At 36.0% G+C, this 71763-nt stretch overlaps 8 protein-coding genes and 2 pseudogenes across 9 annotated transcripts; 9 read left to right on the top strand and 1 right to left on the bottom strand.

Annotated features, from left to right (window-relative positions):
* The window catches only part of LOC134255717 (uncharacterized), a 7732-nt pseudogene extending 5507 nt beyond the window's left edge, over positions 1-2225 (top strand).
* A 6413-nt stretch (positions 2226-8638) lies between these two features.
* On the top strand, positions 8639-10362 carry LOC134255707 (uncharacterized protein C17orf113-like). The gene is made up of 3 exons (XM_062738222.1): positions 8639-9358; positions 9447-9845; positions 10010-10362. The coding sequence occupies exons 1-3, from the start codon at positions 8639-8641 to the stop codon at positions 10349-10351; spliced, it is 1461 nt and encodes a 486-aa protein (XP_062594206.1). The 3' UTR covers positions 10352-10362.
* A 512-nt stretch (positions 10363-10874) lies between these two features.
* LOC134255715 (uncharacterized) lies at positions 10875-11895 on the top strand (the record flags this gene model as incomplete). Its single annotated transcript, XM_062738229.1, has 3 exons — positions 10875-11110; positions 11218-11434; positions 11551-11895. Coding segments are annotated over 3 exons (798 nt in total), but the record flags the coding sequence as incomplete, so codon positions are not given.
* A 13162-nt stretch (positions 11896-25057) lies between these two features.
* LOC134255714 (uncharacterized) lies at positions 25058-27279 on the top strand (annotated as a pseudogene).
* Positions 27280-37574: 10295 nt separating this feature from the next.
* On the top strand, positions 37575-38021 carry LOC134255713 (uncharacterized). The gene has a single exon (XM_062738227.1). It carries the CDS (start codon positions 37575-37577, stop codon positions 38019-38021), a length of 447 nt encoding a protein of 148 aa, XP_062594211.1.
* Positions 38022-45562: 7541 nt separating this feature from the next.
* LOC134255719 (uncharacterized) lies at positions 45563-46903 on the top strand. 2 transcript variants are annotated; one of them, XM_062738232.1, is made up of 5 exons: positions 45563-45734; positions 45872-46009; positions 46094-46250; positions 46375-46473; positions 46723-46903. In XM_062738232.1, exons 1-5 carry the CDS (start codon positions 45622-45624, stop codon positions 46726-46728), a joined length of 513 nt encoding a protein of 170 aa, XP_062594216.1. In that variant the 5' UTR covers positions 45563-45621; the 3' UTR covers positions 46729-46903. The 2 variants fall into 2 exon arrangements, with proteins under 2 accessions (XP_062594216.1, XP_062594215.1); XM_062738231.1 differs by having other exon boundaries at positions 46375-46902.
* Positions 46904-47052: 149 nt separating this feature from the next.
* On the top strand, positions 47053-48058 carry LOC134255718 (uncharacterized). Its single transcript, XM_062738230.1, has one exon. It carries the CDS (start codon positions 47066-47068, stop codon positions 47942-47944), a length of 879 nt encoding a protein of 292 aa, XP_062594214.1. The 5' UTR covers positions 47053-47065; the 3' UTR covers positions 47945-48058.
* Positions 48059-48745: 687 nt separating this feature from the next.
* On the bottom strand, positions 48746-52654 carry LOC134255712 (uncharacterized). The gene is made up of 8 exons (XM_062738226.1): positions 52386-52654; positions 51990-52087; positions 51558-51675; positions 50195-50349; positions 49969-50081; positions 49719-49858; positions 49407-49622; positions 48746-48981 (listed from the first exon to the last, which is right to left on the bottom strand). Exons 4-8 carry the CDS (start codon positions 50345-50347, stop codon positions 48746-48748), a joined length of 858 nt encoding a protein of 285 aa, XP_062594210.1. The 5' UTR covers positions 50348-50349; positions 51558-51675; positions 51990-52087; positions 52386-52654.
* Positions 52655-58782: 6128 nt separating this feature from the next.
* Positions 58783-59289, top strand: LOC134255710 (uncharacterized). The gene has a single exon (XM_062738225.1). It carries the CDS (start codon positions 58783-58785, stop codon positions 59287-59289), a length of 507 nt encoding a protein of 168 aa, XP_062594209.1.
* A 6524-nt stretch (positions 59290-65813) lies between these two features.
* On the top strand, positions 65814-68558 carry LOC134255709 (uncharacterized). The gene is made up of 2 exons (XM_062738224.1): positions 65814-66200; positions 68165-68558. Exons 1-2 carry the CDS (start codon positions 65814-65816, stop codon positions 68186-68188), a joined length of 411 nt encoding a protein of 136 aa, XP_062594208.1. The 3' UTR covers positions 68189-68558.
* Positions 68559-71763: the final 3205 nt, after the last annotated feature.

Here is a 71763-nt window from a genome sequence, read left to right as displayed (position 1 = left end):
ATGTTCAGTGTAGTAAAAAAGTAACAAAGAAAGAATTAGAATCGCTTGTTGGTTCACTTGCCTTCGTTGTAAAAGCACTACCGGCTGGTAGGGCATTTTGTAAGAGAATTTACGGGGCACTAGTAATAGAAGGTGTTCATAGGTCTTTTTATTTGATTAGAATATCAAATGATATTAAGTTGGAACTTCAGATGTGGGTTGTATTTCTGCACAATTTTAATGGACTAACTCGGTTTCCTTCAGTAGATTGGTCAGATAGTAATATATTGCAATTTTATACAGACAGTTCAGGGTCGTATGGGTGTGGTGTTGTTTTCGGCGATGAATTGAGTGTGTTAGCTTGGCCAGAAAGTTGGTCTCAGGAGATAAAGAAGGATATTACTTTGTTGGAGCTCATTCCAATATTGTTGGGTATTGTTATTTGGGCAGAAAAACTGGCTTCTAAAAAATTGCTATTGCATGTAGACAATTTAGCACTTGTTCACATAATTAACAACAAAACTTCAAAAAATAAGAGAGTTATGGTTTTATTGAGAGCCTTGGTCCTCAACTCCTTACAGAATAACATTCAGATCAAATGTCAACATATTCAAGGTATTAAGAATGATAAGGCAGATGCTCTTTCTCGTTTTCAGTTTTCGAGGTTCCATCAGCTGGCTCCTGGGGCTCGGCCTTATCCCTGTCCAGTTCCTATGCAATTTTGGCCAATTATTCATCAACTGTAGAAAGCCTGGTAGATGCTAGCATTTCGGGCAATACAAACAAAGTTTATAGACAGGCCATTCAAACCTTTATTAAATTAAGGGTAGATAACTCTTTTCCACAGTTGTGGCCTCCTCCTGTTGACCATGTCATCAACTTTGTTGCATACATGTCAGAGAAAAAAAATGTGCCTTTTCAACCGTCAAATGTTATCTGTCTGGTCTGAGCTTTTTCATAAACATTCATGGATGGCCAAATTCTGTGGAGTCATTTTTAATTAAAAAACTGCTTACTGGTTACAAAAATTGACAGTATCTAGTGATATTAGACGGCCTATTACCTTGCACTTGTTAGGTCGTATCATAAATACTTTGCTTTATGTTGCACATTCCTTATACGAGGCAACATTATTTCAATGTGCCTATTCAGTAGCATTTTTTGCAAAGCTGAGAGTCAGCGAAGTAGTAGCCCTTCATTCTGATAGTGTTCAGTTATTACAAGACGATGTAAGTCTACTGATTAAAAGTTCCCAAACTGATCAAATGCACAAGGGTTCAGCAGTTAAAGTCCAAAAGCATGCCCAGTCCTTAATTTTGTTTACAATACTGCAGAAATTTATTGTTATGCGTCATACAATTTCAACAATTAAATTCTTGGTGCATTTCAACTCCAAGTCTTTGACACAGTATCAGTTTTCTACAATGCTAAATAAATGTGAATCATTTTTGAATATAAACACATCGGTTTTTAAATCTCATTCTTTTAGAATTGGTGGGGCCACACATCTGTATTTAAACGGTATGAGCGCAGCTGAAATCTAAACAATTGGCAGATTGAGTTCTGCTGCCTATAAGTCATACATAAGGCCGATTGTTTAATAAGTTAATGCAAATTTATTTTGTCCAAAATTGTTTCAGATTGCATATGGATCATTGGATTTTCATTGATATATTGGGCTCAGAAATATGCTCAACAGAGAATGATTAACAACCTGGGATTTGAATCACATAGGATAATTTGGCATGGGATAAGGGGTATGGTTTGGTCGCAGCTGTATCCAACTATCCAAAAGAAATTAAAAAATAATGACCCACCAGAAATCCTAGTAATACAATACATTGTGGTGGCAATGATATCGGTGATCTTCATAATACATTGAAGGGTTTACAAATGTACATGAAATCTACCATTGTAAATATTTCACAATTAATGCCAAAAACAGTTATTGTTTGGTCACATATTTTACCACGAAGTAATTGGACCTTGTGTCTCTCTTACAATGATGGTGAAAATTGGAGAAAAAGTTTTAATTCTGCACTTGCTACATTTGTTAAGAAAATGTGTGGGGCCTCCATTAAATATCCTGATATTTTAAAAAAAAGATCTGATATGTAACCCTTTTTCGCAAAGATGGTGTACATTTGTCAGACTTGGGTAATGACTTGTTTGTGAATTCTTTAAGAAATGCTCTGGGAATGTTTTTGTCAACCATTGACAGATTTTATCCTACTACTACTACATAAACTTGTTAAGTCTTGTCATGGCCAAACCTTGAAGTTGTGAAGTTGCATATTTGAAAATTGATTTGTATACACTAATAGTTGGGTGTAAAATTGATAAAATATGAATTGTATTGATGAATTGTATTGCAAAATCGACCACCTAGATTTGTTGGCGGATGACCCACAAAAAATGTTTTTGGTTCATTTGGCAGAATTTTGCAGAGAATGTCATTTCCATGGGGCACTGTTTTGTCCAGGTCCCTTGGGTCAAGGTGGTTTTTCTACTGCTTTGAGTTGTTTGTGCATATGCTGCCATATCAATTGAAGATCGGCGCATATTTTGTTGTTTTGATGAAAAAATTGTGAATAAATGGCCATGACAAGTACGCCAAACACTAACTATTTGTAATGTTTTAATTAGGTTAGGTCAATAAGGTCATTAGGATATCAAGTACTAATTTGTTGAAATTATAGTTATTGGTCCTCTAATAGTAATGAACAATGGTTTATAAGGGGTGCTTTGCTGTCTAAAAATAATAAAGTTTATCTCTTCTGGATAAACTAAGTTATTTTGAGCACATAATTATTTACAATAGTAAGAAAGATAACTCATACTTGTCACATTTATATATACGTCTGGGCATGTGCAAGGTAAACTTCCTTTTTCGGTTAAACAACAAAGCTGCGGCTGCAAAAATTTTGAAGTGAAGAACCCCCCCACCCTCTCCAAGTTATAACTTTTGCAGAAATGCTTGGCTTTAAAAGAAATTTTATTTTGAATTAATTGATGTTAAAACATTTTATATACATGTATATTAATGAGCCTGTTAATTTTCATAAGAAAATTACTGTTTTTGATGTGTGTAGAACAGAATTTCTACTGTTTTAAATTTATATTTTCAGCGTGGTGGACCATAAAAATGATTGATTGATTGTATGCATATCGACAAAGACTCAAGATGGAGCAGAGAATTTTGCGCCAGTGACTTTAAAGAATCGTGTGTTGTGATGTTATAAAAACAATATTAATGGCAGAATTTTGCAGAGGATGCCACCTCCATGGGGCACTGTTTTGTCCAGGTCCCTTGGATCAAGGTGGTTTTTCTACTGCTTTGAGTTGTTTGTGCATATGCTGCCATATCAATTGAAGATCGGCGCATATTTTGTTGTTTTGATGAAAAAATTGTGAATAAATGGCCATGACAAGTACGCCAAACATTAACTATTTGTAATGTTTTAATTAGGTTAGGTCAATAAGGTCATTAGGATATCAAATAATAATTTGTTGAAATTATAGTTATTGGTCCTCCAATAGTAAAGAACAATGGTTTATAAGGGGTGCTTTGTTGTCTAAAAATAATCATTTTTATATCAAACAAGCAAATTCAAAAAATGGGGGTCCCCCGCTTTCGGTGTCTTTGTGGGTGAGATGTTATTTTTTATAAAATATTGTGTGTAATATGAACATATCATATGTCATTTATTTAGAAAGTAACATTGAAGTTGAATTTTTTTTGAAGGATGAAAACCCTTATCCTGACCGTTAAAAAGTTATGGAAAAATTTTCTTAAAGCAAGTGGCAGGAGAGTCCGAGGGATCAGAGGTAGAGGTAGTAGAAGACCGACAGAGGTGGTCCGAGACAACGGAACAGAGCCGATCATGCCGCAATAGCAAGAGCGGAAAGATCAACTAATATACAGGCAAGGAATATAAAGGATTTTTATGAAAATACTGTGTACTAGTATACATTATAATTAATTATAAGGAAAACTGTACACCTGTCCACCTGCAAACCTTTACAAAAATATATGACCCAGATAAAAACAAAATTACAATTCTGTTATTTCTTTGTTGAATAAAGAGGTAAATTTTTTCTAAGAGGACTTTTTTTCACAATATTTTCTTATGTAATACATGTAATATAAATCTAAGATTTTTCTGTAAACTATACTTAGTGCTATTCTTTTTATACAGGAACGCATAGATAATTTCCCTGAAGACGATCTGAGGGGATTACTTCGCACATTTGTAGAAAGACCTCCCTCTTTTGTCTTTGATGTACTCGAAGCAGGAAGCAGGGCACAACAGGGTGGATTTCACCCACTTCCAGAGAATGGGTCTCCAGAATGGTGTATTTGCTCCAATTGTCGAGACATGCCTACAGCAGATGAACGCTTATGCTGTGGTCAAGTATCAGAGAATGTTTTTCAAGAATGAGAGTAAGTAAATACAGTTTTCCAGCTTGTTAACAGTGCTCTGAAGCAACGTTTCTTTATGCTTACAGATTACCAGTTCACATATTGTTTACTTATTCCAGGATTTTGATCTTGTTGTTCTGGACGAGTTAATACTACATGTAGGCATACAGGCAGGATGTTCTGGCCATGCCAAATGATGGGGACTAGTGCCAGGCAAATCGATTTTTCATATACTACTGACTGTTTTAGATGAATAACTAAATGCATTGGAAAACCAATCCCTAGGGGATCCGGGTTAGAATAGGTCCTCAGTACCCCCTTGCTTGTCGTAAGAGGCGACTAAAAGGGGCGGTCCTTCGGATGAGACCGTATAAACCGAGGCCCCGTGTCACAGCAGGTGTGGCACGATAGAGACCCCTCCCTGCTCAATGGCCCTGAGTGCCGAGCATAGGCCCAAATTTGCAGCCCTTCACCGGTAATGGTGACGTCTCCATATCAGTGAAATATCCTGTAGAGGGACGTAAAACAGTAAACAATCAATCAATCAATCGGAAAACCAACTGAATGAGCATCACTTTTGTGAAAGTATAGCTACGTAGGGACAATTTAAAACATTGTGCAGTTATTCGTTTGTTTGCCTTGCCCTTGAACTTTGTGGTTAAATTTAACATTTCATTTGTTGACCTAAAATCGGAGCCCACGTGACGTTAGAGGGTCACATGATAAAAAAATTCCGAGGTGAATAGCAATGGACATACTCCTCAAGATAACATAAAGCTATTTTAACTAGAGTGTCTTGCTGAAAAATAAAGTAGTTAAACATTAATTGTATCGTTTTCGGTGACTTTTTATAGAAAATGTTGCCTTAACTGTACTGCGATGTCGAATGGCTAAATTCAAATAAATCAAAGAAACCGTAAATACCAATACCATAGACGATGACTCCGACTTATGTGAAAGAAAAAGAAAGAAGATTCATTTATTTCTTTTATTTAATTCCGTTCCGTTTTAGAGATTTATTTATCTTTCATTTCTATGACAAATAAGAATATCAACACAGATGTACAGGAAGTTTCCACATAGCGCTTGTCAGCTTGCTAGCATGAACAACATTTGGTAGCATTGTTTGGGCTTGATCAATCCCATCAATGATAATGGAAAGGTATTTCTAAGGATGTGCTTTGGCCTTACTGATGTGTTTATAGTAGTTCTGTCTTTCCTGGCTGTATACAAACAAGTTCATATATGAAAGAGATGAAGTTTTATTTTTAAAACCGGAATCATTTTCTTGATTCTTTTTGGTTCTGATTGATGAAAAATTTGTTTTCATCTTCACTTACTTTTGTTTCTTTAAATGAACATATCTTTTTGCCATCAGAAGCTTCCTTTCTTCATTATTTCTTGTCTGTCCTAGTTTTGTTTTGATGTACATGCAAGTGTCGCATTTGGAAAATCTTGATTTCTATAAAAGATGAATAAAATAAATATTTAAAAATAAATAAACACACTTACTTATCTCATCCTCACCCACCAAAATCCACACACTATCATCCATTTTGAGACACCTTCGTCCATTGGAGGGGGGGGGGGGGTACAAAACCCCCTTCATTTTTGTACGTCTGTAGAGGGAGAAAGGGAGAGGGATTTCATTAGATACAAGTGATATGTTGTTTGAGAAGATTTACTTTTTGCATTTGATTTAATATTTGCCTGTACACCTCTAGAGATTTGACTCCCCTGTGATGTCTTTGTTATCTTGTTTTCATTGCTTAAGCTTTGGACTTCAGTGTCACACCGCTATCTTTTCACCATTTGTGTAAATACTAGAGTTGACAATAATTCTTAAAGGACAATTCTAAGTATCATATTGATCTTAATTTAAGTACACGCAAGACAAAAAAATAAACAAATTTTACAACATAATGCTCTTTTGATACAGTGAATAGGCCTCAAAGGTTATAAATACCTCATCAAAATTATTTTTAACAAAGTTCTGAGGAGATTTGAATTTTTACCCCCTCTTTGATGTCATTTACATATTTAAAATTTTAAATACTCACTCTTGGAGGACTGTATTCCATGGATAGCGGGACATGCTTTATTCATCTTGGTTATAAAAACCTGTAAAAAAAATGCTTTATATATTTCTGATTGTGAAAATACACATGTACATGTAAAGTTTATATGCAATACATAACTTACACAATATTACAAAAGAACCAAATGCTCATATGAGTACCATTGCTTATATCTAAGTAAAACTTTGATTGTCCATTGTGGCCCCATACTATACCTTGGCATTATGATTTGAAGAATGTTGAATCTACATAATGTAATGTAAGAAAGCTTTCACATAAGTTTCATCTTTTTAGCCCAGTGGTTCTTGAGATGAAAAAATAACTATAATGCTAACCCATTTTTCATCATTTCTTAGTTATCTCCCCTTTGCAGAGGTTGTGGCCCTTAATTTGAAAAAAAAATAAACTTGAATTCCCTTTACTCAAGAATACTCTTAAATCAACTATACCTGAGAATGTTTGCATATATGTTTGACCTTTCCTTGCCCAGTGGTTCTTGAGAAGAGAATTTTTAAAATATATGCATTATTTTTTCACAAATTCCTAATTTAATTATCTCCCCTTGAAAATGGGTGTGGCCCTTCATTCAAACAAACTTGAATCCCTTCAACCAAGATATTATTTGGCAAGCTTGGTTAAAATTAGCCAAGTGGTTGCTTGAGAAGAAAATGAGAATGTAAAAAGTTTAATTACAGAAAGACCAGTGTCAGGCAGAGAGCTAGACAGACGGACGCTGAACAAAATGTTATCAGAAAACCTCACTTTATCCTTCGCTCAGGCGTTTTAAAAATACCATATATGAGTATTCTAAGGCACAAATTGAAACATATTTTAATGCCCTAGTTTTCATGAAAACACATGCAGACCTCCCTCTTTAGATTCTTATAACTATAAATATCGTGTTTTAACTTCATTCTAGAGTCATGAGAATTGGTCAAACTTGAATCTTTACTACATGAGGATGCTTCTGTGTGAATAATATGATTCTGAGATTTCCCTTTTTTCCCATCTCTGCACATCCTGGGGTTGTTTGCATTTAAATTTCACCAAGCAAACCTTGAACCTTTTTAGAAAAATCATTATAAGTTTATTTTAACATATTTAAATATAAAACTTGGTTTCCCTATTGTGGTCCTGTCCTATCCCCAGGGGTCATAATTTAAACAATTTAGAATTAACACTATCTGAGGAGCATGCTTCCATGCTTAAGTTTTAATTAATTTTCTGGTTCAGTGGTCCATGAGAAGTTCAAAATTGAAAAGTTCACCGACGGACAGATGATCAAAACAGCTCACTTTCAGCTCAGGTGAGCTAAAAGCAATATTCCTTGCATGAAGTAATTACCATATCGGAATTAAATAAAAGAAATATTCTTACTATAAGCTATATATGCAACTTGATTGCCAGGAATTCTTCACATAAATTTGTTAATTAACAGGTGAAATACTCAAATAAAAAAAAAATAGTAAACATCATAGTTAACATCATAAATCAAAACCCATTATTATACCTCATATAAATAAACACAAGTAAAAAGGAATCTGATTGGCTGAAGCAGTCACGTGACCGTCGTGTTCGCCCTGCAACAAAACTTCGTGTTTTCCGCATTCGGTTCACCTCGCATGACTACGCTATCCTACATCTAGCAGGGATCACTTTGGGCTGCGCCCTTGCGCCATTGACGCGGTAGTTTTCAGAATGGCGCATTAGATCTGTCAAAAGGGGTCATCTTGGCGCATCGTTTACTGACAGGGCGCATACAAAGTATATCTCAAGGGCCACTTCATTGTGATTATGTATACAGCTTAATGAAATAATTTCCTGGGTGAAAAAAAAATTATTAAAAAAAAAAAGATCGTTCGATCGTTCTTTTTTTTCAGTCGGGTTCAACATTCCTTTTATATATAGGGAAAACTTCCGAGAAAAATAACACCGAGGAGTCTCGAATATTTAATTATTAACTTGAACGTTAAATGTTCGTATCTCTGCACGTAGCCACCGAAAATCCGTAAGCCAGATGTGAAATTAATAGTAAAATAACATTAAGCCTATAATGTTAATTTAAAAAATCGTTTATTAACTTATACGAATGCAAATAGATCGCATTTCCAACTGCAGTAATACACATAATGGTACGAATTAATACATTAACATCAACATGCCGGCTAAGAAAATTAAAGGGCCATCGGACCCAAAACAACCACGTCTTTCCTTTTTATCAATTACCACAACAACACCAGAAAGTTCTACAAGCTCTGATGTTTCTAAAGTAACAGAAACGGATGTAACGGAACAACCTGAGCGCCACTTCCAGGGTAAGTGGCTTGCCCTACACCCATGGCTCGAGTACGACTCCGATAGCAGTAAAATGTTTTGCAGAGAGTGCAAAAAATACGGAATGAACAACATCTTTACTGCAGGCACAGATAACTACCGAACTAGCACACTTACTCGACATGTGACAAGCAAAGATCACCAGAGAGCAATACTTGCCCCAGAAGAACAAGGACACTTAAAGAAGTCTATAGAAAAAGCCCACAATAAGCAAGAAAAAGCAGTGATCGTCGCCATGAAAGCGGTTTATTGGCTGGCTAAAGAGGGGATAGCCTTATCTAAGTACTCAAGTTTTATCAGATTTCTGAAGGATTTAGGAGTTCCCGATATTGATGCCCTTGATGTAAACAAGCATGTGGATTACACCTCTTACAATACAGCCAACGACTTACTGAAATCCATGTCCAACGTCATAGACCAGGAAATTACTGATAAACTGCAAAAGTCACCAACAGTTACGATCATGACAGATGAAAGCACGGATATCGCTAATCATCACAAGCTGTGTATTTCAGCTCGTGTTGTTGATCCTATCAGTCTCCAGGTAAGTTTAAAAATTTTAATTTTAGTATCTTGGAAATAAACATAAACCTCTATAGACTATCGATAAATTGTGTGATTTTTTTTGGCAGCCATCAACCTTTTTTCTCAGCGATGTCAGGATAACGAATGGGACAGGAAAGGGGATTTTTAATGCCATTAAAGACCACCTTGACAGTCGAGGAGTGGCAGTGAAGAAAGTTATGGGACTGGGTACTGATGGGGCTTCTACCATGACAGGTACTAAGGAGGGTTTGACCGGTCACTTCCTTCGTGAGAATCCCCACATGAAGAACAACCACTGTGCTGCACATCGACTTGCACTTTGCTCTGAACAGGCAGCTAAAGGTGTTCCTGGAATGGTTAAATTCCAGCAAAGCCTTGAGACTCTCTTTTATCACTTCAAAAAGTCTCCCACCAAAGCTGATAAACTTGAAGCAATCCAAAACCTGTTGAATGAGCCATCTGTCAAATATCGTGAGGTCCATCAGGTATAATCATTTAATAATATTATGGTTCATGTTTTGTTTTAAAATTTTTAGTGGATTAAAGACTAATAAAAGACTAGTTTTGCCAGCTATATCAAAATCTGACATCATGTCATTCATGTGCATATATGTGTTTTGATTTTAATAAAGATTAAATTTTTCTTTAGGTCAGATGGCTGAGTTTCTATGAAGCTCTTGACTCAGTATATAGAACCCTGGACTCTTTGTTGTCCTACTGCTCCTCAGACACTAAAGATCCCAAAGTTGTAGGTCTGAGGAAGAAAGTTGGAAGCGAGATATTCATCAGCTTAACATATGCCATGATGGACATTCTCCAGCCTATCATGAAGCTGAGTCTTGTGTTCCAGAAGAAAGACTTGGACCTTGGAGTTGTAAAGGTAAATTTATCTAAAACTGAAATTAATATTTTGTATTCAATTTTTGTGGTGAATATGAAATGGAATCATAATTGTTTTGTTTTATTTTTCTTCAACAGGAACAATAGGTAAATTGAATTTTCCTCCCCACAATGCTCATATATTTTTGTACACCTAGTCAAACTATTATTCACTAGCATAGCATGTATTAATTGGTGTATGGTTTTATGTCTGTAGATAGATGTTGTGAATTTTAAAAAGATGGATCTGCTAACTGCACTAAATTGCTCTATACGCTTACTGCTATACTACTATTTTGCTAGCAACAGCTTTTCATCACTGCACTACATGTGTATTTTACTAACCTTGTCTAAGGTAATGCATGATCTTACCACCTTTTTCATTGTGTATTGATTCAGTGTCTCATAAATTTCTTAAACATTTTTAAATAGTATCAAAACTTGAAGCTATAAGCATATCATATCAGTTACTATAGGTAAATTACAATTAAGTAGTAAGGTAATGCATGATCTTACCACCTTTTTCATTGTGTATTGATTCAGTGTCTCATAAATTTCTTAAACATTTTTAAATAGTATCAAAACTTGAAGCTACAAGCATATCATATCAGTTACTATAGGTAAATTACAATTAAAATCTACAATTACAAATATTTCAGATTTCTATCGATGAATGCATTCAAAGTCTTACTCATATCAAGACATGCCATAACCCCCTGGAAAAGCCCACCTATCTTCAAAGGTTACCCATAGATTTGAATGATGGATGCTTCAAGGGGCACCATTCAGTATCTAAACTGCACTGTGAGACAGAGTTCACAGGAGTGAAAAACAAGTTCATTGATGCAGTTATTGGGAACATTAAACAAAGGTGAAAGTGCATTACAATAAAAATTGAGTGAATGGGAATTTTATTTATTATGGTAATTTCTTGTAAATATCATTAATAACTAGGAAGACTTTTCGTTTTATATATAGGTTTCCGGAAACAGATTTCCTTTGTTATTTTTCTTTTCTGGCTTTGAGACCTGTAACATTTCTCGATGATGATGGATTGGCTGACTGGGGGAACTCAGAAATAAAGAGCCTTGCTGAGTTTTATGGCACTGAGCAGTCACACAGTTTCAAGGATCCTGAAACTAATTTGCAGAAAACAGTTATCTCTGAGCCACTCATTGACAAAGAAGAAACAATGGTATCTATAATTATATAATATTATGATAATTAAAGTAAAATAATATCACACTGTAACTCAATGCATTAATCGTTGGAGAGTGTTATTTGCATGTGCATTGATTTTCAATATTTCAGACGGAATGGTTGACTCTGAAGAAAATAGTTAAAGCCCAGCAGTATCCCAGACCTTCCATGGCTTCACTATGGTCCCTCATATGCCAGTATCATTCGGAGCAGTTCCCCAACTTGAGAAGATTAGCTGCCATAGCTCTTGGCCACCCTATCCATACAGCAGACTGTGAACGCTCTTTCAGTTCGCAAAATCTTGTAACCACTAAGTTGAGATGTCGCCTTTCGGGTGAACATATTGACGAACTTATGCGAGTCATGTTGGAGGGACCATGCCTTCAAAATTTTGATTTTGCTTCAGCCTTAACTGACTGGAGAAATGCTAAATGCAGAATCATTTTCAACAAATAAATTTCATGAATGATACCCTCTAAAATGTTTTCATTTACAGTTTAAAACACCCCAAAACCCATTTTTTCCCGGGGGGCTTCGCCCCCCTGGACCCCCTACCGGGGCGTTGCCCCTGGACCCCAATGGGGGCCAAATGCGGCCCCCATACCCCCGGCATATGGCCCATGGATTTTCATGGTGATGGGCCAATGGCCCATCACCATGAAAATCCAGAGTGATCCCTGATCTAGATGTAATCAACTGAGGTGTACAGAACGTGTTTCACGTCGTGTTCCCCGATTGTGACGTCACAATGCGGCAAATGCGATGATTTACTAGTATACTGAATTTTATTGTTTAAATCTTTGAATAATTATGTCGATATAAAATCTTAAAGTATAAATAGTTAGAAAAAGTGTTTCCATGAGTGGGGAATGAATGTTACTACACTGCAGTGTGTAAATCAGAATGACTTGTCATGAAGGGTATTTTTTATGAAACGCTTGTGGTGTTACTTCCACCTATTGGTAATTCATTTTGTTCTCATCAAATGTTAACTTTATTTATTGGATTCTCTTTATATCCTCTGCATTGTGCTTGATTCGGTATAATAAAATAATTATTGCATGAATGTTTGGGAGACATGAAGATTTCTTCGCCCATGAAAAATCATATTCCCCTCGGGCGTTGCCCGCGGGGAATATGATTTTTCATGGGCGAAGAAATCTTCATGTCTCCTGAACATTCATGCAATAATTGTATAATATCCATTCAACATCTTCTAATTTATTATCATTATAATTTATAAACTGTTTTATTGTTGCTATATCTTTTCGTCCGTCGTGCGTCGTTCGTTAACATTTGAACATTTTCATCTTTTTCTCTGCAACCACTGAACCAATTATAAACAAATTTGGCACAAAGCATCTATGGGTGAAGGGGAACAAAAATTGTGAATTTCATGATCCTGCCCCCCTGGGGCCTTAGGGGTGGGGCCAAAACCACTAAAATTAATGCAATCCTTTAAAATATTCTTTTTGCTACTGGACATCAAGCAGTCAAACTGTTTGCATGATTGAATCACCAATGAGTCTTCTACTAAAATTGTGAAATTCATGGCCCTAGGGTCTGGGGTTCTAGCGCTAGGGCGGGGCTAAATAAGGAGTTAGTGAAATGTATTATTTTTTTCACAATCTTCTTCTCTCCTCCTGGGTATTAAATAAACCAACTAAGTACATAGTTAAGATAAGCAAGAGTGCCTCTACCAAAGTTGTGAATTTTATGGGCCCAGGGTCAGGGGTTCTGGCGTTAGGGCGGGGCTCTATTGATTATATAATGAAAATGCATGAATTCATTGAAAATCTTCTTCTATGCTCCTGGGTATTAAATAAACCAGGTACATAGTTATGATGAGCAAGAGAGCCTCTACCAAAATTGTGAATTTTATGGCCCAGGGTCAGGGGTTCTGGTGTTAGGACGGGGCTCTAATGATTATATAGTGAAATGCATGATTTCTTTGAACATCTTATCCTTTGCTCCTGGTTGTCGTGGCCTTCAACTCGACATTTAGATATATCGACGACGTATTGTCAATTAATAATGATAATTTCCATTCCTACGTCGACACGATATATCCTGGTGAGCTTGAGATAAAAGATACTACAGAGTCCGACACTTCTGCTTCATACTTGGATATTTTACTTGAAAAAGACAATAATGGTTATCTAACAACCAAGCTGTTTGATAAACGTGATGACTTTAACTTTTCTATCGTCAACTTCCCTTACTTATGCAGCAATATACCTTCATCACCTGCATACGGAGTATTAATATCTCAGTTGATTCGATATGCTAGAGCATGCTCTACGTATGAACAATTTCTTAAACGAGGTAAATTATTGACAAGCAAGTTGATGAAACAAGAATATCAACAGTCTCGTTTAAAGTCATCATTTCGTAAATTCTGATGTTTCGGAAGCCCGTGTTTGCTCTGCTCTTATTTTGTATATTTGTTTAATGGACGTTGAGATTGAATACTGTTCGTTATTTCCATATCCTTTTCTTAAAGTCATCATCTCGTAAATTCTATGGTCGATACAATGACCTTGTCAGCAAATACAATTTATCATTGAATGGTATGCTGAAAGACGTTTTTCATACCAATTGTTAGTCAAATATTTATACACTGAATTGACCACGGATTTTTTCCGTTACTTCCTGATCATGACAAAGAGCGCACAGTGGGTGTGACTGGTCGGCAGGGGATGCTCACTCCTCCATGACACCTGATTCCACCTCTGATGTTTTGGAGGTCCGTGTTTGCTCCGCTCTTATTTTGTTTATTTGTTTAATGGACGTTGAGATTGAATACTGTTCGTTATTTCCATATCCTTCTTCCGCCCATATACCTCATCCTGGTTCACAACAAGCTCACCTGTGTTGCTTATTGTGTTGGTATCGAAAACGTTTGGGGCATTGCAAATCTAAATATCGTAGACACCATCATCAATTTTTGCTGTAGGGTTTTTCGGATTTTTTTTTGCTATTCTTTGATGATGCCCAGCTTATTTTGTGATGATGTCCACGTACTTTTACGTACTTTCTACTCACTTTTTGTATTATGTTCCTACAACTTTCACCCCGTGGGGATGCGGGTTAGAATAGGTCCTCAGTACCCCCTTGCTTGTCGTAAAAGGTGACTAAATGGGGCGGTCTTTCGGATGAGACCGAATAAACCGAGGCCCCGTGTCACAGCAGGTGTGGCACGATAAAGATCCCTCCCTGCTCAATGGCCCTGAGTGCCGAGCATAGGCCCAAATTTGCAGCCCTTCACTGGCATATTCTGGAGATGGACGTTAAACAGTATACAATCAATCAGTCCTACAATTTCCAAGTTTTTGTCGATTGAATTTCTCTGTTTGAATTTCATTTTTCTATTTGATGCCATTTTCAGAAGCAAACTGCTTTAAAAATTGGCCAACATTAGAAGGCAAAAACCCTGCCTTGTTTGTACTGCTGTATTTCTTTTCTAACATGTTCGCCTTTCATTTCTTTTTATTCAAGATTTCTTCGCGCTTGAGTATGTTTCCAATTTCCTAATGGTGTTATTTGGTTTTTGAAGAATTTTGAACAAGTTGGATAGGTTTGGGTTTGCGAGACTTTGGTGATGAACCTTACTGTTGCTGAAGTACATTTTTGGATATTTATGTATGACATGAGTGTAGATTAGATATCTTGGATGGGTCAGAGGTATTTGGAGGGGTTTGGAAGGGAACATAGTCTGCAAACTTTTGAATTAAGTGGCCCCAGGGTCAGTGGTTCTTTTTTAAGATGGGTGCACAACTAACATTACAAAGTGAAATACAATATCTCTTTGTTACGCTGATCTACCTCTTGGTATCAAGTTAAGTAAACATGCTAAATGTATAATTATGATAAGCAATGATGCCTTTCCAAAATATTGAAATTTTTGGCCTCTGGTTTAAAACACGAATTAAATTCAATTGTTGAAAAGTTGTTTGAGATACTCAGGTGACCTATAAGGCCCAGGGGCCTCTTGTATCAAGAACAAACCTGTTATGCTGTATTTTATGTTTGACATTTTGTAAACATACCTATGTATTTTTGGTTGTTGACGCCAAACGCTCCCGGTGCATCTCTTTTTATGCAAAATCTTTGACGTGAAAAGAAGAAAACACTTGCTGTGGCCTTCAACTCGACATTTAGATATATCGACGACGTACTGTCAATTAATAATGATAATTTCCATTCGTCGACACGATATATCCCGGTGAGCTTGAGATAAAAGATGCCACAAAGTCCGACACTTCTGCTTTATGCTTGGATGTTTTGCTTGAGGGGGACACTGATAGTAATCTGCGTGTGAACAGTTTCTTAAACGGGGTGGATTGTTGACAGGCAGGTTTATAAAGCGGGCGTATCAACAGTTTCGTTTAAAATCATCATTTCGTAAATTCTATGGTCGATGCTATGACCTTGTCAGCAGATGCAATTTGTCATTGAGTGAAGTGCTGACTGACGTTTTTCATGCCAATTGTTGGTCCATTGTTTGTGCACTGAGTTGACCACGGATTTTTTCCGTTGTATCCTGATTGTGACGGCGGGTTTGACCGGTCGGCAGGGGATGCTCACTCCTCCATGGCACCTGATCCCACCTCCGATGTTTCTGAGGTCCGTGTTTGCTCTGCTCTTAGTTTGTATATTTGTTAAATGGACGTTGAGATTGAATACTGTTCGTTATTTCCATATCCTTCTTCCTGTCTCTTCTGGACACACCGACAAACTCTTGTTTCAGCGGACTTGCAGGATACTGTCTAAACCGCAACAGAGGAATTTTCACAAATGGCAGAATGAATTCTCTGCTAAAATGTCAAGCATAAGTACTCGTCTACTATTTTTCTTAAACGAGTTATCATGTTTATTGTTTATCTTAATAACTGACATCACTTTCACTAGAATTTGAAATAGTACAGAAAAAGAGGATTTAATTTAAAGATCGCTTATTTTATCTCTTTGGAATATGCCGATGTTTGTCATTCTGTTGTATGTCGTCCGTTATATTGTTCTCAGCTGCCATGTATCAGGATTATGCTTTGAATCGACGTTATGCGAAACGTTTCCCGAATTTACGGGACAATTTTAATGACGTAACTACGTAACATGATGTTAATTGTTCCACACGTCAGATTTATCTCCCCAAGTGTGTTGAACGTCTTTAATTGTACTGGATATTTCTGGAACCATTCCCCTTACAATATGGGGTGTCGAGACTGAAGCCTTACTGGTTTGAACTTAGAGCAAAGGTAGACAAAAGTACTGAAAGGCAGAGATTTTTTACTGGGTGGTAAATTCCAGGTGAGGGAGGGGCTTATTTTGTACAGGTTTGAATGCCTTACGGGGTAGCAGTCTACCTGTGGTCATCTGTCTCCTAATCATCATACACAGGAAGTGATTTAATACACAGTAAAATACCCAGAAGTCAAACTTTACCTGTGTTAGGGATTTCGAGACAATTTCAAAATTAGGAGTAAAAAGTTTTTTTTCAATTATATTTTGATTTATTTTTTTCTGTTTGAAAACGACCTACACATTTCGTACCCATTTACCCAAGTCATTATGATATCATACTATAAATTCAAATATGAAAACAAAGATTGTTTAAGATGTTATTGTATGTATTAATTTAAAGAAAACAGCTCTTGTAACAACCAAATTATAAAACTTAGTTCATTCATCCCCAGGATCCCATCTATTAATGAAATGAAAAGGGAGCTGTGTGAACTATGTTTCACATTAAATAAATGTTGCACTGTATAGGTCTATCCTAGGCTTTGTCACCATGAAAAACGTTAAAAAAAGATTGCTTATAAATATTTTCATCTGTATAAAAAAGGAAAATGTAATTGAACCATGATTAGAAACATCATTTTTTAATTTAATGACTTCACAAAGTGCTGCTCTAAACTTAATCAATAACATTTCCACTTTAAGATTACAATTTAGCATAATAAAAATAATATCAAGATTTCATTAAAAAAAAGTTTTATGTACCAAAGATTACTTTTTTTTTAAAAAATGCATATTATATTATTATCCCTTCAAATAAATAAGTTGTATTTTAAATCATATATTATCAATCTAAAAAAATTCAAAGTAATACAGTAATCCTGTATATCATGTTCAGTAAACATCAAAGGATCAAAAGTTAATTAGAAGCTGACCATGAGTCCCAATCAAGGTGTACATGGTATACACAGGGACCAGTAAGTAGCTGTCAATCAAGTTCCAGCATCCAATGATGGACCTTCATGCTTTTGATTGACAGGACAACCCAGACCAAGTATTTTTGAAGGAGGTTAAAATCTCTGCCTTTAAGCAGCTGCTATTTGAAACTTTACCACAGCAATAAATAGAATAATGTTCTTTGATAAAGTCACTTCATGTTCTTTGTGTAGTCTACTTGTTTGCCAAGTTATATTGAAATAAGACCAAAACGGTAGGAGGAGTAGCATTTTGAAACAATTTTACAGATATTTTTATTATTGGTAACCACGGCAACACCGTGCATTAAATCAAAAACCAATAAAAATATTTATGTATCTTAGTGTAGTCTATTTGTGTGCCAAGTTATAATGAAATCAGACCAAAACTTTGAGAGGAGTAGCATTTTGAAAGAATTTCACAGAAATTTCTATTTTTAATAACCACGGCAACACATTTCATCAAAATCAAAAACTGATACACAGAATTATGTATCTTAGTGTATTCTACTTGTGTGCTTAGTTATATTCAAATTAGACCAAAACTGTAGGAGGAGTAGCATTTTGAAAAATTGTTTACAGATAGACAGACGGACGGATGCCGGCGCATTACTATCGCATAAGCTCTTCTGATCTCTGACCAGTAGAGCTAAAAAGGTAATCAAGTTTGGCGACTCCTACTCCATAACGAACATCTCGGTCCGATCATATGATAGGAGAAGTTTAACAGCTAGTCCCGACACTGTTTTAGTAAAGATTGACAACATTGGAAAATGTTTTTTCTACACACCGACAGAAGTGTCGAGACATCAGAAACAACAAATCATGATTCCGTTAGTTGTGCCATCATCATGTGTGTTTTGCGTGTCACAATAGCATCGGATTGTTTAACGCAGAAGCAACTTTTGTAAAATGTGCCAAATGTAGGATGAAACAGAAAACGGCCAACATTCAAAACTCAATGATATGTCAGATTTTTTTGTTGTAAGGAGAGACTTACAATCAACGATTCCTTCATTGTCTTGGGTACGCAGGGTGGCTGGTTATGATAATGGAAAAGGAGGTAGAATCCAGCATGGATAAAATTAAAGAGAATAAGGAGCAGACCATCAACAAAGAAAACTTTATCTTGCAATTTGCTGAGGGAAGAGAGGCAGTTAATAGTATTCATCTGTTAAACAGGCCTCTGCCGCTCAATCATCATCTGCTGGGAAGCACTACAGCATAGGGCCAAGAGATTACTTTCACTTAAGAAAGTTCAGCTAGTAAGAATATTTTATAATTACATGTACTTTCATTTGTATAGTAAAACTTGGTTATAGCGAAGTCCTGAGGACCTGAGAATTTAATTCGCTATATCCGTATAACGAATTCGTAAAAAAATATATAACAAATTCGCAGTAAACATGTTTTATTTACCTCCTCTTTAAGACTACCGGATATGCTCATTGAAATGTAAAAGTTCAAATCTATATTGGAGAACTTATATCTTCCGGATTATGCAATGATTAAAATACAAAAAGTAACAATAATACGTAAATTCATTAGGATGATTCAACACAAATTAAATGATTTACACATTTTAAATATAATGTAAGACATCGGTTTGGTTGGTAATTAATAATTGAAGATAAAAATATAGTCAATCAAAACATAATTTACTTGCGTAGTTTTTTCTTATTGTGAGAGAAAAACTGTCATTTATGTACTTTACATCACAAAAAGAAATTTAATCTTTTCCCTTGGGCCACGGATACCCGATGGCAAATTTGACAATGATTGGCCAAGGGGTTATTGATTTATAGCTAATATTCTAAAAAGTTAATACACACCGCACGACGCACAGATGGCCATACAATGTAGCATTAGCTCTTTGAGTCTTTGGCTCCGGATCCTGAACATTAACCAGTCAAGCTGTTATCATGAATGTAATGACCATTGATTCCTCTACCAAAATTGTGAAAGTCTGCTGGGTATTAAACAAACTAACTTTTGTAGTATTTATATTTATATGTCTCTCTTAACTAAACTTAAAATATTTCCATTATTTTCTTTAGAGTTTACTAGTCATTGTACAACGGTATTAAGTGATGCTGAATCAGAACTAGAGAGAAAACATTGCTGAGTTAAATATAAAATAAAAAGTATTCAAATTATTTCCAAATGTTAACTACTATTCCAAAGTTAGATCCTAATCAACCTGGAATGGAATTAAGTACTTGGTATTGGGTACTTTATGTCTTTATTGTATGTGTCTTGTTGCAACGTACTTTGAAAACCCTCAAAATGATTAAATATTATTTCTAAATTAATGCGCTTGGAAAAAAAGAAATTAAAGTGAAATGCATTTAAGATAGTTTGAACATAATTATCTTTCCCCCTAATGTTGAAAGAGTTCAGTAAACCGATCAGTGCTACATTTAATGTCTACACTGTCTCTATGTTGTACACTTCTTCTTAAATCCCATTGGATAATTCACACATAACAGTCAACAAAAGGTTAATTACACAAGTTTTTTTTATCAATTGATAACTTTTATAAATCTTTGGTAATGCATGCCAACTTTTTGTCTACTAGGATTCTCTGATGGCTCTGTAATCGTATGTGGTTCATTCCTACTTAGCCAACATTTTGAATAATCATTTTCCCACTTTGAAGAATTTGTAACAGTCCTATTCCCAAACGGCCCACACATTGATTTTTACACGTATTAGTGTTAGACAACCTATTGTCTATTTTCAGGTATGAGTATACCTAGATTACCTTAGAATTGCAACCATTTGAAAAAAGAGTAACAAAAATATCAACAAAAATTAAAAATTTTAATCAAAATATTTTAAAAATTATATATCAAATCAAAGTACTGAAAGTACTGATGGGAGTTGATTATTAAATCAATTCGATGTATGATTGATTGATTTAAATTTTTTTACGTCCCTCTCGAGAATTTTTGACTCATATGAAGATGCCATCACTTGCCGGTGGAGAACTGCAATTTTTTTACTTATACTCGGCACCCATTGACCAGAGAGAGGGGTCTTTTTTCGAGCCAGCACCTACTGCGACCAGGGACCTTCGTTTACACGGTCTCAACTAAAGGACCGGTCTCCAAGTCTTTCGGTGCATGGGATTCGAACCTGAATTCGATGTGTGTTACCTTGCCCATTTTCCAAATTATACTTAAATTAATGCTTCTCGATTGAGGCATGTGTTCAAGAAGCAAATGAATAAGTGGATTTCGTGATCTTACAGAGTCAAAGCGGTATGGTTTGTTCTACTGTAAATCACTTTTTATTAGAAATTTATTTCCGCGTAACTAAGCAAGACAGCGTAATTTCTCTTTCGCACATATACAAGTACTTTTGACAGTTTTAAAGATATATCCATAATTCGTAAAGAAATATTTTGTCATGCTAATAAATAGTTACATGTTATGACTATCTCGCAAAAAAAGATGTCTCGAAAATTAAGTGATCTACAGTAATTTGAAAATAGCTTGAACGATATGCGAAATCTTGTTAGATTGATTGTTTTCTCACAGACTTTGTCCTTATCTTAGATTAAGGTATGGAACTTGTACTTTTAGTATCTAAGATAAAAAAAGTTGTTTTAGGATGAAAATGACACTCAAGACAAATTTGAGAGAAAATGAATAACGCACTCAGTGGGGAAAATGCAATTATCTTAATTTAGGTATGGGGAAATACTAATATAGATAAATATTGACATAACTTGATAAAAATATCATCAAACGATTACGACATCACAATCAATTCATAAATAAGGAGGACAGCGTTTTTCGATATAATGAAATTTAATTATAATAAAATAACAAATATAATCTAAATTGGTGATGAGAAAATTAACGGAACTTTACTTTGAAGGTATTTCACAAATGTACCGGTAGATTTTGGTTCACAATATTCATCTTGTAAAATAGGAAAAGACTATTCAAGCCCATATCAACAAATTATCATCGCTAGTATTATGTCTAAGTGTAGGGTTAATGTATCAGATTCAGAAATTACATTTCCTACAGCAAAATTAGTAACAAATTTATACACACCAGGTATTGAGTTTTAAAAAAAATCAATTGACTTTTTTTCACAGATTGAGTAGGAGTTAATTCTGAAAATAAAGTTTAATAGCTAGGTTGCTTTTTATAATTTTTTATCATATATACGAATATATATTTTTTTGTAAATGGCTAAAACCCCAAACTTTCATGAACATACAATAAAATAAGTTCAATGATGTTCAAAAATCTGAATATAAGTATAGTTCATGTAGTTTGTGATGTAACAGATTGGTGTATGTATTTCATACTTAATAGAAATCGTTTGATTATGACATATTAATTATACCTTTTTGCCTGGTATAATTCATTTTTAAAATGAACATTTTATGTTTTTGAGACTGATTTCCATGAAATCTAATTAAAATTGCAACGAGATATTTTTAAACCACAAAGCGTAATTTACTAGTACGTGTGTATTTTGACTTTTTTCCCAAAATGTATATGCACTATTATTACACAGATCTGTATTAGAGGGAAATTGGATACCCCAACATCCATCCCCGTCCTTAAAATACTCAATGTGCCAAAAATTTGCAATAATCTATTTCCACTCTTTATCTTGCTTAGTCAAACCAGGGACCTATATACTTAGTGTATAGGTCCCTGGTCAAACAGTCATCACGCAAATTGACTATTATTATACTTTATATATAACTGTACAAATTTCCAAAAAAAAAAGAAATTAACAAGCTTCATAAATCATCCTGCATATACTTTCATTAACTATCATTCCGGACACAAAAGTAAAAGGCGAGAAGTAATATTAATCCATGCAGTAGGTCACTTCTGCAGCAGTGGGGAGATCTTATCTAAATTAAGCTTTACACATATTAGAGATTCGCAAGCACACAATGCCCGCTGAGTTATCAATCAGCCTGAGTCAGGTGCACACATACACATGTATCATAAACAAAACAGCTAGCCTAGACATGAAGTTTTGTTCTCTGTTTTCCAAATTGACTTTAAATTTTATAGCACATCTGATTACTAAGCCCATTGTTTTATTGTCTAAATATACTGTATCAAATTTTTTTCTGTTTTTAACCACCAGAATACCATCATGTTTTCTCATCACACTGCAGACGCTTTGTTAGTAGGGAATTTCCTGTCTTAAAATTAGAAAACATGCACAATGTATGAATACATATCAGAATCGGTATGATTATTTAGGTGACAGATGCCAAAGAGGAAATCAAAATGACATACTAAAGTTGAATACAAAGTGATTGTGGACTATATTGTCCAGAATTATGATTTCTTTATAGTAAGTATAATGGGGAACTATTTTCTTATTCGCAATGTTCGTTTTCCTTGGCAGCTGTTTGTCAGTTGCACTTCCTGTCTGGACCACTGACATAGAGTCGTTGATATAATCAACTCCCAAAAATTGAAGTTTCAGATTTTATAATTTTGTGGTATTGTCAATATCTAGAGTAAAACTATAAAAAACGAGGCCCATGGGTCACATTGCTCACCTGAAAAGCTTTGACCATTCTGTTCTTTACCAGATTTCCCCCTTGTTATACATAATGCATCCCCACCCTACCCCACAGATCATAATTTAGATATTTTGAAATCTACACTACCCCATGATCCTTTCATGGGCACTTATGTTTCAGCTTTTTTGGTCCAGTGGTTCCTGAGAAGAAGATTATCAAAAAAAATTCCTAAATATTTCTATGTAAAACTTTGATTCCTCATAGTGGCTTCGCCCTTTCCCCGGGGGTCATGATTTGAACAGTTTAGAATCTACACTATAACAAGATGCTTCCACATAAGTTTCAGCTTTTTTGGCCCATTGGTTCTTGAGAAGAAGATTTTCAAAGATTTTTCGTATATATTTTCTATATAAAAATTTTATTCCCCATTGTGGTCCCGCCCTTCCCCAAGGGTAAGGATGTGAACAATTTAGAATTTACACTACCCAAGGATGCTTCCACATAAGTTTCAGCTTTTCTGGCCCAGTGGTTCTTGAGAAGAAGATTTTTCCTTTATAATTCTATGTAAAACTTTAATTCCCCATTGTGGCCTCGCTTCCCCCAGTGGTCATGATTTGAACAATTTAAAATTTACACTACCCCAGGATGCTTCCACACAAGTTTCAGCTTTACTGGCCCAGTGGTTCTGGAGAAGAAGATTTTTTAATGACTCAACCCTATTTTTGTCTTTTCTTGATTATCTCCCCTTGCGAGAGGATATGTCCCTTCATTTTAATAATTTAAATTCTCCTTCAACCAAGGATGCTTTGTACCAAGTTTAGTCAAAATCTGCCCAGTGGTTCTTGAGAAGAAGTCGAAAATGTGAAAAGTTTACAGACGGACAGACAGACGGACGGACGAAGGACAAAATGTGATCAGAAAAGCTCACTTGAGCATTCGGCTCAGGTGAGCTAAAAATGAAAGGAATTAATTTAAAAAAAAATGAGGACCTAACGGAAGTATTAATTAAAAAGAGTAAGCAGAGTTATTGATTGAATATTTAGGTTTCGCCATCAAGTAAATCACTTTGTATTAGCTGCATTATATATTTAAATATTACATTCTGAGATATTTTTTTCTAATCTCAAATGTTTATTATATTACACATGTTAAAGAATATTTAAACATTTTTTTTCATAAATCAAAAAAAAGGTCATCACCTGATCACATTGTGTGGATTTTTTTGTTTGATTTCATACTACTTGGTTCTATATCTGCTGATCAAGTAACCTTAACAGAAAGACCGATATATTGTGCGAAAATTTTTTTTTCAATTAGCATACAAACATTGACCCATATTTCGTAACTTCATCTTTCAAATCTTTTACAGACTGGAATAAATAGGACAAGAGGCCCAGGGACCACAGCGCTCACTCGAGCACATCGGCTTGAATTTATCCCCCTTCAAGGCGTTCATCATTTGAACAAATTAGAATCTACACTACCTGAGGATGATTCCATATAAAAACATGTATCACTAATCATAGCTTTGAAGAACTTGAAAAGAAGATTTTAAAAGGTTTCCCTATATATCCCTATGTTAAACTTGGGTCGGCCATTTTGGCGCCACCCTTGCTCCAGGGGACATGATTTGAACAAACTTGAATCTACACTACCTGAGGATGATTCCACATGAGTTTCATCTTTCCTGGCCCAGTGGTTCTGGAGAAAAAGATTTTTCCTATATATTGCTATGTAAAACAAGGGTCAGCCATTTTGGCCCCACCCTTACCCCGGGGGTCATGATTTGAACAAACTTGAATCTACACTACCTGAGGATGATTCCACATGAGTTTCATCTTTCCTGGCCCATTGGTTCTCGAGAAGAAGATGTTTAAAGAAGTGAATTGAAACTATTGGTGGAAACCAGTCACGAATTGCGCTCCAGGAACTGTTTGATGAAGGGCTGCTAAAGGAACCGACGGTACATGTGCAGTTGAACAAAAATTTGACGGACACTGAGGCACTTAAGCTTGGCTTTGACCATAATGTGTCTCATGAACTGGCAAAACCAACATCAGCAGAAGAACTATTATTTATTTTTAGAAGAGAGCTACTTAAAAAAAATAACTGAAGAAGAAATTTCTTCACCCCAAGACTCTAAATTGAGATGTGGAAGGAGACCTGCTCTTCAATCCTTGGCATATCAAAGACAAAGCTACACAATGTATATCATTGCATGTTGTCTTTATGCTTATAATCAACCGATGGCTGGAAACACATTGAAGATTTTGTGGCGTTCTGGAATTCCGGAAAACTTAAAAAAGTACCAGATGGGGACATCAAGAAGACACATTTTACAACAAGAGGCCCATGGGCCACATCGCTCACCTGAGTAACTTGGGTGATGCAGATCTTTTTATATATTTCTATGTAAAACTTGGATTCCCCACTGTGACCTCGCCCTATGCCTGAGGGTCATGATTTTAACAATTTAATATCTACACTACTCATGGATGCTTCCACATAAGTTTCAGCTTTGCTGGCCTAGTGGTTCTTGAAAAGAAGATTTTTAAAGATTTGTTCAATAAATTTCTATGTTAAACTTGGATCCCCTATTGTGGCCCCGCCCTACCCCCTGGGTAATGATTTTAACAATTTAATATCTACACTACCCAAGGATGCTACCACATAAGTTTCAGCTTTCCTGGCCTAGTGGTTCTTGAAAAGAAGATTTTCAAAGATTTGTTCTATATATTTCTATGTAAAACTTGGATTCCCTGTTGTGGCCCCGCCCTACCCCCGGGGGTCATGATTTTTACAATTTAATATCTACACTACCCTAGGATGCTTCCACATAAATTTCAGCTTTCCTGGGCAAGTGGTTCTTGAGAAGAAGATTTTCAAAGATTTGTTCTAAATATTTCTATGTAAAACTTGGATTCCCTATTTCGGCCCCACCCTAACCTCGGGGGTCATGATTTTAACAATTTAATATCTACACTACCCAAGGATGCTTCCACATAAATTTCAGCTTTCCTGGCCAAGTGGTTCTTGAGAAGAAGATTTTAAAAAGATTTGTTCTATATATTTCTATGTAAAACTTGGATTCCCTATTGTGGCCCCGCCCTAACCTTGGGGGTCATGATTTTTACAATTTATTATCTACACTACCCAAGGATGCTTCCACATAAGTTTCAGCTTTCCAGGCACAGTGGTTCTTGAGAAGAAGATTTTTAAAGATTTGTTCTATATATTTCAATGTAAAACTTAGATTCCCTATTGTGGCCCCGCCCTACCCCCAGGGGTCATGATTTTTACAATTTAATATCTACACTACCCAAGGATGCTTCCACATAAGTTTCAGCTTTCCAGACACAGTGGTTCTTGAGTAGAAGATTTAAAGATTTGTTCTATATATTTCAATGTAAAACTTAGATTCCCTATTGTGGCCCCGCCCTACCCCCGGGGGTCATGATTTTTACAATTTAATATCTACACTACCCAAGGATGCTTCCACATAAGTTTCAGTTTTTCTGGTCGAGTGGTTCTTGAAAAGAAGACTTTTAAAGATTTGTTCTATATATTTCTATGTAAAAATTGGATTCCCTGTTGTGGCCCCGCCCTACCCCTGGGGGTCATGATCTTTACAATTTAATATCTACACTACCCTAGGATGCTTCCACATAAGTTTCAGCTTTTCTGGCCCAGTGGTTCTTGAGAAGAAGATTTTTTAATGACCCCACCCTATTTTCGTATTTTCTTGATTATCTCCCCTTGGAAGGGATCTTGGCCCTTGATTTTAACAATTTAAATTCCCCTTTACCCAAGGATGCTTTGTACCAAGTTTGGTTAAAATTGGCCCAGTGGTTCTTGAGAAGAAGTTGAAAATGTGAAAAGTTTACAGACGGACGGACGGACGGACGGACGGACGGACGGACGGACAGACAGACGGACGGACGGACGACGGACACCAGGTGATCAGAAAAGCTCACTTGAGCTTTCAGCTCAGGTGAGCTAAAAATGAGTGGAACTGCAGAGAAAGTAAGAAATTCCTTGTTTGTCAAGTTGATGGAGGGCGAAATTGACTGGGTCGAGTTTAACCAGAGCTGTGCATCCAAAAAGTAAGCATGACCGTATGTATGAAGATGAATGAAGGATATGGAAATAACGAACAGTATTCAATCTCAACGTCCATTAAACAAATATACAAAATAAGAGCAGAGCAAACACGGACCCCCGAAACATCAGAGGTGGGATCAGGTGCCATGGAGGAGTGAGCATCCCCTGCTGACCGGTCACACCCGCCTTGTGCTCGTTGTCATAATCAGGATATAACGGAAAAATCCGTGGTCAATTCAGTGTATAAATAATGGACTAACAATTGGTACGAAAAACGTCAGTCAGCATTTCATTCAATGATAAATTGTATTTGCTGACAAGGTCATTGTATCGACCATAGAATTTACGAAATGATGACTTCAAACGAGACCGCTGATATTCTTGTTTCATCAACTTGCTTGTCAATAATTTACCTCGTTATGGCGTATGTTAAAACTGAATGTACATTAATAAGTCCAAATACGAAGTTAATGCTTAATACATTGAAGGAAAACATCTGATTAGATATACTTGCATACAATAAATAACAGTATATTACAATACTTCGTTTTGCATAAAATAGGTTATTTAAAATTATTATACCTCTACTGATTTTTCCCTATATAAAATTAAGTGATTAGATCTGAACAATTCCTTAAAAATCGCTGTGAATCGACTAATCGCCGTGCGTTAGTTTTTTTTAGCTAATCCCTCGGTCGAAAGCTAGTCATGCTAATTCGCGGTTATAGCTTATCATTGTGACGTCATAATAGAGAGACGCAAAAACGCAATGCTTGGTGACGTATTTCATATAACAAAACGCAATAAAATAAGACGTAAACAACAAACAAAATGCACTGATTGCATTAGAATTAGAGAATAACTGGTACATGTATTGCGACGAATAATGATTAGTTAATCTGTTAATGAATATTTGTTTTTAAAAGTTGATCTTTACAATTTAAATTTGTATCGGTATAATAAAACAGTTATAGTATATCATTGACGGAGTTAGCAAGATTCCAGTTTCCCAAGACCAGGACTATTTCCCGAGGCGCAGCGCACTTTAACTGTATAATACCTTTAAAGAAGTTGTTTATTAATGTAGTGTCAATTTCAATTTCTTTTTTACTTAACAGTTAACTGCACTATACTTAACTGCAACCGAATTGAACAAGATAAACTTTATTCACTAAAAAGATCATTCTTGCTAATGTTGCGTTGCATTAAACAGATTGGTATGAACTCTGTAATTGTTATATGTATAATGATTTCTTTTTAACATGTATTCAATTTTTGTTTATTTTATTAATAGAGAGTTCTTAAAAATCATAACAACTAAATGCACAAGCAATCCATATATTACTTTAAAAAATGAAATAATTCAATCACATTCAAATTTCCACAGAAAACCATCTTAAGTGAACACAAAGACGGTGGAAGATGAAAAAGCTCGAACGCCATCTCCGAATGAAGGAACCCCATTATCAGGTCAGAGTGATGCAGAGGATGTTCATTCTAACCAAGGAGAGGTTTTAGAAAACAAAATCAAGTTCCAACAACAGACAGAGGAAAATTTGAGAAAAGAAGTTTTGGATCTTAAAAATATCATTCAACCCCAAGCTGCTGATCTAAAGAAACTTAAAGTAAGATATTTTCTTCTTTTTGAAGGGAAAATCAATAAATCACAATTCACTTAAAATTAATCTGAAATAGAAAGTACATTTTCAAATCTACCAAAATCTTTCCAATAAATTTTTATGGCATCGATCTCTAGATAGTGGCCATAAGAGGGTATTGTCATAGTTGTAGTTAAGATTCACTAAAGCAATACTTAGACATTGACAATATACGAGTAATATTGTAAATAAATTCTTCATAGTTCTTCAAAGGACTAAAAAAGTTATGGTTTGACAGTGTATAATAATTTTCATTTTGATACTAGTATTTATATGGATGAATTTTCAGGTATCGTCAGAGGAGTTCTTAGACTCGTTTGTAAACTATTCTATTGCTTTTAAAAATGTTTAAAAATTCATTACAAATAAAAACTTCTTTTTGATGTTTTTCTTTTTCATTTATTTATTGCAAATTTGCCTACAGCCCCATTTCTCCCAAGTTTTTTTTTTGTTAAACGTGCTGATTTTTTGGTAGCCCACATGTACCGATTTTGCAATCCTCGCTATAGCCAAGGGGTTCCGATACGCTTTACATCTCCACCATGCACTATCTAGAGTAGAGTACATTTTGGATCGGAAACCCTTGGCTAGCAAGGTTAAGATATATTCTGCTAATTTGAGACTGATTATTTTAATGCAGAGTCCAATAGCAGTATTTCATCAGTATATCAGCCAAAATATTAATAATTAAAAGTGATCAGTTAAATTTTATAACAGGCATTTTAAAAATTAAATTGTTTTCTATCGACAATGCGCTTTTGTATTGTTCAATAGAAAATAAGCGATATTCTAATATTCCAAGAATATTTATTAATTTTGTAAAAACCCTCTCGAACAAATAAATCAAGTTTAATGTTCTGAAAGCTACAAATCCTTTTTGTCCTAAAAAACATATTAAAAATGTGTTATCAAATTTTTCTCAATAAAGAAATGGGGAGGGAGGTGTCGCTGTCTGTCATTTTAACAGGAGCATAAAAATGACACCCTGAATGGAACTCAAACAATTATTTTGAACGAAGTTTAGATTAAAAATTCATAATAAATTACTTGTAAACTATGATAATATATCAAGTCTGTAAAAGTCCACATAAAGGAATTATTTAAACAAAAAAAAAACCGTATTAAATAACCATCCAAATACTTGAATTCATTTTAATGTTGATTGTATAAATATTAGGGCGATTTATACGGCAACAGTTGCTAATTATACACCGTGTAAATACATCCTCTAAACCACGTCTTTTCAGCACGTTATCGCAAGTGCGCTGCTGGGAAAAGGATAACGTCATCAACAGTTAACAAATGTAATGCTACTATTACGTCACAGAGAGCGCAAGGGGCAAAGAGTTAAGAGAAAAAGGTGAAAATGTTCAATCGTTCACACACGACGCCGGACGAAAACCGATAGCAATCCCTTTACACTTTCTTTTCTTTCTCTGGTTAAACTTTTTTTTGCGTATTTTTGGTAAGCCATTAGCTAACCAATATCTAGCACGAATCCCAGGAGGACATCAACAGCAGATTCGAAGGAACCCAGCGATATACTGAGTAGTGAGGTCACTGGTGCTTAGGCAGATTCGAAGGACCCCAGCGATATACTGAGTAGTGAGGTCACTGGTGCTTAGGCAGATTCGAAGGACCCCAGCAATCTACTGAGTAGTGAGGTCACTGGTGTTGAGGCAGATTCGAAGGACCCCAGCGATATACTGAGTAGTGAGGTCACTGGTGCTACATCTTTGATAACATATAATTGCTTGATTAAAAACAAACCCCTTTCAAACTTGCTTTCACCGGGCAACATAAGTATCATATTCAACCATCTGCCTTCCGTCACTTAACGATCTATCCAATCATTAATTGAATTAATAGGAAGCAATTTGTCTTAATAAACTATGAACTAATTCTTATACGTTACATCAGGCATTTTCAAGATATACCATAACTAGTCGTTTGTTGAATGAGTTCCACTGAGACAACCATTTTACGTCACAAGTACCTGCATAATGACTTCATTTTCACAAATGAAACACAAAGAAATTAACTATCTCTATATCTACAAAACCACAATTTAGATAAGGAAAAAAATTGGTGCACACTCAAGTTCTATAAAAAGCATATGCTGAATATAGGCTCCATCTCCAAGAAAATGTCCATTGCCACAAACTGCCAAACCATTTTCCCATATATCTGTATTCTTTAAAACCCTGGCATCATGGCAGCTTCCAGGCCAACCTGCTATGCAGTGAATGAATCTAAGGTCCTCTCTGCAAATTCCTTGCAAGATAATTGAGTAGAACCCCTTTCTGTTGACATAAGTTACAGGATGGTTTTTAGGTGCTTTTATTGCAATATGAGTTCCATCTAAAGCACCCAATACACCAGGAAAATTTTGTTTTTGTTCAAATTTGTCCATTATTTCCTGGCGTTCATTAGCAGAAGGTAGTGTAATAAAAACTTGTTTCGACATCTAATAACAGATGACTCAGTAACATTAAATCTGTCTGATATGCTGTGAATGCTATCTTGGGTTGCCAAATACCAAAGGCTAATTAACAAGTGTTTATCTGTTGAAATAAATTCTCTTTTACCCGTCCACCCAGGTTGTAACTGTTGAAAGTGGGCAATATTTCTACATAAACATTCAAATGTTGCTCTGGAAACCCAAAAGAAACGTCGGAAGTCATCTAGGTTGTAGAAGGGTACCGTTTCCTCCACATACAATTCTATTCTTGTCTTATTATTCCTTGCCCTGTAATACATTTAACAATTATATTAGCTCATAATTAATTAAAGAGTTTACACATGTACACAATATTAAGCAAAAAAAGACCATTATAAACCTCTATTTTCAAAATATATCATCTGTCTGGTTTTAATCATTCTTGTCCTATCACAATACAAAATGTACAAGCAAAAACATAAGATAATTCTCGAGTTTGAAATTGTTTTCCTCTACTGAGACCCCCCCCCCCCCCCACTTTGCGCGCCCATAAGCAATACTGCTTATTATATTCTAGATTTAGATATTATTTAAAATCACGTTTGATAAATAAAAAAAGTTGTACTGGTAAAAACTGAGACAAAATTTGAGAAAATGTCTTTTAATAAATAAAGGACCTGTGAACACTGGTTTACTCACGTTGACAACAAAGTAGCGGCAAATATTTGCATAAATCTTTGAAAATGTTGACGTAATTCCCCCTCGTTTTCAAGCAATTCATCCAAAGAAATGGCATTAACGCCTGAAATATTAAGTTTTCCGCCATAGTCTGTGTTCTTTCTGCACCATTCGCTTTGCGCGAGAATTTGTCTGGGACTTGTCTAGAACAGGTCAATGGAGCACGACCGAAGTAATGCCTCAAGAAATAGACGGCCAAACACTTCTATGCCATTCAAGAAATGTCTAAACAGCCAAAACTTCTGTGCCACAACAAGTAATGCCTCAATAGCCAAACACGTCTATGCCGCAACAAGAAATGTCTCGACAGCCAAATACTTCTATCGTCAAAACCGTCCACACCTAGTATATACCAACCATATCTGTCGGCTATGCGCAGTCCTCTTTGTCAATTTTTCTCTGGACGACTTCATAATTTCTTTTGCGTCTTCGATTCTCCAAAACTTCAGGTATTCGTCTACCAAATCAAATTCTGCAATTCTGTTTTAATTAAAATTAAATTAAGTCTTTTAGCCAGTATATTTGAAACAATTTTTTGTCCTAACTTTTGTTCAGAATAAAATTTCTGATACTCAGTCCTCTAATTCTCGTATCATGTGAGCTTGTTCGTCGTTCGTTGCTTTCTTAGGCCTGCCTGTAAGCAAGGATAAGGCCACAGGCGCTTGACGTTTTTAACCTTTCTATTTATAATAAAAATTTCCCTACTATACTAATAACCAAGGTCGGACACGGTAGCCATCTTGGATTTTTTTCAGGTCAGCTTCCTCACTTCGATTTTTAGTCTACAATATGTTTAAAATAAACAGATACAACCTTTTCCTTAGAGTACTTACCATAACTATGCCTCCACTTTCGGGCAATCCAACTCAAACCACATTAAACCCTCTCTTATCTTTAAAATATCGCTTCATACTCAGTCTACTGTGAGGAAGCTGACCTGAAAAAAATCCAAGATGGCTACCGTGTCCGACCTTGGTTATTATTATAGTAGGGAAAATTTTCATTTATAAATAGAAAGGTTAAAAACGTCAAGCGCCTGTGGATAAGGCATCTTCTATATAAATAGCACTGTCATTCTTTCTCGGTTGGTTTTACCGTCGTTATTCATCTCTATTGTAATTTTTTGTTCGTATTGATTCTCTTCAAACATTGTACTTCTGAGCTGACCTCGAATGAACAGAATACGCAAACAGCTATTTAAAAGCCAAACACATTTTACTCCCATGATTATTTATTATTCCATTGTTTGAAATGAACGATTCAAGTGTTCCTTCAAAGGATACGAGAGAAACAACAGATTTGCAGAAACTAAGTGGAAACTCTATAGTGATAAGTGATCACCTGTCAGTTTTGAATACTTTTAATATTCCACAGAGCCAAAATGAATTTAAACTACCTTATATATATTGGATTCCGAAACTTCATAAGAATCCTTACAAACAAAGATACATTGCAGGTTCCAGTAAATGTTCAACCAAGCCTCTTTCGTTACTTCTCACTAAAATATTGACAGTAGTGAAGGATAAACTTCAAGAGTACTGTACAACTATATATTCAAGAAGTGGTGTAAATCAGATGTGGATACTTAAAAATTCTAAAGAACTTTTGGACAATTTGAAATCACAAGACTTTACAAAAATCAACAGCATAAAAACTTACGACTTTTCAACTTTATACACAACAATTCCGCACGACAAATTAAAATCCAGGCTTTTTGATATCATTGACAGCTGCTTCTTCAACAAAAATGGAATTCGTAAGTTTACTTACCTCGTCATTGGTCATTTGAAAAATTATTTTGTTAAAACAGATTCTGATTGTACACATAAGTACTCTGAAGTTGACATCAAGAAGATGCTTGAGTTTCTGATTGACAATATCTAATGTGGTTTTTGGAGACCAGGTATTCCAACAATCTATTGGAATTCCCATGGGTACAAATTGCGCTCAGTTTTTAGCAGACTTATTTTTATATTCATATGAAGCAGAATTTATGCAAAATCTTTTGCGTGAAAAGAAAAAAACACTTGCTGTGGCCTTCAACTCGACATTTAGATATATCGACGACGTATTGTCAATTAATAATGATAATTTCCATTCCTACGTCGACACCATATATCCCGGTGAGCTTGAGATAAAAGATACCACAGAGTCCAACACATCTGCTTCATACTTGGATATTTTACTTGAAAAAGACACAAATGGTAATCTAACAACCAAGCTATATGATAAACGTGATGACTTTAACTTTTCTATCGTGAACTTCCCTTACTTATGCAGCAATATACCTTCATCACCTGCATACGGAGTATTTATATCTCAGTTGATTCGATACGCAAGAGCATGCTCTACGTATGAACAATTTCTTAAACGAGGTAAATTATTGACAAGCAAGTTGATGAAACAAGAATATCAACAGTCTCGTTTAAAGTCATCATTTCGTAAATTCTATGGTCGATACAATGACCTTGTCAGCAAATACAATTTATCATTGAATGAAATGCTGACTGACGTTTTTCATACCAATTGTTAGTCCATTATTTATACACTGAATTGACTACGGATTTTTTCCGTTATTTCCTGATTATGACAATGAGCACACGGCGGGTGTGACCGGTCAGCAGGGGATGCTCACTCCTCAATGGCACCTGATCCCACCTCTGATGTTTCGGAGGTCCGTGTTTGCTCTGCTCTTGTTTTGTATATTTGTTTAATGGACGTTGAGATTGAATACTGTTCGTTATTTCCATATCCTTATACAAACAATTTCAAATCTTTCAGATCTTAAGTCAATATATAATTCACACTAATAACTAACTCAATTTTTAAAATGAATATATTTATACCATTTCATTTCATAGTATGTTTAGATTGCTATTATGTTTTTGCATTAAAACCACAGGCACATGTCACGTACCTTTTCAATAGGGGTAAATGTGTATAGTTTCTGTTAACCCCCATCAAACATCAAAATCTGATTTTCGTTCTGAAGAAGCCTCCTGGTCTTGCACTCTATCTCTTACATGAACATGCACATACCGAAAGTTCATTTCATAAATAACTTCAGCTGGCATAGCACAATCAAGCACCATCAACTTGAATATAGATGTCAAGTGCTGGGGTACGCTACCACCTTGACCTCCGATTCTGAGGACCCAACGCATTGTGCCACAATATCCCCTACAGTATCTGTTGGTTTACATTGAATGAATCTGTTGGTGATTGTCCCCTGGTTTTTAAAAACAATAAAACCAATCCATTGAGGATGATTACGATGTTCTGACATTTTCTGCACGTGTTTACCGAGATTCAAACGTCTGAGTGATTTTCTTTAAAAAAAAAAAAAACGGGTTTCGGACGAGCGGCATGAAAATTTCCGGATTTTTTTTCTTTTTATTTGAAATGCCAATTTTTAGAGTAGGCGGATCCGTAAAACTAAAATTCAAATTATGGTCGCCTAACTAAAGACATGTATACCCATGCTAACAAAAAAAATGAAATGCACTCTCAAAAGATTTATGTTATGCTATAAAAAAAACGTCATAAGGACAGCATAAAACCCCTGGTGATTAATCGTCATGAATACACCTAAATTTGCGGAGCAAATCGTCAATGTACAACCGACTTAAGTACTTCTATTTATACGGATAATTAGTAACCAAAAATATAGGGAATTTACAATTCTCTAATTATCAACATATTATTTCAATCCACTATATTTTGAAAAAAAAAATAATCCAAACATCCAGTTTCCAGACATAGGCAGCGCTCTAACAGATCACATATTTATTTAATTTAAATGATCCTCAATTGTATAGACACATGTGTAGACAATTTTCATTAAATAAAATCCGTACTCACAAATTGTAAAGTCATAAGTACCTAGTTGTTATCAAATTTGTACCATCAACATGAAAGCATTAATATTATGCTAATATACAATGTTCTAAAATCCACCCCCATCCCAAACTAACACTAAAACCCTCAAGCATATAAAAACCTATTTCTTATCGCACCTAACTATTGTTGACTTGACCTTCTTCTTTACTGGAGAGTTGGACCTTGATCTTGACCTTCTGAATAATGTCTCGGCACGGGTTGTCCTTTCCTGGCGTCTTTCTTCATTCAGGTTCCTTCGGTACGGTGGAGCACTGCCGCTGGTAATGAGGCGAGGCCGATACCATCCTCGGCCCCGGAACGCAGGCCTCTTGGGTAACCTTGCTCGGATGGGTGTCGCAGGTCTATCCTCTGGCTGAGGTGTAAGCCCCCTCTTTGGGCCGCTACTATAAAAATAGTCCGTCAAGGTCTTTGTTAATTTCCTGGCCGCTACGGTCTGCTCCTCTATGGCCTCTATCTGCCGGCCACCTTGCTTCTTCACCTCAGCTTGTAGGTCCTTAAGTGCCCCTATCAGATCCGCCTTCTCCGCCCCTAGTTCTGGCTCCTCCTCTCCCAACAGTTGGGGTAAAATGTCCACCACTTCTGGAGGGGAGCGCATCGCTGGCGTAGGGGGAACTAATTCTGCCACCTCCTCCAGAAGTGTAGACAGTGGGACCACTTTGTCCTCAGCCATCTTCTCTTTCTTGGTACCTAAATTTATCCAGTACGCCAGTGAAGCCGCCTGTTCTCATCTGACTAAGAGATCCTCCTTCCAGGCAAAAGGTACAGCCGCACGAATAACCTCCACTGGAATATCTGTTCCCTTATGCGGGTCATACCATCTACCATGTGACAAAAGTTCCTTCTCCGTCAGCGCCACAAAGTCACAGGATTTACATGTAAAATGAACTTCCTCCCTAAGCACTTGACACTTCAGAAAATGCTTAATAGCATACTTTTTAATCTGTTTAAAATCACAAAGCGTGCACTGAAACACTCTCCCCTTCTTTTCGGCCTTAGCCACATCCATGATGAAACTGCAAAATTACAGATAAATATTAGGTGAGTATGAATTTATATTCTCATTTTGTAAGATCCCTTGCCAACCGGTAGAAGTAGTCTGTTTCACGATATGATCTTGGAATAAAAATACTATGTACATAAATGTATTTAATTCTTTAGAACTTTATACTAAGAGTACATATCAAATGATATTTTTTTAAAAATCAGCCGTTCATTCACACATCCATCCTTAATTCTCAGTCGGAGTAAAAATATTGTTTCAGGTTTATTTACTAAAATAATTTAGTATAAATATGTTTTGTATCTCTTCTTTATTTGAAAGTTGATATATTTTTTTTATTCAGGTATAGATCCAATTAATAGATACACATACACATGCTGCGTTCAGCTAGGCAGTTCAATCGATCAAATCTGTGGGGAGCAAGTCTGTAGATGTGTAGAAAATGGTATGGCTTATATATAGCTCATGAAATTTGCTTGGAAAACAAAGGTTTTTGGAATTGAATAAAATCTCTTCATCTCATTAAGTTATAAGTAAATATGGTTTCAAAAGATTTGAGACGTCAATGTTCTGGATATTTGATCCACTTCAAGAGTTACAAGAGAAGATTCCACGGGTACTCTTTTATTGCACGTCTATTAATAATTCCTCTAAAATCTATACCTTTTTAGTTGCAGAAGTACCATCCAGTGTCCAGTATATTGAATTGTTCCACTCGGAGACAGAAGAGATGAAGAAGAAGTACATCGTTAAGGAACTGAAAAACTGTGACAGTCCTCTACGAGTTGTAATTTCAACTAGTGCGTTAGGAATGGGAATGGATGCCAAAGCGTTCCATAATGTCATTTTGTTTGGGGCACAGACAAACTGCTCAGACTTCATCCAGGAAATAGGAAGAGACAACATGCCCTCTGTTGCCTTGATCTTGTATAATGGATATCATGAAAGAGTAGCAGACATTGACATTAAGAAGATCATGTTGACAAAGGAATATGTAATTCCCCACTTATAAAAGTTGTGTACACTGAGTATCAGTAGCTTTCACCATCTTGGCTCCGAGATCTTTAAAATTGAACTTTTTGATGTACCATTGTTTGTTTGATACCTTTGCTGTGATTTTTTAATAAAAGTATAAACTTACAAAAGTCATCTGAATCCAAACACATTAGTTAATTGTTATATACCGGATTAATTGGTGCCCGTGACCAGGACAAGAACGGGAAGTCTCACAACGCTGAAAAGTGAGAAGAAACCCCTACAGGACGAGATGAAAGAATTAAAGAAACGAGGAATCCTCAATCCAACTTCTAAAATTTACACCTATAATAAGACCACAAAATTTCTGATCAAGCGTGGACTCCGCGAAGAAGAAGCGGACCAGCAGGCCACTGGGATCGCTTATGCGACACGCTTCTTCGCCAGTGTCACAGAAATTAGAATGGAGTTGATACGAATCATAATCAAAGAAACATCAAGATTTCTGGAGGCCAAATCATTGTCTTTGACATCTGTCAAGGACAAAAGGAGAATGAACGACACAATCGGTTGGCTGGCCAGGGGGCTGATGGACTATTCCACAAATGAGGAAGAAGCAGTCCGGATGGCTTTGGACTTGGCTGGGGTTGCCATCATAGAGAATGAAAGCGAAGAGTGGTTGATGTGCGTGGAGTAAAGAAATTGGGTCCTGTGTTATATAACGATTTCATTGGGTCATATTACATAGTGTGCATTACGGAACTGTATGAGGACAAACTAAATGAATCGTTTGTTATTAACGTGAACTTTGAAGACAGTTCTGTAAAATTATATAGAACCTAAGCAAAAGTACATTTATATATAAATGAGTGTGGTCAATTCAATATAAATGCTATGTGTTTACAGAATTTTTCAATGTAAAATAAAAGATAATAAATCAATAAATGTCCAAAGAAATCTTTTCTTATTGTTATTTGCAGGATTATGGATACAAAACCACCTATAATACCTGATAAACCCTTTAAATTAAAAAAATATACGAATTTCACCTTTATGGACGTATTCGTTGGAACGGGAAAAACAACTTCAGGCTGTATAGAAAATACTTAAGGCCTCTCAACACCCCAAAGTGCATTGATTATTTGTGTGATTTATATGAATATCATCAGTGTTATTAATTGAACATCACTAGTCCTACAGTAAGTAGCATGTCTGGATGGTGTTTCTCCCGACATCTCTATGTTGATAAAAGTGGACGTGAGGGTGTATACACGTTCCCGTTAATATATAGCACATCTCGCACTAGCTTAGTCGTGCATTCGTCTTGTCTCGGCTGTCGGAAGAGTTTTTTCTCCTCTCCACCATTTCTGCCAGACACTGTTCATTTACCCAGATGTAACATCCATGGAGTCTATGTGGCGCTTTGATTCTGATGTATTCCCGGTCCTTGAAATGCCTGAAATTTGCTACAATATTTCTGGGTTTTTCACTGAATTCTCTGAATTTTCCGACCCTGTGGACCCGTTGAAATGAAAGTTCGCAATAACGCCTAAATATCTTCCGAATGAAAACTTGCAGAACCTCCTCTGTGTCCTCTTCTTTCTGTTCTGGAAGCCTGAAAACACTAGATTGTCTCTCATGGATCTGGCTTTTAAGTCGATGATAGAGTCTCCAATTTCTGCATGTTCTTTATTTAATAATTGAGGTAATAAGCGTGCCGGCACGAGTAGATCGTTATGAGGTCAGGTGAAATGTCATAGTGGAGATATTAACATAAGCTATTTCACTACAGTATCAAACTGATTGTTAGGCCATCTTTAAACACTGAATAGTCAACGGATTTATCCTCTATTTCCCGAACATGACAGGCCAACGAGAGATGCTCACTCTTCCTTGACATTTGTTCCCACCGGTGACATTCGGTACCTTCTTGTAAATTTGCTTTGTTCCTATCTCGTCAAGTAGCTAGGCTCTTGAGCAGAAGACATATGAGGTTGCAAAACCTTTATACGAGCCAATGTAGGAAAAAATTAATATTAGTCGCTAGTAGAGCTAAATATCAAAACGTACGATTGTACATACGTGAAAAAATTATAATCTGTATCTGTATTTGTACATCGCAATAACCTGTTGGGCTTTGACGTAACGGAGAGAGAGAGAGAGAGAGTTCAGTCGCGCTGATGTTCTAACACTGACTTAAAACTTTCTAACTTAAAGGCGCGGACTACTTCCTCCAGATGGTTCCAATCGATCGCAGTGCGTACAAAGAACGAGTTCATGAGCTGGTCTGTCTTTGCGGTGTGGTCTTCTACTGCTCTGCTGTTCTTTCCTATCCTACTGTATATAATATTTGTCGCTTTGTAGTCTACGTACACTTTAGATTTCATATGCCTTTTCTGTTTTTGTAATGTGATATATTGATCGGGTAAGATGGCTGGTATCTGCCGCTCAACAAATTTGTAGAAAAAGTTCAGACGTTGATTTAGATTCTGGTTTGTACTAAGGAAGGTCAATTTCTTTGAGCATCTTTGTTATTTGGTATATCACTGTCGGAACACTATATGAGTGGCTCTATACTTCCACGTTTGTTAAATTTTATTCCGAGACTCTGCTTGATCCTATTTTCGAGTCCACTTAAATCTTGTAGTAAGGAAGACTGTTTCACACCCCTAGACGGATCAATGTGGAGAACATGTGGGAATTTGCTGTATAATATTAAGGTCACGCTCTCAGAAAGGGGTAAAGAGAATTTAGTCTTTTGTCTAAAACTCGATGTAAGGATTAAAGTTTAAAACATACAATGTATTACTGACGGTATCCTTACTTCTCTGTACCTTCGCCTGCTCTCTATTCCCCTCAACAATTATCCATACCAACAAGTGGTATCTAGGTCTTTTCACTAACATTTTGAATTTTACAATATACTTCCTAAGGAATCAGCAATCACGTTTTTAAAGTGCTTAAAAAGGTGCAATAATATACATTTTCTCAATTATTCGAGGAATCTATTTTTAGACCATGGTTGCCATAAAATGAAACAAGTGTTCATCCTCAATGTTGTAGCAATTTTTGAACAACCACATGTACATTCTGAAAGCATATTGTTTAAAGCTTTATATTTGTTAGGACTTTTTATTTGAAGCTTCCAATTAGAACAAAAATGCCATTTTTCCTAATATTCAGAGACATATCTATATTTAGCCACCTGATACTAAAAATAGAAATGGGAATTCTCCTCAACCGTTGTCCATACCAGCTAGTGGTGTCCAGCTCTTGTCATTAAAATTTCAAATTTTACAACATTCGTTCTAATTATGCAGTAATGACAATAAAAAACTTTGCAAAAACTAGATGTTTCACATTTTCTACAATATATCTATTTATAGATACATGTTACTAAACATAGGAGCAAAAGCCCACTTATGTTTTTTCATGAAATGACACTATTTATTACCAAGTATAATTACACACATAAGATTTTGGAAATTTCCGCGGACAATTTTTCTTATTTAACCTCAAAGATCTCAAAAATTTCTAATTTCCCCATTTTTCAAATTTTTAGAAACCATGTCATTTTGCACGACCTTTTTCTTACAGGAAGAATATTTCAAGAATAAACAATTATATGCTCTGTGTACCTTAAAAAGTCATGTTATCAAATGATCCAATGAATTATGTTAGAGTGTTTTAGATACCGATAAATATTCATTTACATTTCCTCAATTTTCATGTTTTCATTTAGTCAAAATGGGAAAAAATGGCCGAATTCAATGGATCCGTCTCCATGGCAACCAAGTGCACATGTGGAACTTCCGACACCATATTTACTAGTTTTGCACCAAGACACACTTATGGTAAAATTTTCATCAAAATCTGAGACATGTCGTTTCCAAGCCCTATAGTAAATTCGTTGGTGCTTACAAAAAATGTTAATATGTATTCAAAAATGTTCTTTACCTCTTTGGAACTTTGTCATGTATCTATAATTTACTAATTGACATTTTATATTCCGGAATTCTATGTTCTGATATATGATCATGTTTGGTTCTAAAAATAAAATATTCATGTAGTTGTTTCCAGTTTACAAATGGCTGCTTACATGTGAACGCCACATAGTGTCAGAAAGTGGCTGAAATCATATGTTTAGAGCGTCATCACAACTTGCAAAGTTTGCATTCCTTGACTTAATCACTCGAGAGAGAGAAATATGGAGTCTCTCATTTGCGCTACCCCGAAAATCGACCGGGAAAGTGGTGATCTTCCTGGAACATGGAAAAAATTCAAAGCTCACACAGAATTTATGTTCAACGGACCGTTGAAAAAAATCCGAGGAAGAAAAATGTAACTACCTTATGATCTTGGTAGGCGAAAAAGGTAGGGATGTCTACAGTACCTGGTACATGACAAATGATGAGAAAAGAAACTAGAGACATATAACACGAAATTTTAGGCCTACTTTCAGCCGAAAAGAAACAAAGTGTTCTCAAGATACAAAATTCAGTGTAGAACTCAGCAAGAAAATGAGACATGTGAAGAATTCGTTACAGTTATAAAAGTTTTAGTGAAAGACTGTGGCAGTTTTAAAAGTTTTAGTGAAAGACTGTGGCAGTTTTAAAAGTTTTAGTGAAAGACTGTGGTTACACGAATCCAGATGAAATGGTAAGAGACAGAGTAGTGTTTGGTGTACGTTCGGCCAAATAAGAGAAAAGTTGATCACAACAGGAAGTGAACTGACGCTAGCACAGGCTATAGACATTGCGAATTTATATGAACTTTCTCGAGCTCAACTCAAAACAATAAATGAAGAACCCAAAGGAAATACTGCAGGTAATGTGACGAGTGAAGTGAAACGTATCACAGCAAAACAGTAGTTCAAAGGCGAACAATCAGACAATCAAAATTGTAGACAGTGTGGACATAAGAAGCACAAGCATGGTGAAATGTGTCCAGCGATATGAAAAGTCTGTTCAGGATGTGGAAAAAGAAACCATTTTGAACGTGTTTGTGAATCTAGTGCAACATATAACCGCACACGAGGTGGACATTATGCTCATAGAGGAAAACCAGCGCAGCGAGGAAAATTCCATGGAAAGCGTCCAGGAAAATTTAAAAGTCGCTCAGTGAACATGCTGGATGAATCCGACGAGAATGACTCGGACTGTCAAGATTCATTTTTCCTAGGAATGATTGATACTGGACATGTTGATGTCAACACCATTGACAATTTGATTACAACTTTACAGTTGAACAACACAGATGTACAGTTTCTCATGGATACAGGTGCAAAGTGTAATGTACTCACTAGAGACACTTATCACAAACTTAAAATGTCACCCCTAGAGAAACCGAAAGCTTCGCTAACATCTTACTCTGGACATAAAATCATCACAGATGGTATGACAACAATACCATTGCAACATAATGGCCAAACTCATGCAGTAGAGTTTTACGTTGTCAACAGAAACGCACCAAACATTCTCGGAGCTGAAACTTGACTTTCTGAGATGTATGAATTCCATTTCCTGCAAGCTAGGATCTAATGAGGACAAACATCAGTCATCTGGAAAAGACATTTTGAGTGAATCTCAATACGCAGAGCTATTTGAAGGATTAGGATGCTTACCTGGACAGTACTCGATAAAGATTGATCCATCGGTAACACCTACCATACATCTACCACGCAAGATACCAATCTCATTAAAAGACAAAGTTCACCAAGAATTACAGAGAATGGAACAGTTGGGAGTCATTGAACGACAGACAGAACCAACTCCGTGGGTGAACAGCATGACTGTTGTGAATAAAGGATCCAAAATCCGAATATGTATTGATCCCAGGGATCTCAACAATGCAATTCAACGTAAACATTTTCCGTTACGAACTGTTGAGGATGTCATTGAGAATATGTCACATGCAAAATACTTAACTAAATTAGATGCCGTTAGTGGGAACTGTTGAGGATGTCATTGAGAATATGTCACATGCAAAATACTTAACTAAATTAGATGCCGTTAGTGGATTCTGGCAAATCCAACAAGACAAAGCTAGTTCAAGACTTTGTACGTTCAACACACCATTTGGGCGATACCGTTTCAAGCGTATGCCATTTGGTATAAAGTATGCGTCCGAAGTATTCCAGAAAATCATGTCACATATGTTTGAGGACTCATTGACGACGTAAAATGCTGACAAGAATCCATCCTTAAAATGCATTCGTTTGATTTTTTTCTTTTCTCTTGTGTAACAAAAATTGTCATTTTTCTTTTCAGATGGATGAATGTAACGGTTATGATTTTTATTGAATTTTCCATTTGTCTTTCGCAGAATATGTAGTGCCTTTAATTACCTTTATATATTTCCCGATATTCCTAGATAATGTTTATAGTCTCGTATTTTAACTTTGTTTGTGCTCAGATTAAATTTACCTACGTTTTGGTTGTTATTCCAAACTTGTTCAGTTTCCTTACTTTTTAGGTCACCTGAGTAAACTCGGGTGACTTATTGCTATCAGTTTTCGTCATTTGTTAACATTTAAACATTTTCAGTTTCTCTGAAAACATTCAACCAATTTGCACCAAATATGGCAAAAAGCATCTATAGGTAAAGGGGAGCAAATTGTGAATTTTACGGTCCCTGTCCCCCTAGGGCCGGAACGGGGTGGGCAAATCCACCAACATTTACGCAATCTTTAAAAATCTTCTTCACTCCTGGACAGTAAGAAGTCAAACCGTAACATGAAAACAATAACCATAAGTCTTCTACCAAAACTGTGAAATTTCATGGCCCAAGGGTCAGGGGTTGTAGTGCTGGGGGGGGGGGGGGGGGGCTATCGGTCTCTGCCTTAAACAAAGCATGAGTTCAACCACTTTTACAAAATTTCCCAGAGAAGGAATGTCAGTTTGAATATGAGAAAGGTGGCATAGTTTTGTAGGATGCAATAAAAGCTTTTTAATTTTGATATTCTGTGTGAGTTAAAGATGTTAGTTTTACTAACAGCTAAGTCGAATAGTCTTGGGCTTTTATCGAACGATAGTCGATTATTCGCTGCAATTTTAATTTTTCCTCTCTTTCATATTCAACCATTATCAATTACAGACTGCTAACACAATTATATTTGATTATAGTGTCACTAATATACAACATATTTCTGAATCGTAAAGTTTTGTGAAGCATAGATAAATATATTTAATATATTTACACAAAAACATATTTTATTTAAATATTTACCGCACACTTAAACTAAAACATGTTTATCAAAACACTAGCATTTTTTTCCTTTTTGTTAAGTATGTTCCCATTATTGATCTATCACCTGAAGCCATTTTGACGTACAGATATTGTTAAGTCAATGACCCGTGGCTGGTAAACAACTAGAACGTACTTGGTTTTAAAACAGAGAGCTTGCGATACATTTTAATTACATGTATATGAATTTATGCAAACAATTAATACAATCTTGAAATAATTAATAATACATAAAAAATTCATTTAATTTCCCTATTGAATATTCAGCAATTTACGAGTATGTACAAAACTGTAACATTTTCTGTTTATAGGCCTACACAGTCTCGCGCTACGTAACTTCCGGTAAACAGCTTCCGGAGATAAACAAACTTTGGCTGTGTTACATCACGATTATGACTATTTGTTTCGTCTTTGGTTGTAACCATCAAGGGTTACAGAAGACATGTAAAATGTTTAGATTTCCACCGAATCAAGCATTGGCAAAGAAATGGGAGAGACTTTGCAGGTAAGGTGCATTAAATACGTAAAATTGTGTGTCAAAATCGTAAAAGGGGGGGGGGGGCACAGTTGAACGATTAATCCTCTGTTTGATGTGAATAACTTGTGTCAACGGCTTTATGTATGAATTTGATCTAATTCTAGACGCAAGGATAGATGTGTTAATCTCAATATGGACAGGATATGTAGTTGCCATTTCAAGGACGAAAAAAAGGAGAATGGTCCTACACAGTTTCCCTTGAGTTCCGGGTTTGATTTTCCTGACCCAAATAAAATTTCAAGGTAAATTTTGTGCAGTAAAAATAAATTAAAAAGGAAGTCATCTAAAATACGTGCAGTAAACACAGAAATAATTTTTCCAAGTAGAACTGTAAAATACGAGAAAGAATTAGACAACCAGGTGCAGTGTGTGAACACGGATGAAGGCAGCACATCTGATGATGCCTGTGTCCCTCCTCTTCCTCCACATGTAATTGACCACCCATACCAGCTTTCATTCCAACGGTTAAGTGAGGAGCACAAGGTTTGTTTTTTTATAGCTTTTTTGTGTAACCAGGGACCTATATACTCAATATGGTGTAACATTTTCATCATTTTTTTGTGAAAACTTCTTTCATCTATAAAACTAAATTGATTTACTTCAATAGAATTTGAAACTGCAAGTGGAAGAACTGACAAGGCAGATTCAGGCAATGTCTAGGAAAAGAGCCTTTACTTTAGAGGACATAATAGGAGATGAAAGAAAGGTAGGTCTTGCACTTAATATCACTCAAGGTTAAGAGGGTGGTTCAGGTTGTGGTCATTTTTAGATTATATTTGTCTCCTTTAGAAAATGATAGTTCTCAGTTTTTAAGTCCATTATACTAGTACATGTTCATTCTAAGTGCGACAAAGAACCCACCAACCAAAAACAATTTAATTCTTTATGCTTTTATCTACTTGCTACAAATTTTCTTTGGAACAAGATGCTTTGTGGTTTATAATTTAATTTTCAGTGTTAATAAAAATGAAAATGGATGGACTACTGGAGAGTTCCATAGATATACAGACTGCTGGACAGTTCCATAGAAATACTTCATCTACCAAGGATGTGGACAGCTAGCGATTAAATATAATATTAATTGAAATAATTTACTTAAGGAGGAAAAAAAATGTTTTTCTGCTGGACAGATTCTTTTCAGTGTCAAATTGAAATTAAATTTTTGTATTCACATGCATGTTTGTTATACTGTTAAAGTATTGAGTGAAATTTCATTTGCAACATTTCGCAGCATTACTGGCCATTGTATAATATGGTCTAAAGCAAATGCAGTGTTAAGAATATCATTATTTATGTAGATGCTGATGTATACTAGTCTAAGACCAGACATGTTTCAAGCCATTGATGAAATGATGCGCAGATTCACCATCAAGTACATCGATGGATGGACACCTTCATTTATTTCACAAAGTGATCAGCTGCTTATGACCCTCATGAAACTTACCATGAACACGCCACTCTTAGATCTTGCTGAGAGGTTCAACACAAGTGCATCCTCGGTGAACAATATTGTAACTTCACAAATCTGTGCAATGCATGAAATTTTGTATGAGGGGTTAGTAGAAAATAACATTCCAACTTTGCAAAAATGCAAAGGCTCAATGCCAACAAGTTTTGGCGATTTCAGTGCATGTCGCATTGTGCTTGATGCTACTGAAATTAGACAGGATGTTCCTGGTAATGACATGAGGCTACAAGCTAGTACCTACAGTGGGTATAAAAATTCCCACACAGTCAAGAGTGTCACTGGTGTTGCACCAAATGGTGCACTTGTATTTGCAAGTAAATTGTATCCAGGAAGTACTTCAGATGTGGCAATTGTTGAGCATTGTGGACTTCTGAATCAGCTGTCTCCTGGTGATATGATTCTTGCTGATAAAGGGTTCACAATACATAAACTCTTGCCACAAGGTGTTCATCTTAATATACCACCCTTTTTGACAGCAAAGTCACAGTACACCCCTGCCGAAGTCCAGCTCTGCAGAAAAATTGCAAGATCTAGAATTCACGTTGAACGTGCTAATGAAAGAATAAAAAATTATGAAATACTGAGGCACATCCCACACCAGCTCAGATATATTAGTACAAAAATATTTCAATTATGTTGTGTGTTGGTAAATTTCCAAGACCCTTTACTGCAAGAAATTGCTCAAAATTTTGTACCAGAAAATAACTGAAAGAGTTTGAAAGCTGTTATTTATTCAAGATTAAAATGTGAATAACTAGCAGATATTGAAGCTCATTTATTACTCTTCAAACATGGCTTGCATGCTTTATAGATTTAAGTAACATGTCCACACTTCATTTCACTTTGCACCTTTATATATAAACACAACACCTTAATATGCATTGTAGCGCACCGAGCAAGTTGACGCCAGGTTTCTTGTATTGAATATATTCAAACATACATCATATCACACATCATATACATCATCATACACATAACAAAGCAGTTCTGATATAAAATTTTGCCAACAAACAAACAGGCAAAAACATAAACACACATCGACTTTTATATTGATGCAATAGAAACTAAGCCTTATAGCCTCCTCTGCCGCCCAGGAAAAACCATAGATAAAAAATATTTTGAAAAAACTATGGAAACCTGTGTATCCGCGGCAAATGCAGAGTAAGCGAAAAAATTGAGTGGCGGATCCTCACTCACGTTTAAAACATCCAAAAAGCTTATTCTTAATTTGAATTTTTTTTTTCATATAAATTCAACTATTGTATCTAAAAAACAAATTTTAAAACACGACTTGCTCGGGAAAGCGTGCGCTAGAAAGTGAACCTTTACTAACCACCCGTATATGCAATCGAACACGTTTTCTCAATACTAACTTTTCATTGGCTGAAACCTACATAGCAATTTTACCTTAGTAACACCACACTTTTGTATTCGTTTACATGTCGTCAGGACAATTATTTTTCGCTATACTTCGTAACGCAAAAAAATGTAAATACATGATTCAAAGGATTTACAATTGCTGTAAGTGTGGTATGAATCTATGGAAATAGAAGTCTGTAAGAACGGAAATGTTCGTCTGCCAAACAGGGTCCTGGGTAATCCTTACAATAGCGCAATCTTTCGGAGTCCAAACCATAAAATCACAGGCCTGTTTCCCAGTTATGTAGAGTTGTCCCTGAACTTGGTCATAATATGGATGAGTCTCCTTCAACTTGTATGTTCTCTCTCCACAAAATTCTTGAAACTCTTTAAATGAAAAAAAATATTCACATAATGTGTTGACCAAAAACTGCATTTCAGAATAAATAATCAAGAGGATTATATGTTATTGGGAATCATTCAATTTTTATATATATATAGTGTTTACAGTAAATTATAAGTGAATCTTTTTTAAGCCGTCTTTAAAATAATGTTTAATTTTCCTCTTCTACCTCAGGTTATAATCATTGAGTTGGTAGATAGGTGGAAAAATCATTTTTCCAGAAAATTTCAACATATTTATAGATGAGATACTAGGAAAAGAGAGAAATATATTGTGTCCTCTGGAATGTAAAAAAAAAGTTTAGGTAGGGCCATTTCATGAAAGGCAGTCGGGAGAGGGCAACCAAACATTTTTTCAGAGATGGCCTAATGCAGAATCTTTTTTTAAGAACTCTGTTAAGGTTGCCTACCTAAGCAAAAATCATCAATGGTGTCGATTGCTTCAGAAATTGTTTTTTCCTTGGCTGTATATGGGCACTTGACTTCTAGTAATGTAGGCCGAATATTGCATGCTTGCATTATGTCAGTCAGGACTGGAGATTGGTAATGGAACCCGAATGAAGCTGGTCGACGTACAATTCCATCAGGGCTACACCCCAGTACGCCATTACTATGGAGCCATATGCCTATTGAAAATCAAAAATTATATATATCAGTTTGATAGCAAACATTAAAGATGGAGACTTTGTTAGTGTATTGGATAATAGTTTCCTCCTTCTTACCTGTTGGTTCTACTACTGCGTCTCCATATGTCCTGTATTTATCAACTGCAACCTTCTCGTTGCAAACACCCCAAATTATGGCATCTTTTTTGGAAAGGTTGTAGGCTTGGCAGAGGCGCTTAAACAAAGAAACTGGATATCTGTTAAATAGTGCAGGAGAAAAAAAATTCAGTAACTTTTTAATTTAAGGACAAACAAAATTTCATTAAACTGAATATTGACAAAATATTTATTTTGTAGTACACTTTACCTGTTTCTTTTTACTGCAGCCAGAACAACTCCAAAGTTAGAAGCTGTTATACGATTTTTGCGAATGGCAGACCAGAGACAGTTGTCTTTTTGTCCAACAGTCAAAGCAGCAATCTGTCAATATAAAAATACTAAATTAATAAGCATTTCAACTAGCTGAGACATTTCACACTTAATACTTGGAAAACACACTTTAAAATTTAGTACTGCTTTGCAATTTGTAATACCTGTTGAATTTGTTGATCATTTACAAGTAGTCTCTGTCGTAACCAGGTCATTGGATGCTCTGCAGCCAGGAATTCTTGATTACTCAATAAGTCGTCAATGACTGGAACGCGCACCTGAGGTACAGAGGGCTCTGGTGCCAAAATCCAATGCATGGCTTTGAAAATATAAATTTATTCATAAGTTACCTTGCAATATGTGAAGAATGAAGTATTGTCACAGTGATGTCACAGAAAATAAGTTGACATGTCAAACATAAAAAGGTGTCTTTTCCCCAATTTCATTTTAAGACTGGACTTTAACTTTCTGGTACTTTTGTTGAAATATTAAAATTTAATAAAATATTTAGGACCATTGATCACAAAGAAATAAAAACATTATAGACCATTGTGGTCAACTCAAGCAATGAAAGTTACACTGGAATGTAAAATGGTGAATATCTAACACATTTTAGTAATAAACAAAAAGAATTTAAACAAATTCTACTACAAATGTTGCAAAGACCAAAGAGATGTCTTGCTATTATTCTCCAATACATCACAAAAGTCATCAACAAATAATCAATAATTTTAAATCTGTTTTCTCTAATATTGCCTGCCTTCACTAGGAAGATTGAAGATGTATCTTTTGGATTTTAATGATTTCAATTTGGTGGGGATGATGAACTTTTTTTTTCAGATTACAACGTTTTTTTCTAATCCTTCAAATACAAATGGACAAGGATAGCATTCAATTGTGAAGTCATGAAACATTTATGATGACTTTGCTTCTGCATTTAATAAAATAGGAGGAAAAAATATTTGTTGTAGCAGATTAGAAATAATTCCCACATCTAAGGAAGTATATAGCCTACAGTCTTGAGAATTTGTTTGCTAATAAAAGCCTTGCCCTTAGGGCTCTGTTTTTTATTTGCCAACAAAATCTCTGGACTATTTGGGTATATTCTCTAACAATTCCTCTGATACAGAATTATTTCTTTTAAAAGTAATGCAACATGTGCAATAAATATACATATGAACATTAACACAAACAGAACAAGATAAAACTTGTCACATTTTAAATATTACACCTGAAAATCTTCCCGATTGTCTCAACTTTTGGTACAAGAAGTCTCTGTCATTGCCATCAACAGGTCTATCTATTGCCCTGGTGATATTTTAAATTAATGTATGTCAGACCTTTATATATGCATATAAACTTGTGTGTTAACATCTCTCTCTCTCTTCCTCTCTCTCTATTAGTATTATATACTGAAAGGAAAGAGTAAATTAATATCCCTATGAGAATTTTTATGTGTTATTTAGCATCACTATGTGTTTTGTGTTTCGCATCCAAGAAACAGCCATAATAAATGGCTATGCCTACCTGTAATTTAAAAATCTGTCAGGTGCAGGAAAAAGTTCCTCCATCGTCTTAGTCTGACGAGGTCTTGGGGTGTTTGATCCAACTTTGGCGGACATCAGTTTTACTGACGTTTTTGTACCTGTATAAAGGTGTTCCATAAATTTACAAAGTTATATCAAATCATAGCATATAATATATAATAGTGCAGCCCTGGTCTTACAAATAAATCTTAAACTTACCAGTATGCTTATATGTATATGTCAAAGTAGTGGATTTGGAAATATCAGGCATAATTACCCTACTACTTCCAGTCACGTGGTGCACTGCACACATATTGGTGTGCATGTTTTCATATAATTTCTATTTATCAGTTTATCCCTAGAGTTGGTAAAGCATACCTAAAACAGAACAGACTTGGTAAAATTACATATTAAATAAACAACATAAAGTTACCCATAGAGAAGAATGCTGGCTTTATGGTGGCATTTATCCAACCCATTCACACATTCACATGTGCTTTGCTCAACGGTGTAGTTGGAACCAAGAGTTATCTAATAAATTAAAAAAAAAAATTTAAAATTTTAAAAGCAAAGAGCTGTGTTTACATGGAAACGTGAAAATTTTAGAGAAAAAAGAATTATAGATATGTAACACAAAGCATGACATAGTCGCTTTCAATCTAGGAAATTCGGAAAGAGTTTGTTTTAGATTTATGGTATAGGCACGATAAAACATATATACTTCTGGACATGTTGTACATTATGCATTATTTAATGCTTTACACATAAAGATTTACAAAAAACAACTTTTCTTTCTTCCAAAAATCTAAAAGAAATGGGATGAACTTACAGTGACCTGGTAGCTCCGGTCTCGCATGGAGGCTTGGACAATTCCCCTTATATACTGAGCATCTTTGTCGTAAACAAATTTAAAAACGTGGTCGGACTGTACGGCAGTCTCTGACTTCCGCATAAGTTTTGTTGTCCCCGCCGTATAATTAGACCAATATAATATTGAAAACGCCATACCCAAATCGCTTATATCTTGAGTAATATGGCGTCTTCTTTGTTTATCTCCAGAAACGAAATCTCGCGAAGTCTCGCGGAGCGCTGTGTAGGCCTATTAATGTTAAAAATGATATGGTTAACAATATCAGACGAGAGTCTGTTCCTGACCTTTGACACTAGAAAACCAGCTGACGAAAAAATCCTTTCTAAAGGCGCAGAAGTTGCTGGTACAGATGGTAACTTAGAAGCTAGTATTGCCAGCAAAGGGAAGGGGTATTCATTTGTAGGCCACTAAACAAGGGGATCTTCATCGGGATAAGATTTCTCTCAGAGATTGGGTTGAAATTCGCAGTAGGGAAAATTTTCGCCCTTTTCTGGAGATAATTCTGAAGGAAATCCAATGCAAGGTTGGAGACTGTTTTTACACTTAAAATAAGATTAATTGAAACGAATTTTTCATTCATTCTCGTTGTCAAATTCGTTCACGTACAGTTCCTGCAATACGGTAACATCTTGCAGAGCATCATGAGTCTTTGTCTTTGTTTGTCTTTGTTGGGCAAAGATTCTACTAAAGACTGCTGTCAGTAGCTTCTATTTTTCCTTCGTTACTCAGTTGAAACTTCCATAACTTTGGCTCCGATTTGTGTAAGTTGCTTGGTTTCTATCATTTGCAATGAAGGTGTACGAGGTCATTTCTAATTTTTTTTGCTTTAAAAAGGAGAGACTTGGTTACATTTAATGCAAACTTTTTTCCGTTGATTATGTATTTTTCTTAATTCTGCTGTTATATATTGACCAAATACAACACCCTCATCCATCTCCTGAGCTGATTTTGGCTTTGATCGGTTTTTAGCTCACCTGAGCCGAAGGCTCAAGTGAGCTTTTCTGATCACATTTTGTCCGGCGTCCGTCTGTCTGTCTGTCCGTCTGTCTGTCTGTCTGTCCGTCTGTCTGTAAACTTTTCACATTTTCGACTTCTTCTCAAGAACCCCTGGGCCAATTTCAACCAAACTTGCCACAAAGCATCCTTGGGTGAAGGGGATTCAAGTTTGTTCAAATGAAGGGCCACGCCCTAATTCAAGGGGAGATAATTGGGAATTAATGAAAATTTGGTGGTATTCTTTAAAAATCTTCTTCTCAAGAACCACTGTGCTAGGAAAGATGAAACTTATGGGGAAACATCCTCAGGTAGTGTAGATGCAAGTTTGTTCAAATCATGACCCCTGGGGGTAGGGCGGGCCCAAAATGGCCGACCAAAGTTTTACATAGAAATATATAGAAAAATTCTTTAAAAATCTTCTTCTCAAGAATGACAAAGATATAATTCATCATATTTATATGGAAATATCCTCAGGTAGTGTAGATTCAAGTTCATTCAAATCATGACCCCCAGGGGTAGGGTGGGGCCAAAATGGCCAACCAAAGTTTTACATAGAAATATATAGGAAAATTCTTTAAAAATCTTCTTCTCAAGAATGACAAAGCCATAATTGATCATATTTATATGGAAGCATCCTCAGGTAGTGTAGATGCAAGTTTGTTCAAATCATGACCCCCGGGGGTAGGGCGGGGCCAAAATGGCGGACCAAAGTTTTACATAGAAATATATAGGAAAATTCTTTAAAAATCTTTTTCTCAAGAATAGCTAAGCCATAATTGATCATATTTATATGGAAACATTTTCAGGTTGTGTAGATGCAAGTTTGTTCAAATCATGACCCCCCGGGGGTAGGGCGGGGCCAAAATGCCGACCAAAGTTTTACATAGAAATATATAGGAAAATTCTTTAAAAATCTTCTTCTCAAGAATGACAAAGCCATAATTCATCATATTTATATGGAAACATCCTCAGGTAGTGTAGATTCAACTTTGTTCAAATCATGACCCCTGGGGGTAGGGCGGGGCCAAAATGGCCAACCAAAGTTTTACATAGAAATATATAGGAAAATTCTTTGAAAATCTTCTTCTCAAGAATGACAAAGATATAATTCATCATATTTATATGGAAATATCCTCAGGTAGTGTAAATTCAGGTTTGTTCAAATCATGACCCCCGGGGGTAGGGCGGGGCCAAAATGGCCCACCAAAGTTTTACATAGAAATGTATAGGAAAATTCTTTAAAAATCTTCTTCTCAAGAATAGCTAAGCCATAATTGATCATATTTATATGGAAGCATCCTCAGGTTGTGTAGATGCAAGTTTGTTCAAATCATGACCCCCGGGGGTAGGGCGAGGCCAAAATGGCCTACCAAAGTTTTACATAGGAAAATTCTTTAAAAATCTTCTTCTTAAGAATAGCTAAGCCATAATTAATCATATTTATAGGAAAGCATCCTCAGGTAATGTAAATGCAAGTTTTTTCAAATCATGACCCCGGGGTAGGGCGGGCCACAATGGCCGACCAAAGGTGCTCAGGTGAGCGATGTGGCCCATGGGCCTCTTGTTTAAGTAAATAATCTAGAGAGACTTAAGAGTCCACATGGCAGGTCATACCATATCTACCTACCCTCATTCCCTCCAAGCACAGTTTCTTCTTTTCAATCTCAGATAACTCCACCTCGTTCTGACTCAAGGAGTGCTTCGAATCAATAAATTAACTTTTCTTTATAAACTTCGAATTTTCCGTACTCATTGGACAACATCGCACAATGTGGGAGTTGCTAGTAGAAGGAACAAAACTTCAAAAGCCTTCAGTCCTTTGCAGACCAACTCCTAAGAGAATTGGAATTCAGGAGGAATGAGGCAAGCAGATTAAAAGATAGCTAGGTTAATTAATTTATTTTTTTGCAGGTTTAACAATTTTATGTCAAAGAATTTTGTATTTGAAAAATATTTTTTTGTTATTGGTTATAATGAAGTATCTGCAAATTTCAGTTTCTAAATTATCTGATAGAATGGAGTGTTAGAAAGACTTTATTTTTAAGACTTGCTGACACAGGAAGAGGAGCAGGGGAAAGTTTCAATTTATTCAAGTTCAGACCACTATATGCAGATAAGGGGGACAAAAATTAACAAGTGTCACTTAGTAAGTAATCTTTATAACTTGCATAAAAAAGAAAATGCATTTATGATAATGTTCCAATTATGTATAGTTTTTTTTGGGAAATTGTAGAGAAAAATCAAAATCTTAGCTATTATCATTGCAGAAATTTCTGGACAACAATGCAACAGACCCTGTTGGGTACACACAGCTTGGTTAAGTGATATACAATGCGCTTTTAAAGGAAAAACGATATCTTGTGCCTTCAAGCTGATAATCAATGGCTTTTTTGAACGACATGAGATGGTGGGAACAACAGGCTGTAAGGTCGCATATTCCGAATAAGGAAAAGCCCTGAAAGGTTTGTTTGTATTTTGGAGCACACGGCGGATGTGACCGGTCGGCAGGGGATGCTCACTCCTCCATGGCACCTGATCCCACCTCTGATGTTTCGGAGGTCCGTGTTTGCTCTGCTCTTATTTTGTATATTTATTTAATGGACGTTGAAATTGAATACTGTTCGTTATTTCCATATCCTTCTTTTTATACCAGAACTCCATATGGCCATATATATGGCAGAAGGAACACCCCTGTGTATTTTGAGGTTAAAACGTCAGTGTCATGAATTCATACTTCTGTGTGACTTTGTGTAAAACTTTCATTTCCAGTCAATATCTCAAGAATGTTGATGCTAATGCTGATGATGAAGAAAATTCTTTAATTGATGTACCAGATTTCTTACGAGTGAAATTCAACCAACAGAGTATCACTTTGAACTATGATGATTATAGGACTGAAGACATTGTGAGCACTCTAAACAGTGAACTTCTGTCTGCCAAAAATGGGTTCAAAAACGGAAGCATTTATAAATCAGAAAATGGCAGTGTTACAGCGAGACTATATAAATCAACTCAGACAATCCATGTTCAAGGGAGTGAGAGATTTGCCTGGCTACGAGAATTCATTGGACAAATTCCTCACCTGCCAATAACTGAGGTTAGTAAAATTGAAGGGATGTAACAGCCACAAAATACTTCCACCCCTAAACCTTGTAAATTGCAAGATATGGAAAGCAGACCATGTCATAACTGTAACAGTTCTCAAATTATTCAAACACTGACAAAGTATATTACTGATCTTTCTGAGGAAGTTGCGAGACTGAAAATGGAGTTGCATTCTCTTCAGAACAAAAACACTCAGTTGGGAGATGCAACTACTCAGACAACGGAACCACCTACAAAAACCAAAGCTGTTGATACGCGTGACATAAAGGATACTTTTATAGAAGGCGTGTCGAGACATACACAGTATACCCGAGTTGAGACAAGGGAATTCTCAACTTCCAAGGAAACCTTGTCACCCCAGAAAGAGCAGAAAACCTCCAACAGACCGGAAAAGAACCGTACCCTGCCGACGAACGTTCCATCTGGAAAATCTGTTCTTGTAAAAGGTAGCTCAATCTTACAGCGAATACGTACCCGTGGATTACTAAAAAATGTTGCAGTCCGTACAAACAGAGGGGCTCGGCTGTCCGATATTAGACGGATCCTTCAGGGAATTGACCTAACACAATTCCAGTCAATCATAATCCTTGCCGGTGGACATGATGCTTCCAGCAACCGAGATATTGAGACAAGTGAATGTGATCTCACCGAAATTGTGCTTGATATCCAAAGGAGATCGCCATGCACCGAAATTTATATCTCAGAGAGACCACCACGAAGAGATACAAGTGTTTCTCAAATAAATGAAATCATCAAATTTGTTTGTGAGAAATACAGTGTGAATTTTATCTCGCTCCGAAATATGTGCCAATCTTCGGATCTGTTCTGGAAGGATGGGATCCATCTATCCGACAAGGGAACATCAACACTCCTGAAAGCCTACGATTCTTACGTCCGGATTATCAAAACGCGTCGTTTAAATGATACACAAAATATGCCTGGAAATATGAATGTGTGTTTCTACTGTTGTGAAACTGGCCATTCCTCTCAGAATTGTCGACACGGATTTAAGATTGTCTGCTGGAACTGCCACTCCCCGGGCCACAAAGCAAAACACTGTTCATATTAGGAATTCGCTAAAGAAGAAAATGCCGAACATTCTACCCTCTTAAATTTAAACCCATTTAGTGTTTTAAACAATCTCTGTGCTGAATGTGGTGAAATATCATTACAAACACCTCATCAACTCTTATTGACCATATTTATACGACCCTACCAGAAAACATATGTGAATCTGCAGTACCGTCAATTGCAATATCTGACCACTATTCTGTTTGTTTTACGAGAAAATTAAATAATAACACCAACAAATTCAAACACACGGAAAAAACATACAGAGACTTTTAAACGATTTAATGAACATAATTTTCTTGCAGACTTAAAGGAGGTTAATTTCCATTCATTGGAATTATTCTCTGACCCTAATGAAGCACTTAATAAATTTTATTCACTTTTTAATGAGGTATTAGATAAACACGCAAAAGTAAAATTAAAAAGAGTAAAGCATGACAAAAGACTTAAATGGTTAACTCAAGAAATTCTGCAAGCTCAGCACATGCGTGATACCCTCCATAAAAATAAAGAATTTGAAAATTTCAAAATATGGCGCAATAAAGTCACATCACTAATTGAAAACGCCAAGATTAGTTATTACAAAACAGCTATAGAACAAAACAAAAAACCAAAACAAATGTGGGATGTACTTAACAATTTAGCCTATAAATCTAATAATTATATTCCAGCTGTACTTGGTAAAAATAATTATATCTTAGAGGACACACAAGAAATAGTAGAAATGTTTAATTCTCATTTTTCAAATATTATTTATAGGGGAACGTACTTATTTTATTCGTACAAGTAGAGCTTTTCAAAAAAGCTTACCATTCAACAATTTTAAACTGTAAACAGATCTATACAAAATTTCTTGATTTTGTATTTCTAAATTAGCTTTTTACGGGTATAAGTCCTACCACGGTTGTCGCTCGGTCATGTCCGAGAGCATTCTCTCACCAGAGGACGCTACGCAAGCTTCACTTACACCTCTGTCAACGCCTGTTGTACAAGATTCTTGTACAAATTTTAAACAATGAATAAAATGCATCAATAATTGTTTTGATTCTTTTATTTATTTATAAAAAGGATAAAGTATCTTTCAATTAAGTTGTAAAATTTGTTTAAACATTTTTTTTCTCCGAAGTTTTTTTAGAACTATTTTGCGGAGGTAAAAATTAAATAAGGTCACATGATAACAAAAATGGAGGACCGAGTTAAAAATGCTGTGTTTGTCTATAATAGGAAAATTTCCGTTAAACCCAAGCAGGTGGAGACCTTATGTCATGTTCTTAACGGTAACAATGTCTTGGTTAACTTGCCAGTTGGATATGGGAAGAGTTTGATCTTCCATGTTTTACCAGAACTGTTGAAATCCGATACAAAAACCACTCCAATCGTTATTGTGATTTCGCCGCTAAACATTATTCATAAGGACCAGTTGTCTTCATTGGCCGAGCACAGCATTCCCTCTTATAGACTAAACATTGAAACGAAGCTTTGTGATTTCACGGAAGATGGTAAGGTATATGAAGCAAATTCCGACGTAAACCTGGATGATGTTATTGCCGGGAAATTTCGCCATGTGTTTTGTCATCCCGAAGCTTTGCTGAATACAAGTCTTGGAAGGAAATTACTCGACAATGATGATTTTTGTAGCTTAGTCGTGGCTGTGGTGGTTGACGGATGTCACATTTTAGATAAATGGTAAATTTTAGATGGTAATTGAATTGGCAAATTAACGGATCTTAAGTATATATAGCGCAATAGAATGTTAGAATAACATAGAAATATAGGATATATAGACGAGAATACTGATATGTAGCGATATACTCACTAATACTTGTTTTACTTGGATTATTAACTTTGCCTATGATTTGGATTTCTATGTGATTGTTTACTTGGATTTTATATACTGTGAATTATTTTTCCTGGATGTTTTTATTTGTGATGTGTTGTGTAAATAAACTGTAGAATAGACGAACTTGAATCTCATTTCAAGATATGAAAAGAATTTAACGCTACCAAATAGAAAATTAAAGACTGAGGACAAAATGTAAATACGGCCTCTCAGTCGGCGTTACACAAGAACCTTAATTTTCTATCAAGCCCTGGGTGACACTACATTTCAGCGCGATTTTCTGGGGACCAATAAAATAAGGTTGTTTTATTCGATGTAGATACCCGCTCCTACTTTTGTTGTTGCATTTCCTAAGCTATCTGTGCTTGTATTTCAAGAGGTCAGCTTTGACGAATAGTTTATAGAATGAGTTACTTTTAATTTTGTTTATTAACTCGGACATAAAACTATTCGTTTAAACATATGAATCTTGCATGCTTGATTTAATGTGGTAGCAGTTAAGCCAAATTGGATTTAGAAATTTTGGTTTGTGCTATAGCATAATTAAAATTTTAACAGATGCCAAAAGGCCAAAGATATCGGCTAAAATGCCAGTAATTTTAAAAGGGAACTCTCATCAGGTGCTAGTCCCAAACTCCAAGCAGGTTTGTTTCGGTAATGAATTGGTAAGTGTGGGGATTATTAAATAAGTTCTATTTACCTGTCTGTTTTAAAAAAAAATTAACTCAGTAAAAAGGAATCTACCTATTATGATACAAATTTAAGGTCAAAGTTCAAGGTCACCAAATCCACAATTCTGTCTGTTTTAGCACTTTGAGATTTTGCAAGACAATTCATACCACAAATTACTATGGACTACAGAATACCCCAATTTATATTAACGTCAAAGGTCAAGGTATCTGTGTGTTTTTATTTCAATGTGATATATTACGAAGCTTTTGAAATATATGTATGGTCCCACCTAGTGATGGGGAATCGGAAAAAAATCATAATCGATTATCGGTAATAATCGGCTGGGCATAATCGATTAATAATCGATTATAATCGAAATTTTGAACTTTAATAAAATTAATATAGAAAAGTTAAAACTTTCAGATTTCTGTCAGACTTTTACAAAAAAACATTTACTTACATAAAATATTCAAAAATGTTAATTGAAATTTCTTTTTTAAAAAGTGGAAAATAGTATTTTGTTTACTTTAAACAATATAGGACTATTGAAACAGAATGGGAATTTATTTTTTTATATAAAGTCCATGCAATGGGTATTTTACTGATATTAGTCCCACCTTTCATTTAATACATGTACGTATTTATTTCTTAAAATTAGTTTTAATTAGTTAAAATTGCAAGTTGTAAAAGTAATTATCCAGAAGTTAGACACTTGTATTTATGATTATAATTACGTTTAAAGATTGACTAGACTAATTATGTTTTCCTTTACTTGCAATACTACCGTTTCCTGGTATTAGTCTAACCCCATATTAATCATGGCGGTAAAAATATCAACAAGACACGGGATCCTTCCATGTTTTCAACATTCATCACTACTTTTATGCTCTTTGCACTTGGATTTGGTAATGAAATTAAAGTATGACAATTTTATTTTTTGTTAGCGATGTCGGCGACATTTATTTTATAATCGATTAGTAGCATCGAAGAGCTTCTAACGACCGACAATCGATTGTCGCCGACAATCGTTCCATCACTAGACCCACCTGACCTTAAAGTGTCTCTTTTAGTCCAATCCTAGATCCATTCAAACTCTTCTTTTTCCTTAAATAGGGGGGGGGGGGGACAAATTCTTTAAAATAGCTTTTTGATCAAAAACCATGGTTCAGAGTAGCTTATGGGAGAGGATGATTAAGAATATTACACTAATGTTTTATTCTACGCTCATTAACGTTTTTGTTTACATTCATGTATAATGTAAGTTTTTACTCAATATTTAACTTTATTAGGTCACCTGAGTAAACTCAGGTGACCTATTGCTATCTGTTTTCGTCGGTCGTCGTGCGTCGTGCGGTGTGCGTCGTCCGTTAACATTTGAACATTTTCAGCTTCTTCTCTGCAACCACTGAACCAATTTTAACCAAATTTGGCACAAAGCATCTATGGGTGAAGGGGAACAAAATTTGTGAATTTCATGGTCCCTGCCCCCCTGGGGCCTGGGGGGTGGGGCAAAAACTACTAAAATTAATGCAATCTTTAAAAATCTTCTTCTTTACTCCTGGACATCAAGCAGATAAACTGTTTGCATGATTGTAATCAGCATTGAGTCCTCTACCAAAATTGTGAAATTTATGGCCCCAGGGTCAGGGGTTCTAGTGCTAGGGTGGGGCTAAATAAGTATATAGTGAAAATGCATTATTTCTTTGAAAATCTTCTTCTCTGCTCCTGGGTATTAAATAAACTAACTAAGTGCATAGTTATGATGAGCAAGAGCGCCTCTACCAAAATTGTGAATTTTATGGCCCCAGGGTCAGATGTTCTAGTGTTAGGGCGGGGCTCTATAGATTATATAGTGAAAATTCATGAATTCTTTGAAAATCTTCTTCTCTGCTCCTGGGTATTAAATAAACTAACTAAGTGCATAGTTATGATGAGCAAGAGTGCCTCTACCAAAATTGTGAAATTTATGGCCCCGGGGTCAGGGGTTCTAGTGCTAGGGGGGGGGGGGGGGGGGCTGGCTCGATAGATTATGTATTTAAAATAAAAGAGTTCTTTAAAAATATTATTATCTGCTCCTGGGTATTAAATAAACTAACTAAGTGCATTGTTATGATGAGCAAGAGTGCCTCTATCAAAATTGTGAATTTTATGGCCCCAGGGTCAGGGGTTCTAGTGTTAGGGCAGGGCTCTATAGATTATATAGTGAAAATTCATGAATTCTTTGAAAATCTTCTTCTCTGCTCCTGGGTATTAAATAAACTAACTAAGTGCATAGTTATGATGAGCAAGAGTGCTTTTACCAAAATTGTGAAATTTATGGCCCCGGGGTCAGGGGTTCTAGTGCTAGGGGGGGTGGGGGGGCTAAATAAGTATATAGTGAAAATGCATTATTTCTTTGAAAATCTTCTTCTCTGCTCCTGAGTATTAAATAAACTAACTAAGTGCATAGTTATGATGAGCAAGAGTGCTTCTACCAAAATTGTGAAATTTATGGCCCCGGGGTCAGGGGTTCTAGTGCTAGGGGGGGGGGGGGGGGCTAAATAAGTATATAGTGAAAATGCATTATTTCTTTGAAAATCTTCTTCTCTGCTCCTGGGTATTAAATAAACTAACTAAGTGCATAGTTATGATGAGCAAGAGTGCTTCTACCAAAATTGTGAAATTTATGGCCCCAGGGTCAGGGGTTCTAGTGTTAAGGTGGGGCTCTATAGATTATATAGTGAAAATGCATTATTTCTTTGAAAATCTTCTTCTCTGCTCCTGAGTATTAAATAAACTAACTTAGTGTATAGTTATGATGAGCAAGAGTGCCTCTACCAAAATTGTGAAATTTATGGCCCCGGGAACAGGGGTTCTAGTGCTAGGGTGGGGCTAAATAAGTATATAGTGAAAATGCATTATTTCTTTGAAAATCTTCTTCTCTGCTCCTGGGTATTACATAAACTAAGTGCATAGTTATGATGAGCAAGAGTGCCTCTACCAAATTGTGAAATTCATGGCCCCGGGGTCAGGGGTTCTAGTGTTAGGGCGGGGCTCTATAGATCATATAGTGAAAATTCATGAATTCTTTGAAAATCTTCTTCTCTGCTCTTGTGTGTTAAATAAACTAACTAAGTGCATAGTTATGATGTGCAAGAGTGCCTTTACCAAAATTGTGAAATTTATGGCCCCGGGGTCAGGGGTTCTAGTTTTAGGGTGGGGCTCTATTGATTATATAATGGAAATACATGAATTCTTCGAAAAAATTTCTTTTTTGCTCCTAGGAATTAAATAAACTAAGTACATAGTTATGATGAGCAAGAATACCTTTTCCAAAATTTTGATTTTATGGCCCTTGGGTCAGGGGTTCTAGTGATAGGGTGGGGCTCTATTGATTATATAGTGAAAATACATTAAATCTTTGAAAATTTTCTTCTCTGCTCTTGGGTATTAAGCAGATGAACTACCTATGTAGTTATGATGAGCAAGGACCCTAATCTTCTAGAATTGTGAATTTCAAGGCCCCAGGGTCAGGGGTACCATAGGGGGAATGTACTTATATACTGAAACTGGATGAATTGTTTGAGATCTGCTCCTTGGTATTAATCAAATATTTTTGAAAAGCAAGGGTGCCTTTTCAAAAATTGTGCAATGAGTGGATCTAGGCCTAAGGGTCAGGGGTTCATGTGTGATTGGGGCATTACTGATCATGCTGAATATTACTGATTACTTGAAATGCATTTTTTGTTCCCCCACCCTGCCTATGTGTATTAAGTAAACAAACTAAGCAACTGCTAAGTGTATTGTTATGATGATCAAATTGTGCCTCTTTCAAGATTGTGAATGCCATAGCATCTTGCTTAAAACATTAATCAAATTAAATCGCTGGAAAGTTGTTGCATAATGCTCAGGTGACCTATAAGGCCCATGGGCCTCTTGTTTTCAGAATAAAAAGGCTTTTGTTTTGGAGAAGCTGGAACGGAGAACGATTAATTCTCGGTATGCTGCTGCAGGAAAGACTCTGAAGGTTTTTTTTTGCAAGAAATAGTAGTGGGAAAAATCATAGATTCAACATTTAAGAGGGAGAACAGGCTCCTAAATAAAAAGATGGCAATATTTTAAATCAAAATATCCTTACGCTGTTTAACTGAACGTTGAAAATGGAGAAAGAGTTAGAGAAATTAGTGGAGATTGGACAAAAGTTAGGTCTGCACGGAGATCAGTTGTTGGAGTATGTTAGAGAAAAAGAAAGATCAGAAAGAAAAGTTGAAGAAGATAAATTATTGAGAGAAGAGAGAGCAAAGGAACGAGAGGCAAAGAGAGAAGAGAAAGAACTAGATTTGCAGATAGTACAATGTGAGCAAGAGGCAAAGAGAAAAGAAAAAGAGTTGAGCATGGAGATGCAAATGAAAGAATCAAGCAATCATTTGGCATTGTTAGAAAAACAAATTCAGCTAGAGAGAGTTAAAGCAGAGGCATTGGCATTAGAAGTAAGTGCTAAGCATCAAAGTACCCCCATGTCCCCTGAGGTGTCTGTTCAAAATCGTGCCAAGATGCCCAAACTTCCTCCCTTTAATGATCAAAGAGACTGTATTGACGCTTATCTACAGAGGTTTGAAAGGTTTGCAGAAAATGCTAAGTGGTCTAAGGATACATGGTCAATAAATCTTAGTGCTTTGCTTACAGGTACTGCTCTTGAAGTTTACTCTCGTTTATCTCCTGGGGATGCATTTGATTATGATAAGCTCAAGTGTTCATTGCTTCAGAGATTTAGAATGTCCGAAGAAGGTTTCCGCGAGAAATTCAGAGGTTGTAAACCAGAAAAAGGAAAGATTCCTCCTCAATTCTTTGCGCGTTTAGACAATTATCTGAAAAGGTGGATGGAACTCGCAAAATCCCCGTCAACATTTGAGGGCTTAAAAAATCTTATGTTGCGCGAACAATATATTTCAAGTTGTAGTAAGACTTTGGCTACTTTCTTACGAGAACGTCACCCGAAAGATGTTCAAGAGATGACGCGGTTAGCAGAGCAATTTATTGAAGCGCACGGCACTTCTTCATTTTCTTACGATCGCACAAACTATCAAGTAGCGACTAATGATGTGAGGTCAACGTCAACAACGTTTCAAAAGAAACCTTTCTCAAGTTCAGGTAAGAATGATAGAAAGTGTTACGAGTGTGGTAGATCTGTTTACATCGCTAAAGATTGTTTTGACAGGTTGAAGAAAGGAAATCGTTCTCAGACTTACAAAAGCGCAGCGATGCTAAGCTCTGGTTCTTCATCAAAGGCTACTTCCCGATCTGCAAAATCACAGCACCAGAAAGTTGATGTTGAGAGTGAGCATCAACAAGGAAACCAATCTACTGAATCAGGTAAACATGTAGGTTCTTTGTGTATTTTGGCAGATAAATTGAAAGACTGTTGCATACAAGACAATCAAGTTACGTTACGTTGTGGGCATATGTTACCGGTCATTGGTGGAGCTTGTCGTGTTTGTCATAATATGCCAGTTTCAGATGGGTATGTAGGTAATCATCCTGTGGAGGTTCTGCGAGACAGTGGATGCACAGGAGTTGTGGTAAAAACCAGTCTCGTACCTAAAGACCAACTGCCAGGGCGGAGTGTGGAATGTGTACTCATCGACGGGACTGTCCGGAAAGTTCCCGAGGCTTACATAAAAATACATACACCGTTCATAACAGGTAAGGTCAAAGCTCTATGTATGAACAACCCAGTCTATGGTTTAATCATAGGTAACATAAAAGGTGCAAGAGATCCCTCTGACCCTGATCCTGATCCAAAATGGGACAATGGAAGAAATAATGAAGTTGAGGAAAACGATACACATGACTTGGTGGAAGGCTCAGCTGTACAGACAAGAGGTCAAGTACAGAAGGAAAAGGAAAAGTACAAAACGTTAAAGGTAACTAGTATCACAGACAATTTCACTTCAGTGGATGATATGATAGTTGCACAAAATGAGGACGCTACACTGGATAAGTATCGGGAATACGCAAATACTGGTGTTAAGAAGTTCACAGGACAACAGAATGTGTCGTGGTTTGTCATTGAAGACGGTCTATTGTTCCGATATTTCCAGTCTCCGAAGGTTAGTAGCAATAAAATTTTCAAACAGTTTGTTGTTCCTTCACTACACCGTATTACAGTTATGAAACTCGCACATGATTGTGTACTGTCTGGTCACTTAGGAATTAGAAAGACAACAGATAGGGTATTGTTTAACTTTTATTGGCCAGGTGTACAAGGTGATGTAGGAAGATATTGTAGATCATGTGACGTTTGTCAGCGAACCGTACCCAAAGGTAAGATCTTCCCAGTTCCATTAGAGTCTATGCCCCTCATTGAGACTCCTTTTGAGCGTGTTGCTGTAGATTTGATTGGTCCAATTTTCCCAGCAACAGATCGTGGGAACAGGTATGTACTCACTATGGTAGACTACAGTACAAGATACCCCGAAGCCGTCGCACTCAAAGGCATTGAGACGGAACGTGTGGCTGAGGCATTGTTTGAATTCTTCACTAGACTTGGAATTCCTAAGGAAATTTTATCAGATATGGGAACCCAGTTTACGTCTTACCTTATGAAAGAGGTAGGTCGTTTACTTTCCATTGCACAACTTACAACTACTCTGTACCATCCTGCCTGCAATGGTTTGGTTGAAAAGTTCAATGGATCACTTAAACAAATGCTCAGACGTATGGCTACTGAAAGACCCAAGGATTGGGAAAGGTATATAGCACCTTTATTATTCGCATACCGTGAAGTTCCTCAAGAGAGCATGGGTTTTTCACCATTTGAATTATTATATGGTAGATCAGTCCGAGGACCGATGACACTTCTACGAGAGATGTGGACGAAAGAATTAAAAGACCCAGAAGTCAAAAGCACTTATCAGTACGTCATCGACTTGAAAGAGCGTTTAGAAGAGACATGTGAATTAGCTAGGAAGTCCTTACAAAAGTCCAGTCAGCGCTACAAGAAATATTACGATCGGAAAACAAGGGCACGTTCATTCAACGTTCAGGATAAGGTATTAATCCTCCTTCCGACGGACAACAACAAGCTACTCATGCAATGGAAGGGTCCATTTACTATTGTTTCCAAATGTTGAATGGCTGACTACAAAGTAGATGTACAGGGTAAGATCAAGACTTTCCATGCTAACCTTTTGAAGAAGTATGTTGAAAGAGAAGTAAGTACACCCGAAGTTCTTAGTTATTGTTCTGTCATAGAAGAAGAAATACCTCAAGATGGTGAGACTTCAGAAGGTGAGAGTGATTTCCCTCTAGAGATACCGCCTTCCGAAGCTAAGGAGACATTTCAAGATGTGAATGTTGACACAGATCTGACTGAGCAGCAACAAGATGACGTCAAAAAGATTTTGTCGGAATTCAAAGATGTTTTGTCGGATTTACCAAATCTTACTCATTTGGCTCGGCATGAGATACATCTGACAACTACGGATCCTATTCACAACAAACCGTATCAAATTCCATTCGCTCTACGTGATTCAGTTAGGGAAGAAATCAAGAAAATGGATTGAGATGGACATCATAGAGCCGTCCGAATCCCCTTACGCAAGCTCTATCGTTGTTGCCAAGAAAGCTGATGGTTCTAAGAGAATATGCATCGACTTTAGAAAGCTAAACAAGGTGACAGTGTTTGATGCCGAACCAATGCCCGATCCCGAGGAAATTTTTGCTAGAATTGGACAAAGTAAGTATTTTACTAAAGTAGACCTTTGCAAGGGATATTGGCAAATTCCTATGAGGGACGAGGACAAAGACCTGACATCATTCGTCACTCCTGATGGTTTGTTTAGATTCAAAGTAATGCCGTTTGGTCTATCAAACGCGGCAGCGACGTTTAATCGCATGATGCGCGTTTTGTTGAAAGATACCGATAGTTTCATTGACGATATCTTGATTCATTCAGAAACGTGGGAAGAACATTTGGTGTCTATCAGGTGTTTATTACAAAGACTACGGTCGGGGAAACTGAATGCAAAACCATCTAAATGTTTTGTAGGTTTTAGCTCACTTGAATTTTTAGGTCACTCAGTTGGAAATGGTGTAATGCGACCTAATAATGACAAGCTTGAGGCAATCAAGAAAGCCCCTCGCCCTGAAACCAAGAAACAGGTACGTTCTTTCTTGGGACTGATTGGTTATTACCGCAGGTTTGTTCCCAACTTTGCGGCAGTTGCTTGTCCTTTGACAGATTTGACAAAGAAAGGTACCCCAAATAAAGTCGAATGGTGTGATGAACACGAGAGATCATTTATGAATTTAAAGTCATTGCTTTTATACGCCCCAATACTTAGACTCCCTGACTTTAACAAAGACTTCTTTCTCAGAACCGATGCTTCCGACTACGGAATAGGTGCTGTTTTGTTGCAGAAGCATGAGAAAATGTTCCCTGTCGCATATGCCAGTAGAAAGTTGAACGAAAGAGAGAGGAATTATTCTGTGATTGAGAAAGAGTGTGTAGCTATTGTATGGGCTGTGAGAAAATTTCAGGCATACTTGTACGGTAGGACATTCGTTCTGCAGACAGATCATCAACCATTGGTCTATCTGAACAGATCAAAAGTGTCAAATGGTAGGTTGATGCGTTGAGCTATCTTTTTGCAATCCTACAAGTTTGTAGTTCATGCTATCAAAGGTGTTGATAACGTAGGCGCAGACTTTTTAAGTCGTCATGTTTTGTAAATATTGTTGATTTGAATTTACTTTCAAAATATGGTTTCCAATTTTGAAGCTGAAAAGGGGAGGTATTGTCACAATTTTTATTAAATTTGCTCATGTCGGTTATGGCGTACCATAATTTCAATTCTCACCGTATACTCGTTACGGATAGTTGGTCACGGTTGTCAGACCGGTTTGTAAAATTGTCGACGTGTGAGTTGATAGCAGGCCGTAGAAGCGAGAAGGTGTGTCCTTCCGTAGTGAAAATGTTGTATAACCTGTGTGGTCTCCAGACAAAAAGCTGTGTGCATTTGGCCTGAATGTTTGGTGTGTTTGAGAAGTTTTCCTGTGTGGAAAGTGTAGTATTTTTAGTACATTGGCAGCGGTGAGTGTGAAATGTTTATTAGGTCTTTCCACCTTTCTGTGGAAAGACCTATTGATTTTCTTCTGTTTCTTATTATTATTCTTCTTCCGCTGATTTTTTATTTCGACATTTATCAAAAAGACTTTTTGTTCATCGTAAGAGTCATTAAAAGTTATGAACAAATTTGACCCAACGCTTATGAACTATGACCGCTTTCGAAGTTATTGCCCCTTTTGCAAGAAATGCTTGTTATCGCTACTCCTTTGAAACCGTAAACCGTAGAGGTATGAAACCTTCACTAAAGTCTTCAACTAATTGAGAGGACTCTGGAATCTATTCATTGCGAAAGTATTCGGTGACCCCTTCAATGAGTTATTGCCCCTGAAACTTTTTTAATTTTAGAAATAATTAAAAATTTTCAAAACAAGAAGTGATAGAGACATGGGACCAACTGCATAAGATTTATTGACCTTTGATCATGAAATTCATGCAAAGGTCAAAGGTCAAGGTCATTCCAAATTTGAGAAATTAAGCTCTTTTTATATCTTTTTTGTCTTTTAACATATACAAACTGTCTTAGCATCATTAATATGTACTCTTAAAACTATTTTAAAGATTTAATTCGTATTCCTTAAGATTGACCCTATTAAAAGTTATCGCCCTTTGTACGAAAAACCTTGTTATCGCTACTCCTTCAAAACTGTAAACCGTAGAAATATGAAACCTTCACTAAAGTCTTCGACTAATTGAGAGGACTCTGGAATCTATTCATTGCGAAAGTATTCGGTGACCCCTTCAATGAGTTATTGCCCCTGAAACTTTTTTAATTTTAGAAATAATTAAAAATTTTCAAAACGAGAAGTGATAGAGACATGGGAACAACTGCATAAGATTCATTGACCTTTGATCATAAAATTAATGCAAAGGTCAAAGGTCAAGGTCATTCGAAATTTGAGAAATTATGTTTTTTTTATATCTCTTTTGTCTTTAAACATATACTTAATATCTTAGCATCATTAATAAGTACTCCTAAAACTATTTTAAATATTTCATTTTTGTTCCCTAAGATTAACCCTTTTAAAAGTTATTGCCCCTTGTGCAAAAAACCTTGTAATTGCTACTCCTCCGAAACTGTAGACCGTAGAGACACCAAACCTTCACTAATGTCTTTAGAATCTTGAGGCATAACTACAATGTATAAGTGCAAATGGATCTAATGACCTCTTATATGAGTTATTGCCCTTTAACGTCTTTGTACTTATTATTAAACCTTATAACTTAAAAACTATAAGTCATAGAAGCATGGGGTCAATTGCATTGTGACCCTTGACCTTTGTCCTTGAGCATTTTTTCAAGGTCAAAGGTTCAAGGTCATTTCAAATTTTTTTAATTTTCATTTTTTTCTATCCTTTAAGACAGTTTTGGTTTCTTATTCATGGAATCTAATTTGAAGGAGTCAGATATAAAACAAAATTGAAATTCAAAGAAGGTGGAAAGACCTCTTATTGTTCTGTGAACAATAAGTCTCCTAGTTATTATTATTATTATTAGGTCTTTCCACCTTTCTGTGGAAAGACCTCTTGAAATGCTTCTGTTTATTATTATTATTATTATTATTTTTCCGCTATGGACTTTTGATACGAAAGACTTATTGAAAAACTTTTTAGTTCATGATACTCGACATCAAAAGTTATTTCGAAAAACAACCCAACGTATATGACCTATGACCCCTTACGGAGTTCTTGCCCCTTTTATGTAAAACCTTGTTATCGCTACTCCTTCGAAACCATAAACCGTAGAAATATAAAACCTTCACTAAAGTCTTCGACTCATTGAGAGGATTCTGGAATCTATTCATTGCGAAAGTCTTCGGTGAATCCTTCAATGAGTTATTGCCCCTGAAAGTCTTTGAATTTTACAAATAATTAAAAATTTTCAAAACGAGAAGGTGTAGAGACATGAGACCAACTGCATAAAATTCATTGACCTTTGAGCTTAAAATTCATGTAAAGGTCAAAGGTCAAGGTCATTCCAAAATTGAGAAATTAACCTCTTTTTATATCTTTTTTGTCTCTTAACATATACAAACTGTCTCAGCATCATTAATATGTTCTCTTAAAACTATTTAAAAGATTTAATTTGTATTCCGTAAGATTGACCCTATTAAAAGTTATCGCCCTTTGTGCGAAAAACCTTGTTATCGCTACTACTTCAAAACCGTAAACCGTACAAATATGAAACCTTCACTAAAGTCTTCGACTCATTGAGAGAAATCTGGAATTTATTCATTGCAAAAGTCTTTGGTGACTCCTTCAATGAGTTATTGCCCCTGAAAGTTTTTGAATTTTACAAATAATTAAAAATTTTCAAAACGAGAAGGTATAGAGACATGAGACTAACTGCATAAGATTCATTGACTTTTGAGCTTTAAATTTGTGTAAAGGTCAAAGGTCAAGGTCATTCCAAAATTGAGAAATTAAGTTGTGTTTATATCTTTTTTGTCTCTTAACATATATAAACTGTTTTTGCATCATTAATATGTACTCTTAAAACTATTTTTAAGATTCAATTCGTATTCCGTAAGATTGACCCTAATAAAA

This window comes from Saccostrea cucullata, unplaced genomic scaffold (genome assembly GCF_032062105.1).
Source record: "Saccostrea cucullata isolate Sc308-1 unplaced genomic scaffold, CSIRO_AGI_Scuc_v1 ctg3358, whole genome shotgun sequence".
Taxonomy (NCBI): Eukaryota; Metazoa; Mollusca; class Bivalvia; order Ostreida; family Ostreidae; genus Saccostrea; species Saccostrea cuccullata.
The sequence above is the reverse complement of the archived record's forward strand: the minus strand, read 5'-3'. Positions and strand labels throughout refer to the sequence as shown.

Coding starts and splice junctions, on each gene's coding strand:
- LOC134255707 (XM_062738222.1), top strand. CDS start 8,639: ATGCCGGCTAAGAAAATTAAAGGGCCATCGGACCCAAAACAACCACGT. Junction 9,359..9,446: donor TTGATCCTATCAGTCTCCAG/GTAAGTTTAAAA, acceptor TTTTTTTGGCAG/CCATCAACCTTTTTTCTCAG. Junction 9,846..10,009: donor AATATCGTGAGGTCCATCAG/GTATAATCATTT, acceptor ATTTTTCTTTAG/GTCAGATGGCTGAGTTTCTA.
- LOC134255713 (XM_062738227.1), top strand. CDS start 37,575: ATGTTCTGGATATTTGATCCACTTCAAGAGTTACAAGAGAAGATTCCA.
- LOC134255719 (XM_062738231.1), top strand. CDS start 45,622: ATGACTATTTGTTTCGTCTTTGGTTGTAACCATCAAGGGTTACAGAAG. Junction 45,735..45,871: donor AAATGGGAGAGACTTTGCAG/GTAAGGTGCATT, acceptor ATCTAATTCTAG/ACGCAAGGATAGATGTGTTA. Junction 46,010..46,093: donor GACCCAAATAAAATTTCAAG/GTAAATTTTGTG, acceptor TTTTCCAAGTAG/AACTGTAAAATACGAGAAAG.
- LOC134255718 (XM_062738230.1), top strand. CDS start 47,066: ATGCTGATGTATACTAGTCTAAGACCAGACATGTTTCAAGCCATTGAT.
- LOC134255712 (XM_062738226.1), bottom strand. CDS start 50,347: ATGCATTGGATTTTGGCACCAGAGCCCTCTGTACCTCAGGTGCGCGTT. Junction 49,623..49,718: donor CGCAGTAGTAGAACCAACAG/GTAAGAAGGAGG, acceptor GATTTTCAATAG/GCATATGGCTCCATAGTAAT. Junction 48,982..49,406: donor CATTGATGATTTTTGCTTAG/GTAGGCAACCTT, acceptor TTTCATTTAAAG/AGTTTCAAGAATTTTGTGGA.
- LOC134255710 (XM_062738225.1), top strand. CDS start 58,783: ATGGAGGACCGAGTTAAAAATGCTGTGTTTGTCTATAATAGGAAAATT.
- LOC134255709 (XM_062738224.1), top strand. CDS start 65,814: ATGAACAACCCAGTCTATGGTTTAATCATAGGTAACATAAAAGGTGCA. Junction 66,201..68,164: donor GATATTTCCAGTCTCCGAAG/GTTAGTAGCAAT, acceptor TTGAATTTTTAG/GTCACTCAGTTGGAAATGGT.